Raw genomic sequence first — 56,226 nt, forward strand, 5'->3', positions numbered from 1 at the left:
AGCAGTAAATTCGTTAGGTGAAGGATGAGCAAAAAATTGAAGCAAAATTAATTAAAAAATTTTTGAGGGTTCTATTTTCTTAGTAAAATATAAAAAGGGGAGCAAAAAAAAATATACGCGAATTTTACGGAGATTCTATATAACTTGAGGTTTAGAACCCTTGTTTTTTTTTTATTTAAACTTTAAAATTATAAGAAACCAGTTCTGCTGCACTGTCTTTTTATGTAAAAATAAGCGTCTATACACAAAAAGACGAATGCAACAGAGAACAGGCTTATACAGAGAGTTCCGAAATTTACTGCTCAGCTACTTCATTATCTAGAAAAGAAAAGAAAAGTCAATCATTTGCAGGCAATAGACAATATGTTTTTCCGAACTAAAAAATTTATAAAAGGATAAATTTTGAAGACTGGCTAAATACATTACAAGAGCAAAAACTTCAAGATGGTTGCGATGTCTGGTCAAGACCTTTTTTCTTCACATGTAATTATGCTTGCTATTAACAAATCCTTTTAGACTTTCCTGGAACATTTTGTGATATAGGAAAAGCACAGATACAAATGTATTCCTTAAAACTGAATTAGTCAATACAAGATAAATGCTAAATGTGAAAATGAAAACTACCTAAGGAGGGGCGGGGGTAGCATGGATTAGTTTTTGGCGGAAAAGAGAATTTTCTGGGCAAAAACTTTCATGGGTAGATAAGGTGTGATTTAAAAAATTTACATTTTCTAAGACCCCCACGGAGATAAAACCATCGAAAAAGTGATGAAGAACTAATATATTATACAATATATATATATATATATATATATATATATATATATATATATATATATATATATATATATATGTAGCTAAGCGTATTTTACTTATTATCAATTCTGGTACCCCTTTTATTGAAATCCTTTGAAATCCAATTTAGTCAGGTCTTGGGGGATGGTGAGAAGGGTGCTGAACTGTATGAGAGTCAGGAAGGTGTACTACGTGTAACAAGGTCGTAAGAAAGAAGCATTTGCACTATCAAGAACGGCTCAGGAGCGACTAAGGCCCAGCGGCCACGGGGCAACTGTTTTGAGACTAGAATTGCTAACTGATTGCGCATGCAACTGTTGTGTGACCATGGCCCTGAGGAAGTGAGGTCCAACCCACGAGGCAATCCAGATGTTACTGGTTTCCACTCAGTCTAAAACCGGTTCCAAATGAGACCCCAGTCATGGTCACAGTTGCGTTGCAGTGCTGTCCCAGACATTTTCGGGAGCTACCGCGTTGATATTGTCCAATTATTTTGGCTCTCAACATGTCAGACCAGGAATTAAACATGAAAGTAGACTAAAAGTAGACTAATATCATGATTGTCAAAATGGCTCGTATACAATAACTGAGCAGCTAGGGGTTTTAAGTTTAAACTTTAAGGAGAAGGTTGAGAAGAAAATCGAACTGAATCATAAGAATATATGTGCATCCAGGTAGTCAAAAGAGCACATCTCCAATATCTTAGTAATTTCTAAGGGTATTAAGTTGAAACCTTCAGTCATTGGTGAGGAGGGTGTCGAACAAAATCAAAGTATACTATATACACCTAAGTAGTCGAAAGGGCGCGTCTGCAAAATATCAAGAGCGGCTAAGAGTATTTAGTAGACGCTTTCAGAGGATGCTGGGGGAGGATTCTAAACTAAATCGAAAGACACTATGTGCATCCATTTCGTCAAAATGATGAACCTATAATATAACAAGAATCGCTTAAAGTTGATATAATATAACAAGAATTGCTGAAAGTATAAAGCTGAAACCTTCGGTGCATGTTGAGATAAATCCCGAACAAATTGTCAAAAGACAGTATCCGCAACATGTCACGAACAGCTTTTGATATCAAGTTTAACTTTCAAGGAATGATCAGAGAGCAAATTGAATTCAACGGTAAGATACTACCTGCATTCAGGTTGAAAAAAGGGTATATCAAAAATATCTCAGCAACTTCTTAGGGTATTAAGGCGACTTTCAGATAATTGTACAGATGGTACTGATCAAAATCAAAACGCACTATGTGCATCAAGGTTGCCAAAAAAACATATTGACAGTATCTCAGGAAGTTCCATGGACCACAGTAGAAACTTTCAGGGAATAAACAAACATTGTACAACAAAGTCAAAAGCAACTGTGAACATAAAGGTAAAAAAAGGGCGCATTTATAATATTTCAGGAACAACTAACAGTATTAAGTAAAAATTTCGAGTGAATATCGAGAGGTATATTGAACTAATTCAGGAGACATTAAGTGTATTATGAATGTCAATATGGCATATATGCAATAACTCGGGAACATTTAAGAGTATTAAGTGGGAACTTTCACCGAAAGTTGAGAGAAATGTTAAACTAAATCAAAAAACACTCTGTCTTGAGGGAATGCCGATGGGGATATTGAACTAAATCAGTGAACTGTATGCATCCAGGGTGTCAACATGGTTCATCTGCAATACGGCAGGAACGGCTAAGATATTTGAAACTTTCTGTAAATATTGAAGGTGATGTTGAGCTAAATCAAATGACACTATCTCCATCCAGGATATCAGAATGAGACGTCTTCAATAGTTCATATACGGTTAATGGTATAGATTAACGCCTTAAGCGACCTAGCTGAAACTGTGAGGAAATATTGGATGGAAAGGACAAGTAGATACTAAATTTTGATTTGTTGACCGAAGGGAGCTCATCAGCGACAAAGAATGTTTGAAAAAAAAATGGTTGCATTGATTCTTAGTTTGATAAATAAAAAAAAAACTAATTTTTTTAGCTGAAAGTAAGGAGCGACATTAAAACTTAAAACGAACATAAATTAATCCGTAAATGAAATGAATTGTCCCCTCCGCAATCCCTCGCTCTTTACGCTAAAGCTTTTAATTGTTTCAAAAAGTAGAATTGTGGCAAAGAGTCAAACTTTAGCGTAAAGAGCGAGGGATTGCTGAGGGGACAACTCATTTCATATACGGATTAATTTCTGTTCGTTTTAAGTTTTAATGTCGCTCCTTACTTTCAGCTAAAAAAATTAGTTTTTTTTTTATTTAATACCTGAACGTTTTTGAATTAATGCATGTTTGGTTTTGGCTCTCCGTGCATAAATTATTAAAATGAAATTTGTATATTAATTTTTTTTTTGGCTAAATGGCTTTCTCTTAGTTTTGATCAGACGATATTGAGAAATACAAAATTCCAGAAGGAGGCCTTGTTGCCCTCCAATTTTTCGGTTACTTAGAAAGGCAACTAGAACTTTTAATTTTTAACGAACGTTTTTATTAGTAAAAAATATACGTAACTTAAGAATTAACTTACGTAACAAACTTTCATAACCTTATATTTTTATTATGTATACGAGGGGGTTTGTACCCTCGTTAATACCTCGCTCTTTACACTAAATCCTAAGTTTTGTCCCAATTCTTTAAGAATGACCCCTGAATCAGAAATGCCGTAGAATAAATAGTTGAAATTACTAAAAATACTTTAGCATAAAGAGCAAGGTATTTATCTCCTCCTAAATACCTCGCTCTTTATGCTAAAGTATTTTTAGAACCCCTCATATGCGTAATAATCTCTGTTCGTTTTAAGTTTCAATGCTACTTCTTCCTTTCATTTCAAAAAAACATTTTCATGTTTATTTTTCATTGTTTTCTTATAGTAATGCTAGAGAATCCTGCGCCCTTGTTATTGAATTTTTCTTCCCCCATGACAGATTCCTCCAAGGAAAGATCCTCCAACATAGCCCCCTCTCCTCATCCCCACCCCCAAACAAAATAAAATCCCCCTGAAAACGTCTGTACACTTCCCAATAACCATTACTATATGTAAACACTGGTCAAAGTTTGTAACTTGCAGCCCCTCCCCGAGGGATTGTGGGGGAGTAAGTCATCCCCAAAGACATAGTTATTATGGTTTTCGACTATGTTGAACAAAATGGCTATCTCAAAATTTTGATCCGTTGACTTTGGGAAAAAAATGAGCGTGGGAGGGGGCCTAGATGGCCTCCAATTTTTTTGGTCACTTAAAAAGGGCACTAGAACTTTTTATTTCCGTTAGAATGAGCCCTCTTGCGACATTCTAGGACCACTTGGTCAATACGATGAACCCTGAAAAAAAAAAAAAAAAAAAAAAAAAAAAAAAAAAAAAAAAAAAAAAAAAAAAAAAACACGCACCCGTGATTTGTCTTCTGGCAAAAAATACAAAATTCCACATTTTTACAGATAGGAGCTTGAAACTTCTACAGTAGGTTTCTCTGATACGCTGAATCTGATGGTGTCATTTTCGTTAAGATCCTACGACTTGTAGGGGGTGTTTCCCCCTATTTTCCTAGATAAGGCAAATTTTCTCAGGCTCGTAACTTATGATGGGTGATGAAACTTATATATTTAAAATCAGCATTAATATGCGATTCTTTTGATGTAGCTATTGATATCAAAATTCAATTTTTTAGAGTTTTGGTTACTATTGAGCCGGGTCGCTCCTTACTACAGTTCGTTACCACGAACTGTTTGAAAGTGTGTGTTATTAGTGTGTTATATTCTTAGTGTGATCTTTTTTTGATCTCATTAAAATTTCAGGCCGTGAAGACACCTCAATGAAAGTTTTAGAACCAAGGGAATCGCAACTGGAAACAAATCTTGTCAGGGATTCTTCATCTCCTTTTCTTTCTTTTTTCTGCAACAAATTGGAACTATATTAGCTAATATACTAGCTCAAAATGCATAAATGTAAACAAACAAGCTATTAAAGCAAAATATAACACACACACAAAAATTCCTACAACGAAGTGTTTGATCATTATTCGTCTATATCAAAGGTTGTAACAGTAGATACGACGGAACAGCTTCCCCCCCAAAAAAATTTCCAAAATTGTTCACATTTTTTAAAATACTAGTACCCGTACCCAACCATTTGTAGTTCTATAATATAGCTATTTTTAGAATTCCTAGCAAAATTTTGTCCAGAATATGAAGAGCAGCCCAAAATCTTTTTACTTTTATTCATCAATAAAAAAAATATCAATAAAACTTACAGAAATTAATTCTTTTAACTTAACAAACAGAAGATGTTTCAACAAAAGAAGTTTTTTTAAATAAGTACAGAACTAATTTAAACCAAAGGGGAGCAGAAGTAGTGAAAAAAAAGTCATGCTTAAAACGTAAATAAATCATTATAAATAAACTAATGAAACCCTCTGACAGAGAATCTGTCAGAGAATCTGACAGATTCTTTTACAAGAGAATCTGAAAAATAACACACTGATTCTACAGCCTCTTCACATGCAGAACTATCCTGCTGTATAAGCTAACTTCGCGAACAAACACGACTCGAATTTTTTATAATAGGCACTTGCTGGCTGACTTCCAAGAGAAAGTTTCGAGACAAAGAGCTATAGCATTCAGAGGCGCTTGGGTAGATATTGATGAGTTAAAAGGATCATTATCACAAGGGTCACTAGAAAATTCAGAGGCAGCTTTGCATATATAATTAATTTAATTGGAAGTATGCTTTCTTTCGGAAACAAAGAACCCTAAGCAAAAGGGATGAAACCACGTCGATCACCTAGAGTATTACGACAGCATGCCTGTCTCCAAAGAATATTCACAGCTAGGTCAAACTCGGAGAGAAATTATCACTGGGGGGTCAGTCAAAGACAAACAACCGTCAGTTGTCAATTGCAATTCAGCTTAAATTATCGAACAGTTCGTGGTAACGAACTGATGTAAGGAGCGACCCGGTTCAATAGTAACCAAAACTCTGAAAAACAGAATTTTTATTACAATAGTTAAATCAAAAGAATCACATTTTAATGCTGATGTCAAATATGTAAGTTTCATTAAGTTTAGTCTTATCCATCAAAAGTTACGAGCCTGAGAATATTTGGCTTGTTTTAGAAAATAATAACAATAATAATAATAATTTTTTTATCACCCACTTCACAAAACAGAGGTTAAGTGGAGTAAAATACAAAAGAAAAACAGCAAAAGTAATACAAAAGAAACAAATTTAATCACATACAAAAAAAAGACGGATAAGGCGATGAAAACATCCTAGCCTATAAAGCGCTTCAATAGCTAGCTTCACAGATAATTTTTTGAAAGCACCAGTAATATCTGTCGCACAATACTTTTTAACCAGTTATATATATATATATATATATATATATATATATATATATATATATATATATATATATATATATATACTAGCTGTTATATACTAGTACTAGCTATATATACTAGCATAGTATATAGCTAGTATATATAGTATATAGCTAGTATATATACTAGCTAAACTCGGAGAGAAATTACCACTGGGGGGTCAGTCAAAGAGAAACAACCGTCAGTTGTCAATTGCAATTCAGCTTAAATTATCGAACCGCGCCACCCCGACACCTAGTTGGTGGGGCGCTTCGCGCCCCCCAAGCCCCCCCGCGCGCGTAAGTCGTTACGCGCCATTGTAGTTGTGTCCCTGTGAATATAGATAGATTTATATATGTGTTTCAAACTACGTAAAAATTGCGAATATACAACATTCTTGGCTTTCCCATTGTCTGTGCATATACAAAGCCGTATGTACTAATAATGACGTCATATGCAAACGCTCTTTTTACAAACAAACAAACATGCATACACACAACTCGTTTTTATATAGATAGATAGATAGATAGATCGATACAATACAAATTAACTGCGTAAAACTTGCGAATATACAACATTCTTCGCTGTCCAATTGTCGCTGCATATAAATAGATTGTCAGGTTTACCGACCCTCGAACATGCAACGTACAATTGTCCATGGGGAAAACAATCAGTATTAAGATCTATACCACATTTTTCTAATGATTGACCTTGAGCTTTGTTAATGGTGATTGCAAATGCTAATCGAATTGGGAATTGCAATCTTTTAAATTGAAAAGGCAGATCGGTTGGAATCATGGGAATGCGAGGAATAAGAACAGCCTCACCCTCAAAAGGCCCTGTCAAGATTGTGGCCTCTATTAGGTTTTCCATTGTTTTTTTTTTACGGCAAGTCGCGTGCCATTGCAAAGCTTTGGTGGGTTGATATTTCTTAAAAGTATTATTGGTACGCCTATTTTTAGTTGTAGCACGTGTGGTGGAAACCCTGAAAGATCTATGGAATTTAAAAATTCAGATGGATAATTAACCGCTTCATTTGTTTCCAAAACTGTGTCGACTGACTTGTAAAAGACTGCCTGGTCTCGAATCTTGGTCAAAACAATATTGTTGATTTCGTGGACGTCTATATTTTTGGGTGCGAGTATCGCTCTTTCACTTAGCCATTTATTATTTTTATAATTGTTTAGAATATTCGGAAATACTTTTTCAATCAATTCATTTTTGGACGTCACTAAATTACAGAAATCAGCAGGTAGTTGTATACGTCCTAAAATTGAGTCTACTGGGAGCTTTCCGTTTCCAATTGCCAGCAATTGATCTGAAAATGTTTGACCAGAGTCATCGTTTTGCAATCGGACACGCATATTTGTAGTTAATTTTAATATTTTTACGTGTGCCCATAAATTAGAGTTTTTCAGGCAAGCATTCATTTCGTCTGCAGGAGTTGATCTAGGTATTATAGGTAATGTTTGCCTGAAATCTCCCGCAAGCAATATTAATGTGCTGCCAAAGGGTTTCGACTTCCCTCTCAAATCTTCCAAGCATTGATCCAGAGCCTCGAGCGATTTTTTGTGTGCAATTGTGCACTCATCCCAAATAATAAGTTTGCATTGCTGCAATACTTTACCCATCCCAGATGATTTGGAAATATTGCACGTGGGAGTTTCTGTAAAATGCAAATTCAGAGGCAATTTCAAAGCGGAATGAGCAGTTCTTCCACCAGGCAGCAATGTTGCGGCTATTCCGGACGACGCAATTGCCAACGCTATATCATTTTTTGATCAAATTGATGCCAGAATAGGAATAAAAATGCATTGCACTGCATTTCTTATTCATTTCTTTGTTAGTTGCTGGATTCATCAATTTAATATTAAAGTGATAGCCGTCGGCTCCATCCCAAAAAATGATAGGATATTGTAGGGCATCGTAGCATCGATGAGTTTCAGCAATTCTTAACAACTGAGCGTTTCGCTTATGAAGAATAATATCTCGAGGTAAAAACTGATCACCGACCATAACGATTGCCACTTCGTCGATAGTTGGAGCATTGTATCTACGCACATGTTGGCCAGGAGGCGTTTTGTCAGCGGAAATAACAATTTTATGCGTATCAGTAGGCATCAAATCGATGGGTGTTTTGAACAGACGCACTAAATTATTATTTTCGTGGAAAAGATGTTGCAATTGGGAAACGATTGTCCTTTCAACGTTGGGAGAAATTTCGCAACGTGCATTCAATTCAGAATTTCTATTACTGATGAAGTACAATTGTAAAAATCTATGATTCTCGCCTGAGAATGGTAGGAGGGACCCTGCTCTATGATAAATTTGCCCTTTTACTTTGAAAGTAGACATAAATTGATCTGGATTTTCGATTTGGGCTCCAAACGACGTCATTTGGAAACATGAGTTGTATTTTCTGATTTTTGACAAAAAAACGCTTAGATTCTGACGTAGTTCCAGTAAGGAAAGTCTTCAATGGCTCTGGTGGTGCAGCCAATAGAGGAAGTTTAACTTTTCCTGAGGCGCAACACATTCCCATTGTTTCACCATTGAATTTCAAGGCCTTGCAATAGGGACAAATTTTAGACATTGTCCCGATTTGAACACATCTACTCAAGCTATAATCATCGACTGGGCTGTACCTGAATGCCAGGCGATAACTTTCAGGTTGCTCTGATTCCTCGGCAGGCTTTCTTTTCTTACTTTCTCTATCAGCAGCAAGCCTGATTTCTTGCTGTTCTTGTGATTCCTCGGCACGCTTTCTTTTCTTACTTTCTCTATCAGCAGCAAGCCTGATTTCTTGCTGTTCTTGTGATTCCTCGGCACGCCTTCTTTTTTCACTTTCTCTTTTAGCAGCAAGTCTGCTTTCGCGTTGCTCTGGTAGTTCCTCGGCCCGCTTTCTGTTCTTTCTTTCTCTATCAGCCTCAAGCCTGTTTCCTAGCTGTTCTTTTGATTCCTCGGCACGCTTTCTGTTCTTTCTTTCTCTATCAGCCTCAAGCCTGTTTCCTTGCTGTTCTTTTGATTCCTCGGCACGCTTTCTTTTCTGACTTTCTCAATCAGCAGCAAGTTTTTTGGCATAGACTCTTTGAGCATCTTCATCGGCTTTTGCCATTGTAAGTTCATCAGTCATTTTAAACTTAAACATTAATAGATTTCTACGTGAACATATATGTCTTAAATATCTTTAATGACGTCACCGTCATAGCAGAAATGACGACAACTAACTTCATGATTAAATATCTTTAATGACGTCACCGTCAAAGCAAAAATGACGAGAGCTAATTTCATGACGTCAGTCAACACAGAAACATGACGTCACCTGATCCACAGACAGACAGACAACTTATTTTTATATATATAGATATATATAAAAATAAGTTGTCTGTCTGTGGATCAGGTGACGTCATGTTTCTGAGTCGGCTGACGTCATGAAATTAGTTGTTGTCATTTTTGCTTTGACGATGCTTAGTATATTGTAAAACACATTAATTTGGTTAATAATATACCATTTAAAACACCAAAATGAACATGCTGGAGTAGTCACTCGGTGAGAGAGGGTGTCAGAACGGAGAATGAAGGTCCCAGGTTCAAATCCTGGTTAGGCTAAAAAAGGTAAAAAACTAAAAACTAAAAAAACAACTGAAAAAACTATAAAAAGGCAAAAACTACAAAAAAAAACTAAAAACTAATAAAAAAAATAAAAAAGCTAAAAAACTAAAAAAACTAAAAAACTAAAAAAACTAAAAACTAAAAAAAAAACTTAAAAAAAAGGAAAAAACTGAAAAATAGAAGAGAAAAAGAAAACTAATAAAATTAAGAATAAAATAAAAAAAATAAAAAAGATAAAAACTAAAAAAAAAGTAAAAAGAAAAAACGAAAAAAAACTAAAAAAGCTAAAAAAAAAGGTAAAAACCAATAAAAAACTAAAAAGAAAAAAAGGAAAAAAAAAAAAAACTAAAAAAAAACTTAAAAAAAAGGAAAAAATTGAAAAATAGAAGAGAAAAAGAAAACTAATAAAATTAAGAATAAAAATAAAAAAAAATAAAAAAGATAAAAACTAAAAAAAAAGTAAAAAGAAAAAACGAAAAAAACTAAAAAAGCTAAAAAAAAGGTAAAAACCAATAAAAAACTAAAAAGAAAAAAAAGAAAAAAACTGAAAAAAATTTCATCTAAAAAACTAAAAAAAACTAAAAACTAAAAGAACTAAAAAAGAAAAAAAAACTAAAAAAAGGAAAAAAACTGAAAAATAAAGGAGAAAAAGAAAACTAAAAAATATAAATAAAAATAAAAAAACTAAAAAGATAAAAACTTCAAAAAAAACTAAAAAGAAAAAAGAAAAAAACTAAAAAACCTAAAAAAAGGTCAAAACCAATAAAAAAGAACTAAAAGGGGAACACTGGGACACAAATGACGACCGGGATACTGGGAATATAAATGACGACCGGGACACAGGGAATGTTCAATTAGCACCGGGACACAGGGAGTATAAATGACGACGACCGGGACACAGGGACATAACTACAAAGGGGACGCCGGGGTGCACAGGGGGATATATAAATGACGATGGCGACTCAGGGAATGGTCGATTAGCAATCACCATCAACAAAGCTCAAGGGCAATCATTAGAATCATGAGGTATAGATCGGATTGTACGGATTGTTTTCCCATGGACCATTATATGTTGCATGTTCAAGAGTCGGTAAACCTGACAATCTATTTATATGCACAGACAATGGGACAGCAAAGAATGTTGTATATTCGCAAGTTTTACGTAGTTAAAAACATATATATATATATATATATATATATATATATATATATATATATATATATATATATATATATATATATATCTATCTATATTCACAGGTGGGACATAGGGACACAACTACAATGGCGCGTAACTAATATGGCGCGTAACGACTTACGCGCGCGGGGGGGCTTGGGGGGGGGCGCGAATAGTATATATATATATATATATATATATATATATATATATATATATATATATATATATATATATATATATATATATATATATATATATATATATATATATATATATATATATATATATATATATATATATATATATATATATATATATATATATATATATATATATATATATATATATATATATATATATATATATATATATATATATATATATATATATATATATACTATATATATATAACTATATATATAATAGTGAGAAACATCCCTTAAAAGTCATGGAATCTTACGAAAACGAAAAATCACACCATCAGATTCAGCGTATCAAAGAACCCCACAGTAGAAGTTTCAGGCGCCTATCAACAAAATGTGGAATTTTGCATTTTTTGCCACAAGACAGATCACGGATGCGTGTTTTTTTTTCTCCCTAGGGGTGATCGTATCGACCCAGTGGTCCTAGAATGTCGTGAGAGGGCTTATTCTAAATGAAATTAAAAGTTATAGTGGCCTTTTAAAGTGACCACAAAAATTGGAGGGTACCTAGGCCCCCTCCCACGCTCATTTTTTACCCAAAGTCACTTAATCAATATTCTGAGATAGCCATTTTATTCAACATAGTCGAAAAACTTAATAACTATGTCTTTAGGGACGACTTACTCCCCCACAGTCCCCGTGGGAGGGGCCGCAAGTTACAAACTTTGACCAGTGTTTATATATTGTAATGGTTATTGGGAAGTGTACAGACGCTTGCAGAGGGATTTTTTGGTTGGGGTGGGAGGGTTTGAGGGGAGGGGATAATGCGGAGGGAATTTTCCATGGGGGAAGAAAATTTGCATGAAGGGGGTGCAGGATTGTCTAGCATTTTTTTTAAAGAACAATGAAAAATAAATTCGAAAAAGTTATTTCTACTGAAAGTAAGGAGCAGCATTTAAACTTAAAACGAACAGAAATTATTTCGCATATGAAGGATTCAACTCTTCCTAATACCTCGCTGTTTACGCTAAAGTAATCTTATTAATTTCAACTATTTATTCTACGGCCGTGTGGATTCAGGGGTCATTTTTAAGGAATTGGGACAAAATGTAAGCTTTATTGTGAAGAGACAGGTACTGACAAGGGGGTGGATTCCCTCATAAACGTAATAAGAACATACGAATATAGAAGTTTGTTACATAGGTTAATTCGTAAGTTGCGTATATTTTTACTAATAAAAACGTTCGGAAAAAAATCAAAAGTTCTAGTTGCCTTTTTAAATAATCAAATAATTGAATGGTAACTAGGCCTACTCTCCCGCTCCTTTTTTGTCAAAATCGTCCGATCAAAACTATGAGAAAGCCATTTGGCCATAAAAAAAATTAATGTTCAAATTTCGTTTCAATTATTCATGTGCGGAGATGCATTAATTCAAAAACTTTCAAAAATTAGAAAAAAAAGTTTTTTAACTGAAAGTAAGGAGCAATATCAAACGGTTCGTGGTAACGAACTGTAGTAAGGAGCCAGCCTCCTAAATAGTAACCAAAAATTTAGAAAATGGAATTTGATACCAATAGCTACATCAAAAGAATCGTATTTTAATGCTGATTTTAAATATATTATTTTAATCAAGTTTAGTCTTACCCATCAAAAGTTTAGAGCCTGAAAAATGTGGAAAAATAGGGGAAAACGAACCCTAAAAGTCATAGAATCTTAGCGAAAATCACACCATTAGATTCAGCGTATCAGAGAACCCTGTTGTAGAAGTTTCAAGCTCCTAACTACAAAAATGTGGAATTTTGTATTTTTTGCCAGAAGGCAGATCACGGATATGTGTTTATTTGTTTTTTTTTCCCAGGGGGGATCATATCGACCCAGTGGTCCTAGAATCTCGCGAGACGGCTGATCTGAAAGCAAGCAAGCGACATTTACCTTAAAACGAACAGAGATTACTTCGTATTTGAAAGGGGCTGCTTCCTCATCAACGCCACGCTCTTTACGCTTAAGTCTTTTACTGTTTTAAAAAGTAGAGAAAGAGTCAAACTTTAGCGTAAAGAGTGGGGCGTTGATGAGTAAGCAGCCACTTTCATATACGAAGTAATTTCTGTTCGTTTTAAGTTTTAATGTCGCTCCTTACGTTCCGTTATAAAAACTTGTTTTTTTGTTTATTTAATATATCGCTTACTTGAAACCAGTTCTGTTCTTTAAGATCTTCAGTAGCAATACGAACTTCATTCATTTTTCTTTGAGAGTCGTTTTTATTTCTATAACGATTTTCGGGACCTTATCAGGCACACATATGAGAAGCACACTTGGGAAGAAATCTATTGTTCTAATTAGACGTACAAAAAGCTGCAATCAAATCTGAGACAATATCCTGACGCTTTGAGTTAGCAGCGGTACACGTCGACAATTCTATAAGAAACTCAGTCAATTCTTTGCCTTTCACTATAACGTCATGTTTACAATACTAAACCACTCCGGCTAAAAAATCATAACTTTTATTTCAAGCTTTAATTGACTCAGTCAAAAAGTCAACAGTTGGTTGTAAACAAGTTCCTTATTTTCTTCCTAAGGCCCATGCCAGTATGCACTGGAATAAACTGGCTCAGAGTCCAAAATTGAGATTGGCGGGCTAGTTTATCAAAGTATAATATCAGCTAGGAGACGCTCACTCTGCTATGCAAGGACCAAGGAAGGGCCAGTTTGTGAGCAAAGCATCAATTTCTGTTACATAATCCCTGCAATTGTGAGGAACTTTTACCAGTAGATAAACGCCTCTTGCCAAAGGTATCATTCTTTCCTCTGCTTGCCTAATCAGACACTGATAATGCAAATATATTCTTGTTATATAGGTCAATAGAAACAGGGTGGGAATTTATCCGTCATTATAATCCTTATTACAACACGGTATTACTACTCGTATAAAAACTTAATAAAATAATAGTGTCCATAAACCATAGATTATTTGTATATCAATAAATATGTGTGTTTTCCTTCCACCTTTTGTTCTGGGGTGTCATCTCAATCCCTAAAATAGCTGCAAAAAAATGAGTTCTCAAAAACGAGAGGGAAAGTTGTGACAAAATCTTGTCACATTGTTGTTGTTCTAGAAATAACAGCGTTTGAGTGTCTACCAGTGGCAGCCAGGCCACAGTGAACCGAGTAGAGAGTCTTGCACAAAGCCAAAGTTTGGTTTTCTGTCTGATGTTCGCTTACGACATGGACACATAACGAAAAGTGATTATTGACGTGTAGCATTTGTGAAACTTTTTTCAGATGTTTATGCGTTCCTGTTTTCCTCAAAAGCTTCGAGAGAACGCATAATTGGCTGATGGAGCTCAAGTAAATGCATAACTGAATCATGGCGGTCGACCCACCTTATTTCCGAAAAACTTAAAGCTTAAATTTTATCCCAATTCTTTAAGAATGACCCATGAATCACAAAGGCGTTAAAATAATTAGTTAAAATTGCAAGAAATTCCTTAGCGTAAAGAGCGAGGTATTTAGGAGGAGACGAACTTCCTCATATCGTAATAGTTTCTGTTTATTTCAAGTTTTAATGCTGCTCCTTACATCCAGTTGAAAAAAATTTCATATTTATTTTTAATTTTTTTTTTTATGGAATACTAGACAATCCTGCACCCCTTTCTTAGAATTTGTCTTCCCCCATGATAAATACTCCATTAAAAGATCATCCAAAGTAACCCCCTCCCCTCGATTCCCTCTCTAACCAGAAAAAATACCCCTGAAAACGTCTGTACACTTTCCAATAACTATTTCTATTTAAATAATGGTCAAAGTTTTTAACCTGCAGCCCCTCCCCCAGGGACCGTGGGGGAGTAATTCATCCCCAAAGACATAGTTATTAGGTTTTTCGACCATTATGAACAAAATGGCTACCTCAAAATTTTGATCCGGTTTTAACTTAGATAAATAAAACACTGTTAAGACTTTAAGGAAGAAATGTTAGCATACGTATATTCAACAGAAAACAAATATTTATCTGTTGTTCTTCTTTCAGTAAATTGTGACGCTCTGGCCTTGAGAAGGAATGGGTATTGTCAGTCATACTAATGATGATTTCTACTTATTTTAGTTTTGCTCGGTTATCTATTGTAATTCCTATTCGTTTGGATTTCATTTCTTTATTGATGGTGATTTGAGGTAGTTCTTTACTTGTTAGGCTATTCAATTTTATTTCTGATCTGTGTTTATTTAATGCAGTTTTTTCTTTGTCTTTGAAAATCTTATTTCGTGGAGAAAAACCTTTTAAATTAATTTCTGTTCGTTTTTCATTGATATAGTCATTGTCACGGGAAAATAAAGTATTTATAAATTTTTTTTTTTTTTTTTGTAAGAAGCTATATTTAGGCTTGTTATTTGTATGTTGGAGATACTTTTTGAACAATGTTTAACAACATCCATTCTTTTCAAAATCCTGACACAAATAGTATTGTTTAAATTTGTTTTGAACAAAAAAAGTGAATACCATTTCCAAGAAATTATATCTATGCTCTTTAACAGCCTTGATATACTTACTCTCTTTTGATTTGGTTAAATGATCAATTGAAACCATCGGTCTTTTTTGGATAATCCTGAAACGTCTTATTCGTTACCAACATACACACCATGACTTTTGATTTGGTTTTAATTCATCATTTAGTTTTGAACCATTATGGGCAGATTGCATGACTGGAGGGGGGGGGGGGGCGTTGAAATTACCAATGTCCTTAAGCATATAGTTACTGGACGGTTCAAATATAATGAAAAAATGGCTGTCTAAAATTTTTATTGCAAGTGCTTAGAGAATTATTGCCAAAGTAGGAGGGCTTCTTACCTTCAAATCACTTTTGCTTCTTAAAAAAGGCGCTTGAAATTTTAATTTTCAACTAAATTACCTACTATAAAAGTTTCAATGATAATACTATCTATGATGGAACAGCACTACCTATCATATTGCTTATATGCCATATTGAAGATCTGCATTCTATAATATTTTTGTTTAAATGGGGCTCCCCAAGCGTTCCCTAGAAATTTTACCTTAATACCCTTAGTTGCATTAGCTGCTGTAGCCATCAAAATAGTATTAAAAGTATGCACATAGCGTCTTTTAGCTAGTTCAAAATGAACAACAGCTAACCCGATGCAATGTTTTTCATCATAAGATGGATTGTTTTTATGAGTAATTTCGAAAACATTTACCCGAAAATCTTCATTCTTTCCAAACCATGATTGACAAAAATGCCTGAGATATTCCAGCTAATCGATCGAATTCCAACTTTCAACCGATAGAAATCCTCAACCTCACCGTCTTTCAAATGAATCTGAAAATAAATCAACATATTAACCATCCAAAAGCTCATCACAGGACGCTGTCATAATTTCCTATATCGCAAAATGATCCATCAGTCATTTTTGTCTTCATAAGAACTATTGTCTTAAGATAACAAGAAACAAGTAGCAAATCGTCCCAGAGAGCTGTTTTATCGTATCTTCAACTTTTTCGGGAAGTGGAGTTAAGACGGCCATCTAATGTAAAATTTTTTGTTCTATCCGATTCCGTTGACCATTCTATTGTATCTCAACTAAGAGTGCCTCAATTTTAGATTTCTCGTTTATCGTATCTCATATTTTACCGTTTTGTTAAGAGCGGTTTTGTCGTATCTCATATGGGAAAATTACTTGGGCATTTCTGTCGTAACTCAGTCTACGTACACTTTTGATGAAGAAAAGATTTGGTAAAAGTTTCACAATGAGTCACAAACAGACATTATTTACATCTGTACAAGTTCCACAATATTTACAGGAATTCAGTGCGTCATTATTGTGGAATTGACTAATATTTTGCTCCAAGAATGTAATATATATTATATCTTATATTATATATATTATATTATATATAGTACATATGTAGAATATAATTTAATATTATCAAATACCTGTTTTGTTATGATTTTGTTGCGTATTAGTGGTCAGAATAAATCTTGGATATGATCGTATTTTGGTAGTGCTTCCTTGTAACGCAGCAGCTTGTCGGTAAATTTTTCGCAGGTCATATTATTGACTTGCAAATAAAGTGAACATACCACTCGATGCCTTTTTTATGTTCTTTACAAATATAATAATTGCTTCTATCGCAAATTTAAATTTAAGCACTTTTTGACCTCACCTAACTAACCCAGCCTAACCTAACTAACCCAACCTAACCTAGCTATATATAATTTTAGCGCTGAGAAAACGTGGTATTATTTTGTCAAAAACGACCGAAAACGCGACCGACGTTTTCGTCGGTAATAATCGCTTCTATCGCAAATTCAAATTTAAACACTTTTTGACCTCACCTAGCTAACCCAGCTTAACCTAACTTAACTATAGATAATTTTGGCGCTGAGAAAATGTGGTATTATTTCGGTCAAAAACGACCGAAGGGGGCTAAAGCACCTTCATTTGTTTTCTCCACTAGATCTGGGGAGGAAGTTACTGAAAATAAAAAAGACACGTCCTTTGAATGTCCTGCAAGTGAAGTTCTTTGAATTTAAAAAGCCAGCAAAGCTGTACAAGCACTCATTGGTACCATATTCAAAGGAAAAACAAGTTGAGTTCCATCAGGATAACGCTAAGAGAGTTTGGTGAAAAACTTCTTTCCCTGGAGACTTGCAAATAGCTACTATATCACAAGAATGTACTTCGGTTATAAAGTGTCCCAACACTTCGGCTGTCCGTGTTGTTGAACGTCTTTGTTTTGCCCAAAATTTGTGGCAAAAATATTAATCTACCTGATGCAAACATCAAAGATGTCAAGTATCTCCTGAACTTCATCCCCAACTAAGACCAGAAGTATTTAAAAACCAAGAATGAACAGTACTACAAGGCCAAGGGGGATACTGAACGTTTGGAAGCCTCTCCGTCTGCTTGAGATCCATGTCCAGAGGAGGATTCTATTGAAGCGAAACGGCGGCCAGCAAAGAAACTAAAAAAAATTAACGTTTCTGAGGTTTTCTTAATTTTTATACTTTTTCAAATAGTATTGCTGCATCAGAACTCGTTTGTCATATCTTCATTTTGAAAAGAATAGTAGGCCCACACCATTTAGTTGTATCTAAGTCTACTAAACTTTCTGTAAGGTTGGATTATCGTATCTGTATTTCATTTCAAGTTTTGACAATGAAAACTTCACTTTTTCCTTCTCATATTCGGGAGACTGTCCTAGTTATTTTTTCTCTTTTTTTGATGTATTTGTGAAGAAAACTTGTTGTACCGTGTAAGTTCCAGCAAAGCTGAAAATTTCAAAGTTGTTTTTCTAGGAATTTTGAAAACCTTAGTTACGACAAAACCACTCTCAGGGGATGAAATGTATCTTCAGTGAATTAGTAGGGAAGATAAGGAACTAAAAGTAATAGCTCCATTGAAAACATTGATGTTTGATGACGTATGACAATTATGAAAATTACTGATTTTCATAGAAAATTGAATAATCGATATAAATAAAATGTGATTTGTTATTTATTTTATTTTATAAGACTGGAGCGGAAATATCTCAAAAAGTGATTGTTAATCAGCATTTTCTGTTTTCAAGAATTATTATGAGTCAAATGTTTTTGTGGAAAAAGTTGACATAGGTTGCCTTGAAAAATCTTGGATATCAAGGGATTACCCGATCCCACGTATATGCATGAATCCACAAACAGTTTAGAAACATTTTTTTTTTCTATCAAATTATGTAGGAATTTTTGTCGTTGGCACAAAATTCATACATTTTTGGATTAAAATAAGGACTAAATTAGAAAAAAGTTACAATTGAATATAAAGAACTCAAACAACAAATTATTAACATGAAGTACCAGAAGCTTTATGAAAAAGTCATTGTCAGCTGCAAATCATTAAACTAATTTATAGCATTCGGAAATACTCTGTTAACAGAAGTGTTGACAGATACAATACTTTGGAAGAAAGGGGTATCTAGCGTTATGTCCATCAAAAACGTGCAGCTCAACTCAGAAAAAAATATATTTAGTCCAATACCTCACTAGAGCTTTTCTTTTGCCCGATTTTAAGAAGTTCCTTTTTGCTTTGGAGATATAATGCTGGTAAATACACATATAAAACATTTTTAACGATTATTCATAAGTTTCAAGTTGATTGGCTCTTACATATGACTAGATTCATCTTGACAATTTTTTCTCACAAAATATCTCTTTTGAATCAGACCAACGTAAAATTCAATCCTTGGAAATTTCCTTACCTTTCTTAATAATGAACATGCATATCTTTGTTTCCATTGAAAAAAGAAGACATACCCAGATTTACCATTATATCTTTCTGAGTTCAAGAATAGGGAAATGGACTGAGAGTGACAAAAGAACACAAGCTGAATAAAAGGGATCAAGTTGTAGTGCAGTTTTTATAGCACAATTTACCATAAAATGACCATTGACATGGGAAAACCCTTCGATACCTTGCTCAATCTTACTATTCTTCCTTTAAACGTTCTCATTCTCCTCGAGTTTCCAAATAAAAATATACTTTCTCGATACTAATAAATCCCAATACCAAAAGTTTTCCAAATAAATTATTGATAGGTCTTAAAATATGACGAAGGAAATGTGACTCCACCCAAGCAATTCAAAGCGCTCCAAATTGTATAGCTTATTCTTCACACAGACGTTTAAGGAGAAAAAAAAATGAATTCACAACTTCCCATTAAAATATTAAATCAAATTTGTGGAACACGAATTTAAACCTGCAATGCTAGAGGTACCAACTGATCCCCTTAGCCCTCCAAACACACAACCCTTCTACGACTACAAACTTTTATAGTAAAACAGTAGCATGTTACGTTTAAGTTCAACCTGAATTTTACAGGCAATTTGAATTTCACTAACTAGGTTAAGGTTTTGACAGATTCAGCGCAATAGCAATCTAAGTTCTAAATGGGAGAGAAAACAAGAAAGTTCAGAACTCAATTCAATACATATGAAAAAAAATATCTAGGCATATTAGTGAGTGACAAAGATAGACAATATATTTCTTTCCGGGATCATAACATACAAGTGCATTCACAAAACTATCGATACTTATTGTACATAAAAATGTACAAAACTGTTCAGATTTTTTGAACTAATTGATGTTATGCTTTTGTTTTCCTATTGTATAGCGTAGAGTTTCGAATTTTTTCTTTTTTTTACGAACTTTGATTTTGTTTCAGAAGCTGATATATAATAGGCAACAGTATAACAGATGTGCAACTAAAACAATGTTTATTTGGGATATCCCTATGAGTAAGTAATTTTTCGATTCATTAGTAAGGTTTTGATTATTAATTAATATAGAAATGCAGCTTTAATCAGTTATTTTCCTTTTTTTTGTCTATACTCATCACAGTAGTGTAAATACCTTCAAAGTATAAAGATATCCAGGTCGTTCATTCATCATTTTTGGCCACCACAATTTGGGTCTTTTAAAACACATTTCTTTCTTAATTCCGAAACTTGAAGCAACAGTTGATCCGTTTTCATCCAGTAAATCTGTGTATATTAATACGTCTCTTGAGCATCCTTGACGAAGTACAGAATACCGTACTTTACCTATAAAATTAAATTTATAGCAATCACATACGACTAACTATTATCTTTACACAAGAAGAGTGCTGAGAAGGACCAAGGCAAATACTTTTCTTTGATGAAATCTGGATGTGATAGTGGAATGGATGGACGGAGAGGCAAAACGATGGAGATAAAGAAAAATAAGAAGGAGTAAGAGAGAAATTAAGAGGGACAGAAGAAAAAAGAAAGAGGGTGAGAGAGAGAGAGAGAGAGAGAGAGAGAGAGAGAGAGAGAGAGAGAGAGAGAGAGAGAGAGAGAGAGAGAGAGAGAGAGAGAGAGAGAGATAGAGGGAGAGAGAGAGAGAGGGGGAGAGAGAGAGAGACAGGTGTTAGGGGAAAGAGATACATATAAGAAAAGAGACCGAGAGGAAGGATCACGCAAGAACTAGAAAAAAAACACGGAAGACTATCGATCCAAATTTAATAAATTATAAAAACATTTTTTCAAACTTATCTAAGAAAACTTGTAAATTTCTTTTTACATTAGTTGAACCCACAAAAAAAGATGGGCATCCCTCCTCTGGAAAGACAATTTATACAGTTATTTTTTAGCTGAGGGGCATACTCTTGAAAGAAATCGTGATAGGTATATTCCAAAGAAACCATTACCAGAGACTTCAATCCTAAAGGAGTCCTAGATTGATTTACCATTGCTAAAAACTCACTAACAGTAAATTTGCTATTTTAAATTGTACCCTGTGTAACAACACAGATATTTTCCAATAAGAATCAAGTCATAAAAATAAACCTCTGCCTTATTTTAGCATGCAACGTTAATTGAATTTTTATGTGACGTATTATAATTCCTCTATCACAGTAAAGGTACGTTGGTCTTGTAACATCAAGCACCAAATACGATGCACAGATTACTTTCTTGACAATACAAGCGCATACCTTGTGTTTGTGATGCGTCCATAGACATAATCATTGGTTGAGGAACTAAAATATTATTCTTTTTCTAGATGCAAACTAAATTATATTCTACATCTTCAAAAAGTTTACAAAAATTCCACCCTTGTTTGGAATCACGTCCAGAAATGGGACAACCCATTTCATATACGGAGTAATTTTTGTTCGTTTTAAAGTTTTAATGTCGCATCCATAAATAGTTTAAAACAGCTATTAGCAAAAACCCGTGAACGCTGATTTAGCTAGATATATTTATTTAAATTTGCAAAAGACTTACTCAGAGCTACAGCATATATTGAAAATATTATTAGCCCCTTCATCAGTGTTTCAATAAATAAGAAAATTCAGAAAAACACCTTCAGATTTTGTTTTTGAAATGAAGTCTCTTCACAAAGTGCAATGAATTTAAAAGAGAACGTTGCTTAAAAATTTCTTGGCATTGATTTCAGGTGTTAATAATAAGTCATACGATAGATCAATTACCCATCTCTTCTAAAAAGGTCTCATCATTTAACTCCAAAATCTCTGGAAAAAGGTTAGAGCTTTTTTTTTTAACAAGTGCTCCGTAATTAATTCATATTTTTAGCAAGGGACTAAGAACTTTTCCTTTTTTTACACCAAAGGTTGGATAAAATAGTCGTAATACCATTCCTAAGATATTAGAGAGTCAAAACACTATGTAATTTGCACCTGCAGAAGGATCTTAACCCCTTACGAAAAATTAAGCAGACCTACGTTGCCTGAGCAACGTGTTTAAAATTAAGAGGTACATCTGATAACATTTCTCTACCTCAATCCCAAGTCCGAAAAAACAAATGATAAACCCAGTATAAATCACGGCAGCACTTTCGGACCCGTGGAAAAATGCCGCTTTTTTGCTTCTGTAAATTTTTCTATTTATCACTCAAAGAAGATATATTGGCTGTGGGGCCGGGTAACTGCCGCATATATTTAACACTTATAGATTTCAGTCCATCTTCAATTTGAAAGTGGTGCCTGCCTGCTTGCCTGCTAGAACGGAGCTTTCCACTCCAAAACAGTAACATGGTTTGATCAAACGAAAGCTTGGCTGCACAACTTCAGATACTCCTCTCTGACATAGGCTACATAACTCCACTTCATCTCGCACACCATAGGCTCTGGCTCGTGGACAAGCAAAAACCATCCTTTGTGGTCCCAGGCAAGAGTTCTGTGGAGCTTTCCAAAATGTAATGCCATATTTATCAATCCGCCCTGAGGTCAACACTTTCCGTAAAACTGCACAGGTTAGACCCTTACCAGTTTCCAGGAATAAGCCGACATCGGTGGCATAGGAAAAAAAAAAACAAAAAAAAACGGGACAAAACCAATGTGTTGCTCTCGCAACACAATTGCATGAAGTTTTCAAGTGTATGTATTGGACAAAATTTTTCTATGCAAAATGCCCTGCACCTTGAAACAGGAAAATAAAAGAATGAGTCAGAGGTGATTTCAAATAAACTGGTAATTTTACAAAACGAGGTAGTTTTGATTGAGGAAAATTTTAAGCAGAGGGAACATTTATCTGAGAGGGAACCGTCAGATAAGGGAATTAGCTGACACAATAGATACTCGAGCAGCTAAAAGAAACTTTCCTTAAAAACCTAATTCGAAACTTGATTTTCCATTGGGTTTGCCCAACTCTTTGAAAAATGAAATATGATTGAAAATGGACAGAAAAGGGGTGGCCGGAGGGAAAATACCAGCCCCAATTTTCTCCCTAGACTGTTTTTAAAAAAAATCTTAAAACTTTAGTTCCTATAGGCTATAGTTCACTCTTAACTGCGGTGCAGCTATGTGATCAATATAAGCCATGATCAATATAAAATACAAAAATACTACGGGAACAATGGCTACTCCATAATTTGCCTGGCTACTGCCAGGGAGTGAAAGTGTATACGCTAGAAAGTGTATACAGTGGAGTCTATGTACATTATTTCGGCCTAGGGGCAAAAACAGTTTCTATTTGATATTCTTGGTACTTTACTATTAGTGTCGAAAAATGTATACAAACAGAATCCCTGTAAATTATTTCCCCCTAAGGCTCTTTGGCTCGTGAAGAAAGGGCAAGATAACGAGTCACTTACTCAGAGAAGAAACCAATTTTTTTTAAAAATCACTTACTCACAGAGAGAAGAGCAAAAAGGAGAAAAAAGAAAATATACTTTCCTTAAAAACGTAATTTGAAACCTGATTTTTCATTGGGTTTGCTCTACTCTTTGAAAAATGAAATATGATTGAAATGGATGGAAAAAGGGTGAGGGAGGGAAAAATACCAGCCCTAATTTTTCTCCCTAGGCTGTTTTCTGTTGACTATTTTCTGTACTTTCTGTTTGACTATTTCTCTCAACTCTACTTTTTAAAACTTTAGCGTAAAGTGTGGGGCGTTGAGGAGGGTACAGCCTCTTTCATATACAGAGTAATTTCTGTCCTTTTAAGTTTTAATATCGCTCCTTACTTTCAGCTTAAAAAACTTGTTTTTTTATTTAATTTCTGAACATTTTTGAATTAATGCATGTTTTGATTTTAGCTCTCCACTCAAGAATAATTAAAACGAAATTTGCATATTAATTTATTTTTTTAAGTAAATGGCTTTCTCATGGTTTTAATCGAACGATTTTGAGAAAAAAGGAGCAGGAGAGAAGGCCTAGTTACCCCCCCCCCCCCCCCCCAATTTTTTGGTTACTTAAAAAGGCAACAAGAACTTTTAATTTTTTATGAAAGTTTTTATAAGTAAGAATAGACGTTTTTTCACTCAAAGAAGCAAATCATAACCCAGGAAAGGAAACCATTTTCTGTCAAATCCTACACAGCGTAATTATTGAGTGCTGTCCCTTCATTCAAGTGCTAAGAAATTGAAATAAAAAAAAATGGACTATCTTGGGAGCCAATGAGTACTAGCTGTTAATGTCTTTAAGCTATTTCAAAAGAGGTCAAGAGCACTAGAACTCACGACTTCCAATCACATGTGCCCAATCTGATTCGAAATTTATGTAGCCACTCATTCCATATAAATTTATACTTCCCATGGCATAACTTACAACCCTTGTTCCTCGACTCTGGGGGTTGTGTCAACCCTGAAGGCATTGTTGCATGCTCTTTATGGAAATTACACGATTCCGATTGGATGCGTTTGGGGAAAATAGGCTGTCTGAGAGCAGGGAGTGGGGCTAGTCACCCTCCTTCACTTTTGATTATAAAAATAGAACTTTAAATTTTCAATCAATTTAGGCTTCCTTAAAGTATACCCAGCCATCCCATCCATAAGAATCTTGAATGCCCTGAAACATATATTACAACCCTTGCCCCCAGACTCTAGAAGATTATGTCAACCCCAAAGGCCCTGTTATGTGATCTTTGAACTGTTTTTGAACAAACAACTATTTCAAAACTCCCATTGGATGTATTTTGTGGAAATAGAACTTAAGGGAGGAAGCTACCTTCAGATCAATTTGACTCATAAAAAGGGCACACGAGTCTCTGAGTTCTAATCTAATGAGCCCTCTTTCCTAAGCTGATACAACCCTCCTTTTTATAAGAGCCTTATATGCCTTTGGGGCATTACTTACAGCCCTTCCCCTCATGACTGTGGGTGGAAGTTGTCATCCTCATACATATTTACTGGACCTTTCGACTACTTTTAATAAAATGACTATCTCAGAATTTTGATTGGAAATGTTTAGAAAATGATGGGTGTGGGGGGAGGGATGGTTGCTCTCCAATAACTCCTGAAATCTAAAAATGGGACTAGAGCTTTCAATTTTAATTTCCAACCAAATGAGCCCATTTCAAAGTTTCTTCTAAAATTCCTTGTTTACGAAGTTCCCTGGTCTAAAAACCAAAAAATAAATAAAAAAATACATTTTGCCCTCATTGCTCTTTGCTGTGGCAGCATTATTGCCCTATATATGATACTGGTGAAACTTATATATGCTACATTTATAATGAACTCATTAATTCGAATTTTCTTAGTTTTTGTTCACCAAATCATACTTTGAAACCTAATAGGATTTCTGATAATAGTAAAAGTTTGTTTTTATTTTGCATAGCCTATCATGTATATCAAGTATATCATGTAGATTGTCAAAAGGGTGGCAAAGCAATATTACAATAACAGATTACATTACAAAGTTAGACCTTTCTGGGCAAGTTGTGGCGAACTTTTGAAATAGCCAGAAGACACTATTTGTATACTTTTAATAATGCCTCTATGTTTACTGTAACTGATGCAATTAAGAACATTAAGATGAAACTTTTAGAGAATGTTTAATGAAAAAAAAATGTGCATGTAGGTATTAAAAGGACATATAAGCAATATGTTGGCAGTATTGCTCTATTATAGCTAATAATATCATTGATATTTTATAGGAGCTAATTGGATCAGGAATTAAAAGTTCTAGCGCACATTTTAAGTTGAAAGTTATTGGAGGACAAATCAGCTCTCCTGTTTAGCCCATAATTTTCCAAACACTTTCAATCAAAATTTTAAGACAGGCATTTCGTTCAGTTTAGTTGAACAGTCTATTATACATATATTTCTAGGGTTATTGGGTAGGTAAACCCCCTAAAGTTATACAATTTACCCATTATGTTTAAAAACTAAATATTGTTTTAATGCCTCTATGTTTACTGTAACTAATGCAATTAAGAACATTAAGATGAATAAAATTAAATCAAAACACATTGTTTTTATGCTAGTTGCCAATAAGACATCTCAGCAATATCCCCAGAACGGCTGAGGGCATTAGGTTCAATTTTTTGGGGCTACTTCTATTACTACATTTGCTCATTAAATTTGATTAAATCAAAAGAGTGCATGTGTATCCAGGTTGTCAAAGAGCATGGATAAAATTTTTCTAGAATGTTATTAAGTTTTACTTTCAGATCAACTAGAGGAGTTATAAAACTAACTTAATGAATGCTGTTAAAAAAATTTGAAAGAGTTTTTGTGGTAGATAAAAGCTAAAAATGTGACACATTTTTTTGTGCAATGCTTTGTTCTTAGAATTTGGTGATTCAAAACAGTTCATGGTAATAAACTTTAAGCAAGCAGTGGCGTGGGCTACCAGTAACCAAAACTCTAAAGAAAAAAGAACAATGATAAACTTTAATCAAGTTTAATGTTAACAAAAAAAGCTCCAAGCCTGAGAAAAGCTGCCATATTTTCTAAAAGGCAAAAGAATACCCCTCAAGGGAGTAGTGGCATGAAAATTACACCATCCAATTTGGCATATCAGAGAGCAGTATTGCAGAGGTTTCAGTCTCATATCTATGAAAATTTGGAATTTTGCATTTTTTTTTTTTTTATGAGGAAGCTCATGGATACGTTTTTTTTATTTTGGGGGGTGTATAGTACCAAACAGAACCCCCTGATCCCCCTCCCCCTGAACATGAAAAAGTCCCCCTGAAAACGTCAGTTCAATTCTCAATAACCATTACTATACATATACAATGGTCAAAGTTCATAACTTACAGCCCCTACCCTGGGGACTGTAGGGGATTAAGTTGTCTCAAAAGACATAATTATGTTTTTTGACTATGCTGGACAAAATGACTATTTAAAAAAAAAATTAACATAAAAAAAATCATTTACATACAGCATGGGATGAGATTGAATGAAATTTTTATGCACCTGAATCTATTTTCTGTGTTATTACTACAATAGAAGACCTACTAAGGTCATACCAAAGCCCTCAGACAATTGTTATGTGGAGTGATAAATATTCAGATCTGAAAAATATTGGAATCTTATCTATAACTCTTGACCATTTCACAGCAACACCTTGAGTGACATTAATGAAGCAGTATCAGAGAAAATAGCACACTTGAATTAAGTATGACAGTAAGTGAAGTAAGTATAACAGCACTAGACCCTTAAGGTGCAAACCAGCAGTGCAGATCTCCATTTCATGGCTCTTCAGCCAGGAAGTGCAATGGAGGGTTGGAGACCAGGCATCCTGTGCTTGCATACACATTTCCTGCTTGCCTTCTCCAGGCACCCATTTAGAGCTGGGTCAACTCTAGCTGAGCTTAAAGTGTTCACATATACTTAAACTATGCACATTATCTACTTCTTATTAATAAATTACTCTGTAGCAATTGTTTTAGAGCCTTTAGTGTATTTGGTTAGTTTTTAAAAGTTTCATTTTATAAAGTAATAAATCATTCATCTTTTATATCCTTGTCACATTAAAAGTTTCTTCATAGCTTCAAGTATTTTGAATGCATTGATGAATAATTGGTATTAGCCTCATCTTCCTGTAGGAGCTGTCATAGTGGGAAACAAAATCCTAATAATTAATCAAGGGAGACAAAATCTAAATGAGGGGCTACAACAAATTTCCCTCTCCCCATCTATATCTGAAAAAAACTAGGTCTTATTCCATAGACCAAGTAACAAGGCCTTTGGGATTGAAACAACCTTCCAAAGGCTGGGATAAGGATAGTAAGGGGTAAAATTATAGCAGTTCATACAACTGACTTACAAATAAAGTAAACATACCACTTGATGCCTTTTTAATACTCTTTAAAAATATAATAATTGCTTCTACTGTAAATTCAAATTTAAGCACTTTTTGAGCTCTTAAAAAGAAAAAATTAAAAAAAATTATGATAGTTCATATAACTGACTTACCAATAAAGTGAACATATCACTCAATGTCTTTTTTATGTTCTTTATGAACATAATAATTTCTTCTACTGCAAATTCAAATTTAAGCACTTTTTGAGCTCTAAAAAATGACAAATTTTTAATTAAAGTATAACATATTGCTCATTTTTCACAAAATAATACTATGTTTACCTGGTGCCATCTTTTCCATTGTTTTTTAAAAAATAATGCAACATTTTCTCAGTGCTATAATTATTTATGATAAGTTTAGGTTAAAAAGTACTTGAATTTAATTTATGGTAGAAGCAATTATTATATTCATAAAGAGCATAAAAAAGGGCATTGAGTGGTATGTTTACTTTATTGGTAACCCATTTAAATAAACTGCTATAATTTTACTGTAATTTATTGCCTAAGGACTTACAAGGTTTTAATGAAAAGGGTAGCCATTTAAACTTCAAAAAATGTTGTTTTATTTATTGGAAACTCCTCCCAAAGCCCTTGTTTCCCCATATGCATCATGTTGTTTGAAATACTTCAATGAAAATGTAAAATTCAAAAGGACAAGAAAAAAACAAATTATTATTTTCAAGGGTCCATAAAAGGCTTCAAACAAAATGGTCAGTTAAAGAGCTATATTTGGAAATAACACAAAAAAAAAAAAAATGCATTTAGTGGTATAGGTCTACTCTCTTTATTTTATGGTAAGAGATATAGAGTGTCTCATATTTACCAAAAAACCTTCATTTTACCTGAGTTTGACTTCCTGCTATCTTGGAAAGGGTTTAGGTTAGGAAAATGAAACTTTCAGGCATGGGTCTACAGGTTATAGTATGTCCCAGAAAGGTATTTTAAAGTACCCATCTCCACTCCTTCTCCCTCTAGAGGGCCGTGAAATTTGCCTACATGACAGGTCTATACCTATTGAAATTTTGACAAAACAACATTTTACCTTGATTTTCAGTTACTAGTTGCCTTATCTCTGCCTTTAGTTCTAAAATGCAACTGCTTTTATTTTGAGTAGAATTTTGAACCATATCAATATTTTCTTTTCAATTTTTAGGAAATGCATTTCCATATCTTTAAAACCTTATAAAATGGAATTGAGCAAAGTTATGAAGCTGAAAATAATTTTGTTGTACTTCAATAAGGCAGAAGATCTATTTTGCAAGGTTTCACTTTTATGACACACATATTTATAAAGGTCAGGATCCTCTAGAGGGAGGAGTGGAGTTAGCTGCTTCAAAATACCTTCCTAAGACATAATTAAGTCTGTAGATTCAGCCCTGAGAGTTCGATTTTCCTAACATAAACCCTTTCTGAGATAGTAAGAAGTGAATTAACTAGAATTTTACCATTTTCGATTTGGGAAGCAATTCATGGCATATATTTGCACATTAATGGGGTGGAGTATGTGCTCTATTAAATGTAGGCCTATAGGTTAACCAGAGACACACCAAAGACCTGCAGCTTTTGTTAGACTAGTTTTCCATTAGAAAAGGTCGACGACTATACATTCAAAGAAGTTAAACAGAGCTATGTATTTACCATTTTTTATAATTAACATTTTCTTTGGCCAGCCAAAGGGCTGGCTAAAATGACAGCCAAAGGGCTATGTCCGCTCCCCCACACCCATTTTGAAGAAATGATGAAGAAGGAAGGCTTGATAATGATGGTGATAAAAAGACAATTGAACAGATTTGCCGCGTTTTCGGTCTATGGATATGCCCCGAGTATCCATAGATGTCACACTTAAGGGAATTAAGTATTAAGAAGCCAACCAATCTTCTTTGTAAATAAAGAGCAAGATCTTTGGTTTACCATTGACAGTGAACTAAACTTCAGTATCAATGTTAAAAAATCTGCGGCTAGTTAAATATAACCTTTCCACTCCCTCCCCAAAAGCCATAAACCTTTATAAAAAACATACAACAGCTTTGAAAGACGTGCCACCAAACTCATATCCAGCGTAACCCCCCTTACACCTTGATTTAATTGTTTTGTTTCTTGGCTAGAATTTTATCAGCGCGCAGACGGACCGAATCTTCTTACCACATTCGTTTAAAAATTCGAATATTAAAAAAGATTACGATTTCTATTTACTTTAGAAACATGTTGAAGCGAAAAACAGTGCCTCCACTTGTTTCTCTTTAAAAATATTACCAGGAATCTAAGAAATCCTGCTCAAGAAACCCCAAAATCCTGTCGAAACTCCACTTTCATAGAACTTTGATAACTCTGTTGTGCGGCTAAGGCATTTGAAAATTTACATTTCTTTCTTTTTTACCAGGAAATTACCCACCAAAAAAAAGAAAAATTTCATGAATCCAAACATCAATTTATGATACTGCCCACTTTATGAAATCCAATACATAGACTAATATTTGGTACTATATAGAAAATAGCTTCTACCGTCTAAGCCTCATATGATTTGTAAGCCATACTTATGATAAGCACTAAGCAGATGAAAGCAAAATTAGTACAGCCTTCCTCTCCTATACAACCTTGACACAAAGCATAGCTCAAAATAGCTCCAATAGCTCCAAGAGTAGGTTTTAGAATATTCTTGGATTTCCAGAAATATTCCAATTAGAAGTGACCGGTTTTCCAGCTTTGAACTCACTTCCGGAGCATAAACCTACTCCTCTAAGTTATCAAACTTAAAATTGAAAGAATCGCTTCAACAATTATATTTAAAGTACTGTTCTATTTTATCATTTTGTAATTACCATTCTATTAATTTAGCGCAAAGATGCGATACTTCTTTTTCTTCTTTTTGTATCAATAATAATAATAAAAACATTCCACGACTATGATTTTGAGCAAGGTCACCTTTCCAATTGACTCAATGATTTTATCAGGGTTCCTTAAATAATTCCTTTCTTTAGGATCGGCAAGTAGCAAGTATACGATAATCTGTAAGTATACAAAATAAGAAAGTTTCACTAAAACAAGTTAAACAATTTTTATTAAGATGAATAGACTAAAATGTCTGTGACTCTTTTGTTTCTTTGTTTCTTGACTCAGAAAGCTGCTCCTTGGCTGAGGTGGAGAGGTTACACAAGGAGTAGATGAGCTTAGATGAGCAGTAAATCCGTTTAGTAAGGGATGAGCAAAAAATATAATAGATTTGAAAATGTTAAGGGTTCCATTTCTTTTAAAATACAAGAAAGGGAGATAAAGAAAAACAATATTTTTATTGAAATTAACTTTACTTAAGGTTGAGAACCCTTGGTTTTTATTTAAACTTTATAATTATTAGGGGCCACGTCTGCTGCAACGCCTTTTTCTGTGAAAATAAAGGCTATCACACAAAAAGACGGCAACAGTATAGAGACCTCACAGATTTAATTTTATAATTTTGGAATTTACAGCTCAGCTCTTAATTTCAACCTCACCTCAGCTCAGCTCTTAATTTCAACCTAGAAAAGAAAAAGGACGTTAATGGATTGGAGATAAAAGATAGTCTTACATTCAAAAGGATCTTTGACTATTTTTGATGTAACACCTTAAATTAGGTATTTTCTTCTTGCATCACACTGCCTATCTATGACGAACAAATAAATTTTCAAGTGGGGATAAATCCATTTATTTAAACAGTGAAACAAAAAAAAAAAAAAAACAGGTACAAAAGTTCAGATATTTCTATCACATATATACAGCGATCGTCATCAGTAGAATTACTACTGACGAGTCAGTAATCGATAATCAGTAGAATAAATCTACTTATGACGATCGCTGTATATGTTAATATCTAGCTTAAATCACTCAATTTTTTCCGTTTTGTGCTTTATCAACAGGTTTCATTAAATCTACCTCCTAGGAATTATCTCCCTTTTCTGTGAGCAGGTAAGCTAAATTAGAAAATTAGACTATTACATAAGTTAGCATTACAAAATAATAACAAAGATATGAAAGATCATTTTTGGGAATATGAAGTCAATCGGTAACTTGGTTTTAAGCCATCAGCCAGCAATGACACATGTTCAAAGTTGACTGACGAAGCTGAAAACTTGGACTGTGAGAGAGGGGTGTAATTATTATAGTATTAATATTAGCACAATCAATGGCTGGAAATTTTTTATTTTTGATTTATATTAATTTTTTTAGTAATTAGTTTAAGCCTTTTTATATTTTTTTATTATTAATATTTGTAAAAATTAGTTTCGGAATGGGTGATAGTAATACAGAAGAGAACCCAATAAATTATATATAAGCGTTTTGGAGCAATAAATATGTCCTTGGGAGGGGGTATGTTTTCATATGTAATATGCATTTTTATATGTATATTTTTATTTGTTATAGGTACAAAATAAGAATTTTTAACATCTTGGTACTTCGACGTTACATGGTCCCAAAGACCCTCTCCCCCTGCATGCATACATACCCGATTTAAAACACATTGCCTTGAGACAATCGTTTACACCACATAGAGTAAATTAAAAGATTAGGAACATATTAAATTAGCCATCAAAACAGAAATACTTCTTAGCCCGTTTAACCCATCTTAGAAATATAGCTATCTATGGTCAGACACTTATGTTCTATCACTATACATTACAAAATACAAACTAACCGGGATGAAAACTGGGTAATGTCTCGAGTGTTTCTCATATAATACTCAAGTACCTTAAACTTTTCTAGACTACCTTCGGATAGCCTTGCCGGCCAAGCAGAGCTTGCCAGACAAGGCAAGCTCTGCGTTCGGACGACTCCTGAGAGCAGTCTTCCACAAATCGCAAATTCGCTGCAATACCAAAGCCCGAATTTACAACGCTACAGTCTCAAGCATCATGCTGTACTCATCTGGAACATGATCAATAGCCTCTGCACAGCTAAGAAGGGTCGATGTTGTTCAGGCTAGACACCTGCGTCGAGTCGAAGGCTTCAAATGGTATGACAAGATCCGCAATACTGAGATCCTGAAGACCTTCAAGATTGCGAGCCTCTCTACCCAATTAAAAGGCCGCTCTCTAAGGTGGTATGACCACCTACTCCGTCTCTCACTAAGAATCCCCCCACAGGTAAAGGTAAAGGATACGGCATTAGACTTTATAGTCCGTACCGGCAATGCTGATCTCCGTTTCTTGGCCCTTCAGCCAGGAAGTGCAATCATCTCGGACTTAAATCTCTCAGAAAATGGCTAGAAAAACCCCCGAAGAAGGCCGCACACAAGATGGGATGATTTAATAAACCAACCGCTGCTCAATCGCAACATCAACCCAAATAATGCCCCATCCTTAGCCCTGGACAGGGCCTCATGGAGAAGACTGACGGTGTTGTCAACCAGTTCCCTCTACACTGGCGACCCTGCTGAGAAGGAGCGATAAGTCAAGTAAGTTGAACCTTAGGCATACTTTCAGAGGGAAAAAAAAATTATTTTATTTCAAATCGTTTTTTAAAAATACCAGGAAATCCAGCTCCACCTCCACGGAAAATTATTCCTCACCCCAAAATTATTCCTAGACCCACCCCCTAACTCTCCCAAAGAGAGCTGATCCAGTCTGGTTATGTCAATCACGTATCTACGATATTTATAAGCGTTTTCCAAGACTTCCGATTTCCCCCTCCAACTCCTTTCAATGTCAACAAATCTGGTAGAGATATTGAAATAAGAGGTTTGAGACATGAGTTCCTTCTAAATACCAAATTTCATTAAGATCCGGTCACCAGTTCTTAAGTTAAAATGCCACAGTTTTTCTAATTTTTCCAAATTAACAGCCCCCAGCTTCCCTAAAGAGAACAAATCCGTTCCAATTATGTCAATCACGTATCTATAACTTGTGCTTATTCTTCCCAACAAGTTTCATCCCGATCACTCCACTCTAAGCATATTCCGAGATTTCCTGTTTCCAAGATTTCTGATCCAGCTCCCCCCCAATGTCACCAGATCTTGTCGGGGTTTGAAAAGAGAGTTCTAAAGCACAAGATCCTTCTAAAGATCAAATTTCATTGAGATCTGATCACCCGCTCGTAAGTTACAAATACCTCATTTTTCTATTTTTTTCGAGTTACCCCCCCCCCCCCCCCCCAACTCCACCAAAGAGAGTGGATCCGGTTATTTTCGTCAAATATTTTGGACTTATGCTTATTCTTCCCACCAAGTTTCATCCAGATCTCTCCGCTTTAAGCCTCTTCCTAGATTTCCACCTCCCCCCCCCAATGACACTTGATCCGGTCAGGATTTAAAATAAGAGATCTGAGTTACGAGGTCCTTCTAAACATGAAATGTCATTAAGATCTGATCACTCCCTCGTAAATTAAAAATGCCTCATTTTTTCTATTTTTTTTAGAATTAACCCTTCCCCCAACTCCCCCAAAGAGAGCGGATCCGTTCCAGTTACGTCAATCACGTATCTAGGACTCGTGATTATTTTTACCACCAAGTTTCATCCCGATCCCTAAATTCTAAGCGTTTTCCAAGATTTTAGGTTCCCCCTCCCCCAACTCCCCGCAATGTCACCGGATCCGGTCGGGATTTAAAATCAGAGCTCTGAGACACGATATCCTTCCAAACATTAAATTTCATCAAGATCCGATCACACGTTCATAAATTACAAATACCTCATTTTTTCTATTTTTTCCGATTTAGCCATCCCCCCACTCCTCCCAGATGGTCGAATCGGGGAAACGACAATTCCTAATTTGATCTGGTCTGGTTCCTGATATGCCGGCCAAATTTCATCGTTCTAGCTTACCTGGAAGTGCCTAAAGTAGCAAAACCGGGACAGACCGACAGAATTTGCGATTGCTATGTGTCACTTGGTAGATACCAAGTGCCATAAAAACATGGTCGATGCATGTTTATTTGTTTTGCTTTTTACCAGGGGTGATCAAACCGAAGGTCTAAGATAATTGAGGGAGAGCCCATTCAAACGTAAATTAAAATTTCTTTTTAAAGTTTGGGCTGGGGAAAGGTTTGGTTTTCTGTCATTTTAGGGCACCAAACTACAAATTTATCCCAAAGGGAACGAATTTGAAATTAATTTAAAATTTCGCGAAGCTAGTTGATTTAAAATATTAATTACTCTATTTTAGACTTCCCAGTTGCAAAAGATGTAATGCAACAAGGTGGAAGTTACGCATTCAACCAATTTGATTCACTTTACTTGTAATAAAATGTGCTGCAAGAGCAACACTTTGGTTTGTCCCGTTTTTTTTTGTTTGTTTTTTTCCTATGCCGCCGATCTCAGCTTATTCCTGGAAACTGGTAAGGGTCTAACCTGTGCGGTTCTTGCGGAGTGTGGACCTCCGGCCGGATGGATGAATATGACATTATATTTTGGAAAACTCCGCAGAACTCTTGCCTGGGGCCAAAAAGGAGGGTTTTTGCTTGTCCACGAGCCAGAGCCTATAGTGTGCGAAGTAAAGTAGAGTTATATAGCCTATGTCAGAGAGGAGTATCTGAAGCTGTGCAGCCAAGTTTTGGTTTCATCAAACCATGTTTCTGTTTTCGAGTGGAAAGCTTCGTTCTAGCAGGCAGGCACCACTTTCAAATTGAAGATGGACTAAAATCTTTAAGTGTTAAATATATGCGGCAGTTACCCAGCCCCACAGCCAATATATCTTCCTTGAGTGATTAATATAAAAATTTACAGAAGCAAAAATGTGGTATTTTCCCACGGCTCTGAAAATGCTGCCATCTATTGTTTCTACCCATTTCTGTTCATGATTTCAGCTGAATTTATCATTCAGTTTTTTGGACTTGGGATTGTGGTAGACAAATGGTATCAGATGTGCCTAATAAAGTTTAAAAGTTCTCTCATTGCTATAGAAATTGGAGCTTATCCTTTGCTCCTTTCTAAGTGGTGACGTTAGAAAGTTAGCCTACGGCAAAAAAAACAATCAACTTTTGAACTAAGACATACAATTTTTTTTTTTTTTACGGCAATCGATAGCTCTTGATGAGCTGATCAAAGTATGACATCCATATTTTGGTACAAAAATTTCTTCATGAGGTATACCAGTTTGAAAATTTTATACCAGTCACGGGAGAGGGACTTGTAAGTAAAAATCTGTTCACTTTGAGCAAGAAATTTGTGCAAATTGGTGCAATTGCATTCGATCTCTTTAAATCTGACAGAATTAAGTGTTTACGCAACGGGTACAAACGATAATGTAAAACGATGATGTGGTTTTATAATAATTAGTTTAACCAATGGTAGTTTAATCCTGAAAAGTTACGGATAGGTTCATAATACCAACTAGATTGTATAAGATATTGTTCCAAGCCTTCATCCGTCACGATGTCTACGATTGAAAAGGATAAAATTCAACTGACTGCAAAGTCAATTTAGTCCCTTCTTTCAATATCATTTTGTAGTTGTTGTTTTTTTAACGCTGAGGAATAGCCTTTGGTCATGTGATAACTGATTGCGTTCTTGTTTGAACATACCGTTCTAAAAACTTTGATAGGCTGACAAATTCATCATTTAACCGATAGTGAAGAAACAAGCACAAACGAGAATGTAAAACAATGAGATAGTTTCGCAATAATTAATAGAATGTCATCTACGGTAATTTGATCCTGAAAATATATAAAGCTAGGGATAAGCTTTATAATACCAACTAGATTATACAATATATTGTTCCGAGTTTTCATCCGTCACGATGTCTGCGATTGAAAAGGATAAAGTTCAACTGGCTGCAAAGTTAATTTAGTCCCTTCTTTCGATATTATTTTGTTGTTTTTTTTTCAACGCTGAGGAATAGCCTTTGATCATGTGATTACTGATCGATAGCGAAGAAACAAAACCAAAATGTTGTTCTCGCAACACTTTAGTCGGCGAAGCCGGACAAAGGTTGTCGTAACACTTTACGTTGCCCGGGCAACGTAGGTCTAATTTATGCTACGTTTGGTAATCTGTAATTGTGGACCAGTTATGGTGGGGGTGGGTGTGTCATTGCTTAGGTGAGGATAGGGTAGATTGAAAAAAAGTACATTTTAATGGACATACCACTTACTCTTCACGAGGCTTCAGATAAATATTAAAAGAGTTAGGGGGGTGGAGTAGAAATATTCCTCTATACAGCTTGAATATTTTATTTCCATATCTATCAGCACAAAGGTGGAAAAGGCAAGGCAGGTCATTATCAGCCCCGCCAGGAAATTTTTTGGGGTGGCAAATACTGCTTTGAGCTTAGTTTTCAGGAGTTTAAATGGTAATATTTTTCTAAGTACTTCAGTGTATTTACACAAATGCATGTAATGTGTTTATCGATAAGAAAATCCTATTTCAGAGGTTGTGATGGCTTCAATTATGTAGTAAATCAAAAGTTGCACAGCATTTCTATCCATACTAACAATAATACTCCTTATCATCGAACCGAAATTCTTCAGTAGTAATTACATTAAAAAACTAGTTTTTTTAAATGAAAGTAAGGAGCGACATTAAAACTTAGAACGAACAGAAATTACTCCGTATATGCAATGGGTTGTCCGCAATCCCTCGCTAATTACGCTAAAGCTTTTAATTGTTTTAAAAAGCAGAATTGTGGCAAAGAGTCAAACTTTAGCGTAAAGAGCGTGGAATTGCGGAGGGGATAACCTATTTCATATACGGAGTAATTTCTGTTCGTTTTAAGTTTTATTGTCGCTCCTTACTTTCGGTTAAGAAAAAACTAGTTTTTTTGATGTAATTTCTGAACGTTTTGGAATTAATGCATGTTTGATTTTGGCTCTCCACACATAAATTATTAAAATGAAATTTGCAGATTAATTCCTTTTTTGGCTAAATGGCTTTCTCTTAGTTTTGATCAGACGATTTTGAGAAATAAGGGATGGGGAAGGAGGCCTAGTTGCCATGCAATTTTTCGGTTACATAAAAAAGCAATTATAAATTTTAATTTTTAACGAATTTTTTTATTAGTAAAAAATATCGTAACTTAAGAATTAACTTACGTAACAAACTTTTATATTCTTAAATTTTTATTATGTATATGAGGGGATTTGTACCCTCGTTAATACCTCGCTCTTTACACTAAATCGTAAGTTTTGTTCCAATTCTTTAAGAATGACCCCAGAATCAGAAAGGCCGTAGAATAAATAGTTGAAACTACTAAAAATACTATAGCATAAAGAGCGACGTATTTATCTCCTCCTAAATACCTCGCTCTTTATCCTAAAGTATTTTTAGAACCCCTCATATGCTTAATAATCTCTGTTCGTTTTAAGTTTCAATGCTACTCCTTCCTTTCAATTGAAAAAACTTTTCCATGTTTATTTTTTTATTGTTTTTTTATAATAATTTTAGAAAATCCTGCACCCTTTTCATTGAATTTCTGTTCCCCCATGACATATTTCTCCAAGGAAAGATCCTTCGCATATCTCCCTCCCCTCAAACCCACCCCCAAAACCAAAAAAATCCCCTGAAAACGTCTGTACACTTCCCAATAACCATTATTATATGTAAACACTGGTCGAAGTTTGTAACTTGAAGCCCCTCCCCCAGGGACTGTGGGGGAGTAAGTCATTCCCAAAGACATAGTTGTTATGGTTTTTGACTATGCGGAACAAAATGGCTACCTCAAAATTTTTATCCGTTAACTTTGGAGAAAAAATGACCGAGGGAGGGGGCCTAGGTGCCCTCCAATTTTTGGTCACTTAGAAAGGGCACTAGAACTTTTCATTTCCGTTAGAATGAGCCTTCTTGAGACATTCTAGGACCACTTGGTCGATACGATCACCCCTGAGAAGAAAAAAAAACAAACAAAAAAACAACAAATAAACACGCACCCGTGATTTGTCTTTTGGTAAAAAAAAAATACTAGATTCAACAAATTTGTAGATAGGAGCTTGAAAATTTTGCTCTAGGATTCTCTGATACGCCGAATACGATGGTGTGATTTTCGTTAAGATTCTATGACTTTTAAGGGGGTTTTCCCCTATTTTCTAAAATAAGGCAAATTTTCTCAGGCTCATAACTTTTGATGACAAAAACTAAATTTGATGAAACTTATATATTTAAAATCAGCATTAAAATCCAATTCTTTTGATGTATATTTTAGCATCAAAATTCCGTTTTTTAGAGTTTCGTTTACTATTGAGCCAGGTCGCTCCTTACTACAGTTTGTTACCACGAACTGTTTGATAATAACAAGACCTTTGCACCAAAATTAGTATTCATCCCCAATATTTTAGGTTCATTCAAATTTATCCAGAACTGAACTAACAAATTTAAACGTAGGACGGTACTAGTCAACGTACATTTACTGATTTACACATCTTAAAAGCAATTAACCAGGGATTTAAGGGACCAATACCTCAAATTATATCTTGGTTAGTCCTGGGTGTGATTTGGAAAACAATCAAAAATGGAATAATAAAAAAGCTTTCCATTGAAACCAATTTGAAACAGTTTTCAAATTGAAACCAATTTAAACAGATTATTTTTCATATGAAGGAGGCTGTCTCCTCTTTAGTGTCTTACTATTTATTTTGAAGTCTGGCTTTTTTCCACCGTTTTAAAGAAAATTTGCAATTGGAAAAAAAAAGATTTTTCAAAGCACTAGAAAACATTTGTTTAATGAGCAAAGTGTAGAAAAGGGGGCAGTCCCCCTTATATAGAGTAATTTGAATAGTTTTAATTTTAACCTTGCTCCTTACTTTAGTTGAAACGCATAAAAAAGCAATCAATATTTCAGTGATCTCTGTTTGGATTTTGATGAGTAATCAAACAGTTTGTGGTAACAAACTACAAGTAAGGAGTGACTGATACCAAGATTTTGAGATTTTGATACCAATAGATACATAAAAAGAATTGGCTTCTTATGTTGGTTCCAAATATATAAGTTATATAATATAAGTATGTCTTCGAAGATAAAACATTCCCCCTACAGCCCCTGGGGAAAAGTTTTTAAGTTAAAAAATTTGAGTGTTGTTTACTTATAGTATATGTTATTGGGATGTAAGCATACATTTTTCGGTAGGAAGATAGAATTTCCTGCTGGGAGGATTTTGCACAGATATTTCCAACAAAGACTATGGTTAAAAGTGAATACGACAAGCCATGGATTACACCCACTATTAAGATCCTGATTCGTGAACGCAGCCGCCTTTACTCGAGCGGCAAGGGAAATCAAGGATCGACCAAAAGAAACCTAATAGTTAACATGATCAGAAATGCAAAACGCAAGTATGGTCGTGAAAAAGTTGACCCCCCGCTCAACATTGAGCCGGCAAAGTGGCATCGCTCGATTAAAGCGATGAATGGTAATGTTTCGAAAACCAGTGTCAAAATATCTGACGATAATGTGCAAATACTGGGGTCTAGTGACGTTAATGCATTTCTCACCTCCATTTGTCCCACTTTTTCAGCCGTTACCCCCCCCCCAGGAGAAAGCCTCGCTTCTGGATGATTGCCCCAACGAAGGCACAATAGCGCTCAGTGAGTTTGAGGTGTATAGTGAAATCAGGAAATCAAATGTCTCCAAAGGGACAAATTCCCCCAAAGCTTATACGTGAACTTGCTTTGTTCCTAGCCCTACCACTCTCGGTTCTTATAAACCAGTGCTTTGCATCTGGGACCTTCCCTAGATCGAGGAAAAAGGCCGTTGAATGCCGTGAGAGAGCTCATTCTAATGGAAATTGAAAGTTCTGGTTCCCTTTTTAAGTGACAAAAAAATTGGAGGGTACCTAGGCCCCCTCCCAAGCTCATTTTCCCCCAAAGTCGTCGGATCAAAATTCTGAGATAGCCGTTTTATTTAGTATAGTCTAAAAACCTAATAACTATGTCTTTGGGGACGGCTTACTCTCCCACAGTCCCCGTAGGAGGGGCTGCAAGTTACAAACCTTAACCAGTGTTTACATATAGTAATGGTTATTGGTAAATGTACAGACGCTTTCAGGGGGATTTTTTTGGATTGGGGAGGGGGTGAGGGGAGGTATTTATGCGGGGGGAGCTTTCCATGGAGGAATTTGTCATGGGGAAAGAAAATTTCCATGAAGGGGAGGCAGGACTTCTCAACTTTTTTTAAAGAACAATGAAAAAATAGATATGAAAAAGTTTTTTCAACTGAAAGTAGGCAACAACATTAGAACTTTAACGAACAGAAATTATTACGCATATGAGGGGTTCACTTCCTAATACCTTGCTCTTTACGCTGAAGTAATTTTATTAATTTCAACTATTTTTTCTATGGCCTTTGTGATTCAGGGGTCATTTTTAAGGAATTGGGAAAAAATTTAAGCTTTACTGTAAAGAGCGAGGTATTGACGAGAGGGGAACCCCTCATATACGTGATAAAAACATACGATTGTAGAAGTTCGTTACGTAAGTTAATTCGTAAGTTATGTATATTTTTACTATTAAAAACTTTCATAAGAAATTAAAAGCTTTAGTTGCCTTTTAAATAACCAAAAAATTGGAGGGTAACTGGGCCTACTCCCTCGCTCCTTTTTTCTCAAAATCGAGGCGTCGAGGAGGGAACAGTCCCTTTCGTATACGGAGTAATTTCTGTTCGTTTTAAGTTTTAATATTGCTCCTTACTTTCAGCTCAAAAACTTTTTTTATATACCAAAAGAATTGGCTTTTTATGCTGATTTCAAACATATATTCCAATTAAATGTAGCTTTATCCACCAGAGGTTACGAGCCTAAGAAAAGTTTCCTGATTTTTGAAAAAAGAGGGAACCACCCCCTAAAATTCAAGTGATCTTCACACCATCAGATTCAGCTTATCAGAGAATCCTACTGTATAGGTTTTCAGCTCCTATCTGCAAAAATGTGGAACTTTGTATTTTTTGCCAGAAGAAAGAGTGAACCGGGTGTGTGTTTGTTTGTTGTTTTTTTTCAGGGGGGATCGTATCAACACAATGGTCCGAGAATGCCGGAAGAGTGCTCATTCGAACGGACACTAAAAGTTATAGTACCCTTTTTAAGTGACCAAAAAATGGGAGGGCAACTAGGCCCCCTTTTTCCAAAAAAGTCTGATCAAATTTTCAAGATAGCCATTTTGTTCATCGTAGCTGAAAGGCCCAATAACTATGCCTTTGGATATAGCACGAACCCGTCAAAGCCCCAGGCGAAAGGTCATTATGCTATAAAATGTGTCCATTGTTTAGCATAGTATTTGTTATTGGGATGCATGCATATATTTTCGGGTGGGAGCAAAGACAATTTTCAATTGTTTTTTTTCGAAGAGGGAATTTCCATGGGGAGAAAAGTTTCCGGGGAGTGAACTTGTTAGTGGAAATTATACACTGCAGGACATTGCCATAACAGTCATAAATTAAGAGAAACATTTAAACTAAAGATAAGAAATAACATTAAAACTTAAAACGAACAAAAATTATTACGTATATGCAGGGGGTTACCCCCTCCTCAACATTTCATTCTTTAGGCTATGTTTGAATTTTTTCAAACATATTATTTCTATGACAAATATCTGTTGATTTTACTTCTTCGTTCGGATTGTCGGAGGTCTAGGATGTACCAAATTCCTTTGTAAGTTCTGAAAGGCCATGGTTTTCGATTAGGTACCAAATATCCTTAATTGTTAACAATTATAAGCTGAATGATAGAATTCTGTTTGATCCATCCCAAAAATCTAAGCTAAATTTAAAAAAGCAAATATTAAAGATTGCTTGCTAAAATTTTGATTATTCACCATTGATGATGGAAAATTAGATTATTTGATCTTCTTATTATTGTGCTTTGTTTTTGTGTCCCTGTGTCTGGGATGGCCTCCCACGCCCTCCTGTCCAATATTTATTGATTTAATAATCCTTGTTACTTCTTTTTTATAATTTGTTTTTTCTATTTTGTTTGCCCTTTGCCGTGTTAAATTTTGGAGTCATTATTACGATGTGATATTGATATTTTTTCTATGCTTTTGCACTGTCCCAGCCTTACGAGCTCTGCCCTCTGTTGGGGTATAATAATATCGTTTTTGTATTTTTAATGATGAATAAAGAAAAAAATTAAAACTTAAAACGAACAAAAATTATTATGTATATGCAAGGGGTTACCACCTCCTCAACACCTCATTCCTTACACTAATGTTTGAATTTTTCCCAACTCTTTAAGAGTTACTTCTGAAACACAAGGGTTATTTTATTAGAACAACAAGGTGCTTTTTTGAAAGTACTAAAACGTTTAGCGTAATGAGTGAGGTGTTGAGGAGGGGGCAACCCCCTTCATATACGTAACAATTTCAGTTTGTTTGAAGTTAATAATGTGGCTCCTTATTTTCATTTGAAAAAAAACTTGCTTTTTTATATTTAATTCTAAAAAGATTAAAAAAAAAGAATTAATGAAATTCATGGAAAACGAATTTAACACGCAATTCAAAAACAACTAGTGTCTTTGAGTCCCATACATGTGAAGATTACCTAAAAAAAAGACGCAGATTGTAAATACCAAGAAACGAATGATTGCTTATCTTATCTTTACGGGTGCCAGAAAAGTGATGAAGATAATTTATTCTTGAAATCCAGTGTTCAATCAATCAATTTAATCACCCAATAAATTTACCACAAAAACAATTTAACATAGATTCCCCCGTGAGGCTCCATAACCAGGGAAAAAACAGGGGAGAATACAAAAATGAAACAAATAGTAAAAAAAATATTTTCAATATAATGCATTTCATCCTTTCAAAGACTCAACACACACACACACACACACACACAAAACAATAATTAAAACACACAAAAATAAAGGGATTTTAAGAGACTCAAACATTTTACTAAAAACTGACAGCAAAGATATAGTGCGATAATTGGCCGCATTATTTCGTGGTCCGTCTTTATGTAAACAATTACTCTAGCTCGCTTCAGAAAGTTGAGGAAAGTCCAATTTTCAAAGAAAGATTTACAATCTCCGTCATTGGAGAAATAATTGAAGGAAGAATGGACTTAGCTACCATAGTCGGAATGCAGTCAGGGTCAGATGACAAAGAACCTTTCAAGCTATTTACAATCCTGATCACTTCAAAATCAGAAGCAGTATACAACACCATTGACTTGAGACAAGGCAGACCAAGAAAAGATTTGTAACCGGGTTGTGACTGTGAAAACTTAACTGAAGAAGCAGTAGTTTTTCAATGTTGGCAAAATATTGAGCGTGTCCAAAATCTCCAGTATGCAGAATTAATTTCGCATCCGTCTGGAATTCTTCGAAGAATTATCAGTCCGGACTAGAATTTCATCTGTTGAAAGTGGGGTTATGACGTCAAAAACCCCACGAAAAAATTCTACGAAATTGCCGCATTTATCTGAGGTTTTTCAGAAGAAACTAAAGAAAGATAGTGGCGATTCATATCCAAAGCATAAAGGGTGTGTTCCAGCTAATGGTTTTTCAGTAAATATAGTTACTGCGCGGTAACTGTCCATTTTTAACTACAGTAGAGCCAGTGGGAACGGCACAGTAAGCTGATTAGCAGTAGCGTCATTTTCAAATTAAATACACGTGCTTCAATAAGGGGCAGTTTAATGCTGATTAGTTTAATTTTTTTAATTCCTTCTGTTTCAGAGCATTTAGAGAGGTTCTAAGCCAACCATGGGCATTTGGCTGTCATAAATGATTTTGCTTAAATGAGCTGGTGAAAAATAAATAGAACATCAATTTTCTATTTTTTTTATTATCTAAGACTAGAATACCACAAAGCTAAGCATTCACATAGCTTGATTGTATCTTAAGCAAATACAATCCCTGATGGAGTTTTGTTGATACCTGTCTTAAATTGATTTGTTTAAATAAAATGGGCCTATAGCATTTACAGGATGGTAGTGGGACAACTATAGCAAGTTTTTTGATAAAATTTTAGTTAATTGACTTCTTGCTATCTCAGAAAGGGTTCAGGTTAGGAAAATGAAACTTTCAGGGATGAATCTACAGAATAAAGTGTGTCCTGGGAAGGTATTTTGAAGTAACTACCTCCACTACTTCTCCCTTGAGAGGGCCTTGACCTTTGTTAACCTTTAAAAATATGTGTTATAAAAGTGAAACGGTCGCAAAAAAGATCTTCAGCTTAATTGAAGCACAACAAAATTGTTTCCAGCATCATAACTTTTGGATTTGTGTTTCATTCTGGTGAGAATAGAAAAAGCATGAAAGGCCTTTCTGGCTTAAATTCTGTACTTAACTCTTTGTCAGATCATTTGCAACTGTTGAAGAAACAGTTAAGCATATTTCAAGTTTTTTGGCTCCCTAGGTTTACTTTACTCAGGCAATTTAGCTGATATTTAATCTCTTGATGGCAATTTTAAGAAACATTTTTTTTGCTCCTGCAGAATTAGAGCATATCTAAAATTTGAAGAATGTTTTTTACCAGACAGATAAAAGGTAAAATTCTAGTTGAGTTACTTCTTGCTATCTCAGAAAGAAGTTAGGTTAGAATAATGAAACTTTCAGGGATGGGTCTACAGGCTAAAGTATATCCCGGGAAGGTATTTTAAAGTACCCATTTCAACTTCTTCTCCCTCTAGAGAGCCCTGAAATTTGACTCCATGACAGGTCCTATTAAAATTTTGACAAAACATTATTTTACCTTAATTTTCAGGTACCATTTTCTTTTTCTCTGCCTTTAGTTCTGAAAATTCAATTCATGTCATTTGAGTAGAATTCTGAGCTATATCAACATTTTTTTTCTCAAAATTTAGGGAATGTATTTGCATATCTTTAAAACATTATAAATTGGGAATGAGCAAAGTTGTGAAGCTGAGAACAATTTTGTTGTACTTCATTTCAGCATATCTATTTTGCAAGGTTTCACTTTTATAACACACATAGCCTATTTTTGAAGGTCATCAAAGGTCAGGGCTCTCTAGAGCAAGAATCAGTAGAGATGTGTACTTTGAAATACCTTCCCAGGACATACTTTAGCCTGTAGACCCATCCCTGAAAGTTTCATTTTCCTAACCTAACCCCTTTCACTGATAGCAAGAAGTCAATCAACTAGAATTTTAATGGGTAATTCTTTGGAATAGACTCTGAATAGTCTACCCTAGCCTACTTCTTCAATAGGATTAAGGACAGTCTCAGAATAATGATTTGGTAGCCCATAAATCCTCAACTTATCTCTAATACTTCGCCTAGGCCTGTTTACAGAGCCTAAAAGGAGTCAATGCTTATAATGCTCTCATGTGGCAATTCAATGGAGCCTCCCAATGTTACCTGGAAGAAGTCAATCCTTAGAATGATTCCAAATGGCAATTTAAGGTAACAATTATGCCTGGATATGCCAGAAAACATGGAAATCTTTAAATAATAAGTTTTTCATTGATTTAACCTAGTTGCTAATAGATAGCCTAGGCTACTACTCAGGGTGTCCTATAATGTTGATCCCAAAATATGGTGATTTACTTACCTGGCTCAGATCCCTCTTTCTTTTACAAAATCACCGTCCCACCTTCTTCCAAGCAAATAACTTGATATTCCATTACTTCATTCTTGTGCATATTTATTTTTTGTTGAATGAGATTTTTGTTGAAGAAAGTGAATTCGGTACTTACTGCGGGTGTGTTCCAGGGACTTACTGTAGTAACCGAATGGTTACTATTTCCGTTCCTAGCGGGAAAATGGTTACTGCCCAACCCGCTGGGAACGAGAATAGTTACTGCCGGCAGTAACCGCAGTAAGAGATTTTCTTACCATGCTCAAAAGAATGGTAAGCGCAGTAAGTACATAATTCACCTTCTTCAATAAAAATCTCATTCAACAAAAAATAAATATGGACAAGAATGAAGTAATGGAATATGAAGTTATTTGCTTGGAAGAAGGTGGGACAGTGATTTTGCAAAAGAAAGAGGGATCTGAGCCAGGTTAGTATATCACCATATTTTGGGACCAACATTAAAGGACACCCTGAGTAGTAGGCTATCTATTAGCAAGTAGGTTAAATCAATGAAAAACTTATTATTTAATTCAAAGTTTTCAATGTTTTCTGGCATATCCAGGCAAAATTATTACCTTAAATTTCCATTTGGAATCATTCTAAGGATTGACTTCTTCCAGGTAACATTGAGGCTCCATTAAATTGCCACATGGTAGCATTTTAAGCATTGACTCCATTTAGGCTCTGTAAACAGGCCTAGGTGAAGTATTACAGATAATTTGAGGATTTATGGGCTGCCAAATCATTATTCTGAGACTCTCTTTAATCCTATTGAAGAAGTAGGCTAGGGTAGACTATTCAGAGTCTATTCCAAAGGATGGTAATTTTATCCAGTAAAATTCTAGTTGATTGACTTCTTGCTATCACTGAAATGGGTTAGGTTAGGAAAATGAAACTTTCAGGGATGGGTCTACAGGCTAAAGTATGTCCTGGGAAGGTATTTCAAAGTACACATCTCCACTCATTCTTGCTCTAGAGGGCCTTGATCTTTGATGACCTTTAAAAATATTTATAGCAGAAGTTACATGTTTCCCATTGATTCTGCCAATCTATCCCTCAACCTTTAACTCCCTGTTAATTGAAGCAACTGTAAACAAAGCAAGAATGGGGGAAAAGGTAACAGGTGACAGAATACATTAGAACTACATAATTTGGCTATATATTTGCACATTAGGCAGGTTGGAGGTAAATTATAGTATAGAGATGCATGCTTTTCCCTTTGGTATGTAGGCTAAGTAGAAGGTCACTTGTACCTGATGCCATCCGTGTTGTTTTTAGTTGGATGGGAAACATCCAAAGAAAGTTTCCTTTGAAAAGGAAAGGTGAGAATGCCCAAAAGTGAGATTGAATTTGTCAAAGCTTGGAGGTTTGCCCCTTCAGTCTGTTTAAAGGAAAATGGATTCATAATTGAAGCTTTGTTCATTTCAATCTTAAGGGTGACCTATATTTGTGACAATTCATTAAATGGTTGCAAAGGGGTACTTTTGTTTATTCATTTGTCTTCTTTATTTTCTAACAGTTTTTTTAATCTTTAAATTGATATCCATTTCTTACAAATTTTTATTGATACCAGAGGTTCATTTGCAAGTTTTCACCTACTTTGTAATCCCTGGTCTCACAATTACATTTAAATTTACTGAAGCTAGGAAACATAGAGCTACTATCTATTTAAAGAAAATCAATGGATATAAGTAGGTTTTATTGTATTTAAGCCCTAGGGGATGGCAATTAAAGACAAATTAAAGAAGATTAACTTTAAAATACTGGACATTAAATAAGCATGATAGTCACAAAGAAAAACAAATAACAAAATTATACTTCTGTGTTCAGTTGCCAACCTGAGCAACAGTCATAAATTTTTTTAATCTTGCAGAACATTCACCCCAATTATATTCACAAGGTATCTCTCATGACCCCCACTCTTGTCCATAAATCCACATTTCAGGGAAATAGAAGGACCATCATACTGGTATTCTTCATTTTTACTCATATTTAATGGGTTTGAAAGAAAGTTTCTATGGATAAGTCAGTAGGCCAGTAAAGGACCTGGTGGTCCTTTAGCCAGGTAGTGCAATAGGAAGCTAGGGACCAGCCAGCCTATGCTCTTGCATGCCCTTCCTTCTTACTGTCCCTAGATTTCCATCTGTACTCATTTAAAGTTAGGCCAATTCTAGCTGAGGTTAGTCATATCACCAACCCCTATCCAAAACAAAATAAACTGACAATGCCAGGAATTAAACCTGTACCCCTTGGACAAAGCATTCCAGCCCAGAGTGCCTACCACTTAGCAAGGAACACAAATTTGACCAGAGAACAATAATTATTTTAAAAAAAAGTAGAATATTGAAAAAAAAACTTGCTATAGTTGTCCCACTACTATCCTGTAAATGCTGTAGGCCCATTTTATTTAGACAAATCAATTTAAGACAGGTATCAACAAAACTCCATCAGGGATTGTATATGCTTAAGATACAATCAAGCTATTTGAATGCTTAGTTTTGTGATATTCTAGTCTTCAAATAATAAAAAAAGAGAAAAAGTATATGATCTATTTGTTTTTCACCAGCTCATTTGAGCAAAATCATATGTGACAGCCAAATGCCCATGGTTGGCTTAGAACCTCTCCAAATGCTCTGAAACAGAAGGAATAAAAAAATTATACTAATCAGCATTAAACTGTCCCTTAAATTTAAACACGTGCGTTTAATTCGAAAATGACGCTACTGCTAGTCAGCTTACTGTGCCGTTCCCACTGGCTCTACCGCAGTTAGAAATGGGCAGTTACCGCGCAGTTACTGCAGTTACTGAAAAACCGTCAGCTGGAACACACCCTCTTTTGAGCACGGTAAGAAAATCACTTACTGGGGTTACTGCCGGCAGTAACTATTCTTGTTCCCAGTGGGTTGGGCAGTAACCATTTTCCCTCTAGGAACAGAAATAGTAACCATTCGGTTACTTCAGTAAGTCCCTGGAACACACCCAAAGAAGACCAGAGCATAAGGAAGAAAGGTCTGTTACCAGAGAGATTTCAAATTCCAGAAATGTGTGATAAAAAAAAAACTTCCAATGTAAGTGGCTAGGAATATCTCAGTTTAAAAAAAAATTATTTGTGATCAGCAGCTTTTTGATGATTATCATTAGGGATGTAGATCTTCACCTTGTTCAGTGATCAAAGAGCTTTAATTGTGTTATAACTGCTAAATAGCCTACAATGATCATTGACCTCTTGTTCTGTTATTCTTGAAGCAAAAAAATTAAGCTGTATTAAACAAAGAGAAAACATAAAATTTCTCATGCCCTGCTAAAGCATTATCTCTAAGCAGGGTGATAGCTGGTCAGCAGTTGTTTAATAAAGTGATTGTTAATATTCAAATTGAGTGACTTCTTGTTATCTCAGAAAGGCGTAAGGTTAGGAAAATGAAACTTTCAGGGGTGGGTCTACAGGATAAAGTATATCCTGGGAAGGAATTCTAGAGTACCCACCTCCACTCCTTCTCCCTCTAGAGAGCCCTGAAATTCGCCTACATGACAGGTTTTGACAATTTTAACAGGTTTGTCAAATTTGAAATTTTGACAAAATAAAATTTATCTTAATTTTTAGTTAACAGTTGCTTTTTCTCTGCCTTTAGTTCTGAAAATGCAATTCCTTTTATTTCAACAGAATTCTGAGCCATATCAATGTTTTTTGTTTTTTTTCAAAATTTAGGAAATGTATTGGCATATCCTTAAAACCTTACAAATTTGGATTGAACAAACTTGTGCAGCTGAAAACAATTTTGTTGTACTTCATTAAAGTAGAAGATCTATTTTGAAAGATTTCACTTTTATAACACATATTTTGAAGGTCATCAAAGGTCAGGGCCCTCTAGAGAGAGAAGGAGTAGAGGTAGGTACTTTGAAATACCTTCCCAGGACATACTTTAGCCTGTAGATACATCCCTAAAAGTTTCATTTTCCTAGCATAACTCCTTTCTGAGATAGCAAGAAGTCAATCAACTAGAATTTCACCAAGTGATTTTCTTTCAAATAAAATTGATCTACCCTAATTAGGGAGATAATCCTGTCTTCAAGCAATCATCACATTAAAGCTGCAAAGCCATTGTCAACATTACAATGCAAATAAGCTGAAATAGCAGTATAATTGACTAAGTATCAGTGTAGTATCAGCATTTTAATCATGACCTAGCTCCTTTAGAATTATGTTTGAGTAACCTGATGTGAGCTACCTCTTTTAATCAGGACAGGGCTTTAAACTAATTACCCAGGGATCAAAAATATGATAGCTTTTCCTTTAACTACATATCTTTAACTATATCGTGTATCAGACACAAATTTATTTTTAAACTTTTTGATCTAAAGGATTTTTTTTAAACTTGGTCAACTGTCAGAGACAGCACCTTACCTATTCTTGAAATTATACTAAACAAATCTGATAAATTCTTGTAGGATCCAATTTGGTGACATTTTGCTATGTACTTTTGTTCCATCTTTCATTTAAATTTGATATTACTTCACCAACTTCAGCAAATCAACAAAATTCTACTTTTTGTGTATAGAACCCCCTCCTCTTTCCCTATTTGTCTATCTATTCTTTTCCCTATTTGTCAAAGCTTGGAGATTTGCCCCTTCAGTCTGTTTAAAGAAAACAGATTCATAATTGGAGCTTTGTTCATTTCAATCTTAAGAATGGCCTACTTTTGTGACAATTCATTAAATGCTTGTAAAGAGATACTTTTATTTATTTATTTGTCTTGTTTGAATTCTAAATGATTGTTTTTTAATCTATAAATTGATATACATTCCTTACAAATTAATTAGTTTCACCTCAGTTCCATTTGCAAGTTTTGACCTACTTTGTAACCCCTGGTCTCTAAATTGCAAATAAATTTATTGAAGCTAGGGAACATAGAACTCCTGTCTGTTTGAAGAAAATGGATGGATGTAAGTTGGTTTAATTACACTAAAGACCTAGGGCCATTGCAACTGGCCATACTTGACAGAAATAACTATGAAATACTTGACATTACATAAGTATAACAGTCACAAAGAAAAACCATTTACAAAATTTTACTTTTGTGCTCAGTTGCCAACCTGAGCAGTTGCCTTAAATTTTTAAACCTTGCAAAACATTCACCTCTGTTACAATCACCAGCTGTCTCTCATGAATCAAACTCTTGTCTAGACATCAAGAATTCATTGAAAAGGAACAACCACCCTACTGGCATTTCTTCATTTGTACTTATGTTTAATAAGTTTAAAAGAAAGCTTATGTGGCTAAGTGAGTAGGCCAGTAAAGGATTGGGTGTTCCTTTAGCAAGGAAGTACAATAGGAAGCTAGGGGCCAGCCATCCTATTCTTTTGCATGCCCTTCCTGTTTACTGTCCCCACGTTTCTTTAGGTAACCTTTTAAAGTTGGGCCAATTCTAGCTGAGCTAACAGTGTCATATCACTGATCCCTGTTCCAAACCAAATAAACTGGTAATGCCAGGAATTAAACCTTTGCCCTTTGGACAAAGGATTCTCAAGCTAGAGAGCCAGAAACTTAGGAAGGAACACAAATGTGAACACAGAACAACAATTGTTTGAAAAAAGAAAATATTGAAAAAAAAAAACAAGTCATCAAGCCCATGTGCATTTTATTTAGACAAATTAAATTTAAGAGAGGTATCAACAAAACTCCATCAGGAATTGTATTTAATTAAGATACACTAAGCAATATGAATGCTTAGTTTTGTGATATTCTAGTCTTGAAATAATACAAACAAAAATATGTATGTTCTATTTGTTTTCCACAAGCTCATTTGAGGCTGCAATATGCCCATGGTGAACTTATAATCTCTCTAAAATGCTTTAAACAGAAGGACTTGTAAAGACACTTGTTCTGATCAGAAAAAAAAATATTAACATAACTCTCTAAACTTGGGACTTTTTAGGACAACTTTTTAGCAAACTTTTTGTTTTAATGCAAAAACAAAAGAATTCAGCTAAAAGGTGGTAAAATATATGACGAATCTATTTGGTCTAAATAATCAAGGCCTGTAAACACAACTGCCTTCTAATCTCAATTCTTTGTGTTTCTGATTCTTAGCAGCAGCTTATTAATGGAAAATCTCAGTTCTATTAGCCTATTAGAAATGGTCTAGATGATTCTGGTAACATTTATATTTTATTTTCTCTTGAGATATATTTAGTGCATAAGTAGATAAGCATTATGTTACAAATCTAATGATCACCCAATTTTCATGACCACTAGATTTCAAGGCCCAAAGAAAATTCATTCCTTGAATCTAGTGATGACCTTAGATCTTGATTGCCATCATAAGGAAGTCATGGTCTTTACTTATTGTTAGGCATATGCCTACCAAAGACTATAGTAAATACTAGATAAACCCAGTGTCTGACCTAAGCTATCCAAAATCAAAGTCTTGACAATTGTGCATGCATTACCTGTAAGAGAAAAAAATGCTCCTCCATCAGACAGAGCAAAAGAATGTCCAGTACTTTACTAGTAGCAAAGTGTTCAGGAGCTATATGGAAGCTGTTTTCCACCTGATGGTTGATTTCTGTTTCTTCTCCTGCTACTGAGTTGCTGCTGAATAGGGATTTGAGGCTCATAGAACAAATGACGAAAACAGCTTTCGGACTGAGCATTCAGACTTAATCCTGCATCGGGATGCAGCATTCTTAGTGAAATAAGATTTCGGACACGGTCATTATGTAAATGGTTTTTGGCGGAAGAAAAAAAGAAATCAATTGATAAAAAAACTTATATTATTGATTTCATTTATTTTCTGAGTGAAAGGAGCATCTAATTGGTTATCAGGAGCGGATATTCCTATTGTTGTATCTCCAATATCCAATGATGATAGCCTGAATGAAACCATGATTACTGTCTCTGAGTCACCAATCTCTGAAACTGACAACCTGCTAAATGAGGATTTTCAGAGAGTGGGCAGAAAACAGAAACGAAAAAAGCCTTCTATGGGCCCTTTTGAAATAATGGGACTCTCAAACTCAGTTCCAGCTGTGGCAATAAAAGAACAAACCCATTATCCTTTTTACTCCAACAGTAAAAGATCAATCTTTCTCTATCAAAAATATTACTAACTAGCTGTTGGGGTGGCGCTTCGCGCCACCCCAACACCTAGTTGGTGGGGCACTTCGCACCCCCCAAGCCCCCCCCCCGTGCGCGTAAGTCGTTACGCGCCATATTAGTTAATCGCCATTGTAGTTGTGTCCCTGTGTCCCACCTGTGAATATAGACAGATTTATATATGTGTTTCATACTACGTAAAAATTGCAAATATACAACATTTTTGGCTTTCCCACTGCTGGGAGCTTTCTGTTTCCAATTGCCAGCAATTGATCTGAAAATGTTTGACCAGAGTCATCGTTTTGCAATCGGACACGCATATTTGTAGTTAATTTTAATATTTTTACGTGTGCCCATAAATTAGAATTTTTCAGGCAAGCATTCATTTCGTCTGCAGGAGTTAAACTACGTAAAAATTGCGAATATAAAAGATTCTTGGCTTTCCCATTGTCTCTGCATATACAAAGCCGTATGTACTAATAATGACGTCATATGCAAACGCTCTTTTTACAAACAAACAAACATGCATACACACAACTCGTTTTTATATAGATAGATAGATAGATAGATACAATATTTTTCTATGGCCTTTGTGATTCAGGGGTCATTTTTAAGGAATTGGGAAAAAATTTAAGCTTTACTGTAAAGAGCGAGGTATTGACGAGAGGGGAACCCCTCATATACGTGATAAAAACATACGATTATAGAAGTTCGTTACGTAAGTTAATTCGTAAGTTACGTATATTTTTACTATTAAAAACTTTCATAAAAAATTAAAAGCTTTAGTTGCCTTTTAAATAACAAAAAAATTGGAGGGTAACTGGGCCTACTCCCTCGTTCCTTTTTTCTAAAAATCGAGGCGTTGAGGAGGGAACAGTCCCTTTCGTATACGGAGTAATTTCTGTTCGTTTTAAGTTTTAATATTGCTCCTTACTTTCAGCTCAAAAACTTTTTTTATATACCAAAAGAATTAGCTTTTTATGCTGATTTCAAACATATAGTCCAATTAAATGTAGCTTTATCCACCAGAGGTTACGAGCCTAAGAAAAGTTTCCTGATTTTTGAAAAAAGAGGGAACCACCCCCTAAAATTCAAGTGATCTTCACACCATCAGATTCAGCTTATCAGAGAATCCTACTGTATAGGTTTTCAGCTCCTATCTGCAAAAATGTGGAACTTTGTATTTTTTGCCAGAAGAAAGAGTGAACCGGGTGTGTGTTTGTTTGGTGTTTTTTTTCAGGGGGGATCGTATCAACACAATGGTCCTAGAATGCCGGAAGAGTGCTCATTCGAACGGACACTAAAAGTTATAGTACCCTTTTTAAGTGACCAAAAAATGGGAGGGCAACTAGGCCCCCTTTTTCCAAAAAAGTCTGATCAAATTTTCAAGATAGCCATTTTGTACATCGTAGCTGAAAGGCCCAATAACTATGCCTTTGGATATAGCACAAACCCGTCAAAGCCCCAGGCGAAAGGTCATTATGCTATAAAATGTGTCCATTGTTTAGCATAGTATTTGTTATTGGGATGCATGCATATATTTTCGGGTGGGAGCAAAGACAATTTTCAATTGTTTTTTTTCGAAGAGGGAATTTCCATGGGGAGAAAAGTTTCCGGGGAGTGAACTTGTTAGTGGAAATTATACACTGCAGGACATTGCCATAACAGTCATAAATTAAGAGAAACATTTAAACTAAAATTAAGAAATAACATTAAAACTTAAAAACGAACAAAAATTATTACGTATATGCAGGGGGTTACCCCCTCCTCAACATATCATTCTTTAGGCTATGTTTGAATTTTTTCAAACATATTATTTCTATGACAAATATCTGTTAATTTTACTTCCTCGTTCGGATTGTCAGAGGTCTAGGATGTACCAAATTCCTTTGTAAGTTCTGAAAGGCCATGGTTTTCGATTAGGTACCAAATATCCTTAATTGTTAACAATTATAAGCTGAATGATAGAATTCTGTTTGATCCATCCCAAAAATCTAAGCTAAATTTAAAAAAGAAAATATTAAAGATTGCTTGCTAAAATTTTGATTATTCACCATTGATGATGGAAAATTAGATTATTTGATCTTCTTATTTGTGTGCTTTGTTTTTGTGTCCCTGTGTCTGGGATGGCCTCCCACGCCCTCCTGCCCAATATTTATTGATTTAATAATCCTTGTTACTTCTCTTTTATAATTTGTTTTTTCTATTTTGTTTGCCTTTTGCCGTGTTAAATTTTGGAGTCATTATTACGATGTGATGTTGATGTTTTTTCTATGCTTTTGCACTGTCCCAGCCTTACGAGCTCTGCCCTCTGTTGGGGTATAATAATATCGTTTTTGTATTTTTATTGTTGAATAAAGAAAAAAATTAAAACTTAAAACGAACAAAAATTATTATGTATATGCAAGGGGTTACCACCTCCTCAACACCTCATTCCTTACACTAATGTTTGAATTTTTCCTAACTCTTTAAGAGTTAATTCTGAAACACAAGGGTTATTTTATTAGAACAACAAGGTGCTTTTTTGAAAGTACTAAAACGTTTAGCGTAAAGAGTGAGGTGTTGAG

General features: G+C 34.9%; 1 protein-coding gene across 3 annotated transcripts; it reads right to left on the reverse strand.

Annotated features, from left to right (window-relative positions):
• Positions 1-6: 6 nt before the first annotated feature.
• On the reverse strand, positions 7-29,877 carry LOC136042737 (beta-glucuronidase-like). Of its 3 annotated transcripts, none has more exons than XM_065727704.1 (4): positions 21,881-22,007; positions 20,487-20,677; positions 16,296-16,417; positions 7-318 (listed from the first exon to the last, which is right to left on the reverse strand). In XM_065727704.1, the coding sequence occupies exons 1-4, from the start codon at positions 21,921-21,923 to the stop codon at positions 315-317; spliced, it is 360 nt and encodes a 119-aa protein (XP_065583776.1). In that variant the 5' UTR covers positions 21,924-22,007; the 3' UTR covers positions 7-314. The 3 variants fall into 3 exon arrangements, with proteins under 3 accessions (XP_065583776.1, XP_065583775.1, XP_065583774.1); XM_065727703.1 differs by lacking the exons at positions 7-318; positions 21,881-22,007 and adding exons at positions 11,402-13,831; positions 29,780-29,877; XM_065727702.1 differs by lacking the exon at positions 7-318 and adding an exon at positions 11,402-13,831 and having other exon boundaries at positions 21,881-22,008.
• Between the last annotated feature and the right edge of the window lie 26,349 nt (positions 29,878-56,226).

The sequence above is a fragment of the Artemia franciscana genome, unplaced genomic scaffold, assembly GCF_032884065.1.
Source record: "Artemia franciscana unplaced genomic scaffold, ASM3288406v1 Scaffold_1884, whole genome shotgun sequence".
NCBI lineage: Eukaryota > Metazoa > Arthropoda > Branchiopoda > Anostraca > Artemiidae > Artemia > Artemia franciscana.

Excerpts from the sequence above, each read along its gene's own strand:
- LOC136042737 (XM_065727702.1), bottom strand. The coding sequence starts at position 21,923 with ATGAAGGGGCTAATAATATTTTCAATATATGCTGTAGCTCTGA. Across the intron at positions 20,678-21,880 it reads AATATATGCTGTAGCTCTGA|GTAAAGTACGGTATTCTGTA; the intron begins GTAAGTCTTTTG and ends TTAATTTTATAG. Across the intron at positions 16,418-20,486 it reads GATATCTTTATACTTTGAAG|ATTCATTTGAAAGACGGTGA; the intron begins GTATTTACACTA and ends ATTTATTTTCAG.